Raw genomic sequence first — 72,089 nt, forward strand, 5'->3', positions numbered from 1 at the left:
TGACCAGAGCACTTTTCCATTTTCTGTCCGTTTGGGACCAAGGCTATTTTTACATTTCTGCAGTGTTTGTGTTTAGCTGTAATTTTTCTCTTACTCATTTACTGTACCCACACATATTATATACCGTTTTTCTCGCCATTAAATGGACTTTCTAAAGATACCATTATTTTCATCATGTCTTATAATTTACTATAAAAAATTTTATAAAATATGAGGGAAAAATGGAAAAAAACACACTTTTTCTAACTTTGACCCCCAAAATCTGTTACATATCTACTACCACCAAAAAACACCCATGCTAAAAAGTTTCTAAATTTTGTCCTGAGTTTAGAAATACCCAATGTTTACATCTTCTTTGCTTTTTTTGTAAGTTATAGGGCCATAAATACAAGTAGCACTTTGCTATTTCCAAACCATTATTTTTTCAAAACTAGCGCTAGTTACATTAGAACACTAATATCTTTAGGAATCTCTTAATATCCATTAACATGTAAATATTTTTTTTAGAAGACATCCCAAAGTATTGATCTAGGCCAATTTTGGTATATTTCATGCCACCATTTCACCGTCAAATGCGATCAAATACAAAAAATTGTTCACTTTTTCACAAATTTTTTCACAAACTTTTGGTTTCTCACTGAAATTATTTACAAACAGCTTGTGCAATTATGCCATAAATGGTTGTAAATTCTTCTCTGGGATCCCCTTTGTTCAGAAATAGCAGACATATATGACTTTGGCGTTGCTTTTTGGTAATTAGAATGCTGCTAAATGGCGCTGCGCATCACACGTGTATTATGGCTAGCAGTGAAGGGGTTAATTAGGTAGCTTGTAGGGAGCTTGCATGGTTAATTTTAGCTTTAGTGTAGTGTAGTAGACAACCCAAAGTATTGATCTAGGCCCATTTTGGTAATATTTCATGCCACCATTTCACCGTAAATGCGATTAAATAAAAAAAAAACGTTAAATTTTTCACAATTTTAGGTTTCTCACTGAAATCATTTACAAACAGCTTGTGCAATTATGGCACAAATGGTTGTAAATGCTTCTCTGGGATCCCCTTTGTTCAGAAATAGCAGACATATATGGCTTTGGCGTTGCTTTTGGTTAATTAGAAGGCCACTAAATGCTGATGCACATCACACGTGTATTATGGCTAGCAGTGAAGGGGTTAATTATGTAGCTTGTAGGGAGCTTGCAGGGTTAATTTTAGCTTTAGTGTAGAGCTCAGCCTCCCACCTGAAACATCAGACCCCCTGATCCCTCCCAAACAGCTCTCTTCCCTCCCCCACCCCACAATTGTCCCCGCCATCTTAAGTACTGGCAGAAACTCTGCCAGTACTAAAATAAAAGGTATATTTGGGGGGTTTTTTAGGTTTTTTTTAGCATATTTACATATGCTGCTTTGAAGTATCCCCCTTAGCCCCCAACCTCACTGATCCCACACCAAACAGCTCTCTAACCCTCCCCCTCTGCCTTAGCGGGCGCCATCTTGGGTACTGGCAGCTGTCTGCCAGTACCCAGTTTAGTAAAAAAAGGAATCTTTTTTTCTAAAAAAAAACCCTTTTCTGTAGTGTAGCTTCCCCCACCAACCTCCCACAAGTTGCAGATCACTTAGAAACTGTATTGAACATTTTTGTTTTCTTCTTTCTTAGAGCTATTTTCAGATTTCTTTTCTGTAGTGTAGCGGTTCCCTCCCGCTCCCGCCCCGTGCACGCGCCCGCCCGCCGCCCCCGTGCACGCGCGCGCTCACATGCGCGCCCCCGTCGCTCCCGCCCCCGATCCCGCCCCCCTGCACATTACACCGCGCATCGATGGCCGCCCACCCGCCTCCCAAGTTCGCTCCCACCCACCAACGATACCGGCCATCGATGTCCGGTGCAGAGAGGGCCACAGAGTGGCTCTCTCTGCATCGGATGGCCATTTAAGGTTATTGCAGGATGCCTCCATATCGAGGCATCACTGCAATAACCGGAAAGCAGCTGGAAGCGATCAGGATCGCTTCCAGCTGCTTTCCACACCGAGGACGTGCAGGGTACGTCCTCAGGCGTTAACTGCCTTTTTTTTGAGGACGTACCCTGCACGTCCTCGATCGTTAAGGGGTTAAAAATAACAAACTCTTGATTGAAGGTAAAACTACACTAAGTCATCACATATCTGTTTATACTTCCTATCTTGTCGAGAGTTGCAAAGAGAATGACTGGAGGTGGGGGTTAGGGGAGGAGCTATATAGACAGCTCTGCTGTGGGTGTCCTCTTTGCAACTTCCTGTTGGGAAGGAGAATATCCCACAAGTAATGGATGAACCCGTGGACTGGATACACCTTACAAGAGAAATCTTTCTTCAACTTTCAAGGTATAGGACGATCCTCTTTAAAGTAGATAATGGCTGCCTTCTCCTCATCGACTGGTCCGGGTTATAACTGTAGAATGAAGAAGAATAGAGGGGTGCCTCATGTGTAGGATCATTAAGTATATATATATATGAGTAAAATGTAATTTGTGCCAAATGGGTACTCACATATTAGTATAGCTAAGACAACATGAAGGGCACTTAATTTCTATCCTATAGGCTATAGGATTAAATGGGTGGCACCGGTAATAGACACTCCGTAGTCGTAATAGGTTTCCACATTGGCCTTCGCTATAGTAAACATACATTAGCTAAGTGAGCGACTATGAAAATCAAACACGGAAGTGCTTGTAAACACAGGGAAACATCCGTAACACAGAGAGCTTGCAAAAACCGTGTATATTCGACCCATACAAGCAAACTGATATATACTATTTTAGGGTGAAAAGAAAAAGACATTACAAAGGTAGGAAATATTAATGGCAGTAATAATATTGTTAAAGACTCACCCTACAGCAAAAAAAAAATCCCTTTTTTAATGTAAATCATACAAATCACTAATTAACAAATTTGAGGTCATTGTGGGACAATAACTTGGCTTTATAATGTAAACTGATGACTTATAAAAATGATTGTTGATAAAGCTGATAAAATGTAACATAAATGGTTTGAGATGTATCTCTAATCTTTAAACTAACTTCTGATGAAAGGAATTTTGGGTTATGCATTGTAATTGCTGTTTTACATATATTTGGATGGTGCAATACAATATAATTAACATAGCCTGGTCCTTTTTCCTATTCACTTGGGTAGACTTAAAGTGTGCAGGTGGATATAATTAATTATCTGACTAATTAAGTAGAGAACATGCCCCCATATGGTTTTGAACATTATATTGGGTAGGGGTTATATAAAGCAGGTAGATTGGTAGGGTGTATATTATGCCTGAAGAAACGGCCTTAGAGCTGAGAAACGCGTTGTTCGTATAGAGGGATATTTGAATACCCCCCTATTCCACTCTTTTTATTTTTTTTTTAAAATCATTTGCTTTTTAATAAATAACATTTTGATATCAAAAACTACTTGTAGTGGAAGTACCTTACCTACCTGCTCATGTCCATTGTTTTCTTGGAGTACATTTGCTAGTACTCCCCTGCACCTGGACTCTGATCCTTGGAGGTGAGCTGACACACCCATCTGAAATCTGCCAGCTTGTTCCTACCAGCACATTGGTGTGCTTGGCCAGCATGTGAGTACCCATTTGACATCTACTAAAGCTTCACAGTCTTACTTTGATTGATATGCACATGTAGTGCTTTCTTTATATGCTTCACATATCCACTGCAGCACATAGGATATTCTAGCTGAGGGTGAGCTGTTACACCCGATAATTCTACAGCCCGTACCTTCTAGCACATTGGTGTGCTATTTGAATATGTGAGTACCCATTTGGCACAAATGACATTTTACTCATATATATACTTAATGATCCTACACATGAGGCGCCCCTCTATTCTTCTTCATTCTAGATTTGACTCTCACTTCTGACTAGATCTGACCCTCACTCCGTACTAGGTCTGAACCTCACTCTTAACAAGATCTGACCCTCACTCCTCACTGGATATTGCCCTCACTCCCCACCAGATCTGACCCTTATTTAAAAACAAGATCTGACCCTCACTTCCACAAAATCAAATGCTCACCAGATCTGACCCTTACCCTTAACAGATCTGACACTGTCCCCCACGAGATTCAACCTTCACTCCTTACTAGTTCTGTCCATCACTCCCACCAGATCTCACCCACACGCACCACAGGATCTAACTCTCACTTCAAACTATATCCGACACTTCCCACAAGATCTCACCTTTACTCCTCACTGGATTTTGCCCTCACTAGATCTGACCCTCACTACAAAATCAAATGCTCACCAGATCTGACCCTCACCCTTAACAGACCTGACACTCACCCCCACTAGATTTGTCCCTCACTCCCCCAGATCTCACCCTCACTCACCATAAGATCTAACCCTCACTTCAAACTATATCCGATACTCCCTACAAGATCTCACCCTTACTCCTCACTAGATCTGACTCTCACTCCTCATTAGATCTGACTCTCACTCCTCACTAGATCTGACCCTCACTCCTCACTAGATCTGACCCTCACTCCTCACTAGATCTGACCCTCACTCCTCACTAGATCTGACCCTCACTCCTCATTAGATCTGACCCTTACTCCTCATTAGATCTGACCCTTACTCCTCATTAGATCTGACCCTCACTAGATCTGACCCTTACTCCTCACTAGATCTGAGCCTCAATCCCCCATCAGATCTGACCCTCACTCCGAACATATCACTAATATACTGCTACACATGCACATACACAACAAACATACATATTGACACAAACATTCACAGGCATGTTCACACAGAGGCACACAACTACATACATATAAACACACACACATACTCATGCAAATACAGGCAAGTGTCACAGACACATACATACATTTACTCACAGATGCTCACAAATATACATATACACATATGCACAAAGGAAAACATAAAGGTACAAAATACACACAAATAGATACACACACACAAACAAGCACAATAGACATACACACACAAAAACATACATACCCATACATTACACACAAATACATATACACTCATAAACACCTATATACAAACTGATACATACTCATACACATGCATGAACGCATATGCATATATACAACACACATAAACGTGCATATATACCTATGCACTTATAACTGATATATACATACACCATAAACCACACACAAATCCCAAACTCAGACAAAAAGAAATTCTGGACACAACATAAATAAAAAACTAATTATTTACTTTCCTAGAGCAGATGGCTGTGTTTACACCCCCCCCCCCTCCCTAATGACATTCAGATGCCAGAATGCCTGGAATTTTTACTGGTTTCACTGGTTTTACTGGAATGTACCCATTTACCAATGTATGTGACAATTGCCAGTTACAGCTTATTAACCCCTTCACTGCTCTTTAGGGTTCACAGGGGACTGAAAAAAATCTCCCAGTTTTCTTTTTTTTTTATTTACCCTGAAAAGTTAATAATTTTTTAGATCAATAATAAATAAATGTCAGAAATTAAACTGAACTGGAAAAAAATGGTGCTTAAATCTACTACGCAGAATTTTTTATTTTAATTTTATTTAATAGGTTATTGAAATCAATAATATTTCAAAATGTGTTGTTCTCCAGTAGCTTGAAGGGACAGTATATACCAATTTTCATATAACTACTATACAGACACCCCCCCCCTTACTCTGCATATGAAAATACTTTTACACAAACAGGAGCAAGCTGGAGTAGGTATACGTCGGTATTCTCCTAAAACTTTTGGACTTGGTTAGGAGTCTGAAAATCAGAGCAATGTTATTTAAAAATAAGCAAAACTATACATTAAAAAAACAAAAACTTTATGGGCAATAAATAGATCATCTACAAAACATTTATGCAAAGAAAAAATGAGTGTATGTAGATCGAATAGCGCTGCGGAATCTGTTGGCGATCTACAAATAACCGATAATAATAATAAAAAAAAATAATAATCTATGAAGAGGGCTTGAGACTGACTATCACAAGTTTGTGAAGAAGAAATATTAAAGGTGAAACCAGAGTGCCCTCTTGTGGAAGCATTTTAGAACTACAAGTATTATATATTTGAAACAGTCTGTTGCAATGTAATATAATTTATCAATATGTCCTTAATCTAGTCGCTAATTTTTTTTCTATATTACTCATTTCGTTTGCCCAATAAAATATCTATAAAATTCCCTACCATTTGTCTTCCGACTCCTCCCCAGCCCTACTTCCTACTTCTTGAAGTTGTGACGTCTTCAGCGATCCCATCCGCTCTTTATTTATCTCAAATGCACGTTCGCAAATAGGATTTAAAATGCGCATGCGCTAATCGCTGATACTAATAAACGTCCGTAAGAAGCCGATGATGTAGGGCAAGGATTCCTAACAATAAGTAATAAGCATGCGCAAAACGGGAGCGCGCTTGCTTATCAAGCTGAAGAAAATTTTAACACGCATGCGCAGAGGAATATAGGGGCGGAATACGTTGAATGCCGGCCGCCGGTCAGAATTTCAATAGCATAAAAAAGAAACGTGAACAGGAATGATTTTTTTTTTTTTATATATACAAGTTAAATTTGGGGACGAATCGAAAAGGCTTTATAAAGGTGATAACTTCATTGATACGAAAATATATATAAATTGATGAATGAAACTTACTGTACATTGATTTTTTAAACAGAATTCGATACTTGATCATTTGCCATCACTTTAATGGAAATCAGTGCAATACATATCATTCGCCATTTTAAAAGTATTTTACCTTTTATTTATTTTCTTAACTTCATTTGTGCAGTGTCCAATATTTCCTGTTATAACCCTACAAGGAGGCTTTAATAGATACAGATAGATAGATTAGAAAGATAGATAGATAGATAGATAGATAGATAGATACATAGACAGACAGTGAGATAAAGGCAGACAGAGAGATAGATGATAGATGATAGATTAGATAGATGGATAGATAAATTGATAGACAGATACAGGCAGGCAGACAGAAAGACAGACAGATATATATAGATAGAGATAGATAAATAAATAGATAGAGGAAGTCAGATATAGACAGGTAGATAGATAGATGCAGTCAGATATAGATAGATAGATAGAGGCAGTCAAATATAGATAGATAGATAGATAGATAGATAGAAAGATAAATAGATAGATAGCATCATAGACAGATGACAGACCTGCAGATAGACAGACATGTAGATAGATAGAAACATAGACAAACAAATGGATAGACATGCAGATAGATAGATAGATAGATAGATAGACATGTAGATAGATAATTTAATATTATTATTATACTTTATTTATGAAGGGCCAACATATTCCGCAGCGCTGTCCATGGATACAGTTCATTTAAATAAAACAATACAAGACTTGTAAGAGACAGGACAAAAATTTACAAACACATACAGTTGAGGGCCCTATTCCTGTGGGAACTTACAATCTAGAAGGGTAGGAGGTTGAGGGAAGTGTTAGGTAAGTGAAATTAATTTATTATTGAGTTGGGTGGTTGGCTTCTCTGAACAGAAAAGTCTTCAGAGAGCATTTAAAGGAAGAGAGATTAGGGCAAAGCCTGACAGTGCGAGGGAGAGTGTTCCAGAGGGTAGGTGCTGCACGACAGAAGTCCTGGCATGAGAGGAGGTGATAGTCGCAGATGCAAGGAGCAGTCATTGTTGGATCTTAGTGGGTGGGCTGGAGTATACTTGTTTATTAGAGAGGATAGGTAGAGGGGAGCGACGTTGGTGAGAGCTTTGTATGTAAGGGTGAGAATTTTGAATTTAATTCTGCTGTGTATGGGGAGCCAATGAAGGGACTCGCAGAGAGGTGCAGCAGATACAGAGCGACGGGAAAGGTGAATTAGCCTGGCAGAGGCATTAAGAATGGATTGAAGGGAGGAGAGGCAGGAAAGAAAAAGGCCAGTAAGTAGGTTATTGCAGTAGTCAAGTCGGGAAATAACAAGGGAGTGGATTATTTGCTTTGTGATGTCAGCGCTCAGAAAAGGGTGAATTTAGGAAATATTGCATAGATGGTTGCGGCAGGATGTAGAAAGTGATTGGATATGGGGGCGAAGGATAGATTTGAGTCAAGTGTGATTCCGAGGCAGCGGACTTGGGGCGATGGAGAAATGGTGATGCCGTCAACAAAGGGTAGGCTCATATGCTAATTTCTAAGCCGTTGAAGGCCGCCTCTTATCTTAGTGCATTTTGACAGACAGACAGCGCTAGTTCATAGTTATTTGGAGCAACAGAAGGAGTTATAGGGAGCAATAGGAGGAGTTATATGGAACAATAGGAGTTATAGGGAGCAATAGGAGGAGTTATATGGAACAATAGGAGGAGTTATAGGGAGCAATAGGAGGAGTTATAGGGAGGGTTATATGGAGCAATAGGAGGAGTTATAGGGAGAGTTATATGGAACAATAGGAGGAGTTATAGGGAGCAATAGGAGGAATTATAGGGAGCAATAGGAGGAGTTATATTGAGCAAAAGGAGGAGTTATAGGGAGGGTTATATGGAGCAATAGGAGGAGTTATAGGGAGGGTTATATGGAACAATAGGAGGAGTTATAGGGAGGGTTATATGGTGCAATAGGAGGGGTTATAGGGAGGGTTATATGGAGCAATAGGAGGAGTTATAGGGAGGGTTATATGGTGCAATAGGAGGGGTTATAGGGAGGGTTATATGGAGCAATAGGAGGAGTTATAGGGAGGGTTATATGGAACAATAGGAGGAGTTATAGGGAGGGTTATATTGAGCAATAGGAGGAGTTATAGGGAGGGTTATATGGAGCAATAAGAGGAGTTATAGGGAGGGTTATATGGAGCAATAGGAATAGTTAAATGGAGTGTTATATGGAGCAACAGGAGAAGTTATAGGGAGGGTTATTTGGAGCAATAGGAGTTATAGGGAGGGTTATATGGAGCAATAGGAGGAGTTATAGGGAGGGTTATATGGAGCAATAGGAGGAGTTATAGGGAGGGTTATATGGAACAGTAGGAGGTGTTATAGGGAGGGTTATATGGAGCAATAGGAGGACTTATAGGGTGGGTTATATGGAGCAATAGGAGGAGTTATAGGGAGGGTTATATGGCGCAATAGGAGGAGTTATTGGGAGGGTTATATGGAACAATAGGAGGAGTTATAGGGAGAGTTATATGGAACAATAGGAGGAGTTATAGGGAGGGTTATATGGAGCAATATGAGGAGTTATAGGGAGGGTTATATGGAGCAATAGGAGGAGTTATAAGGAAGGTTATATGGAGCAATAGGAGGAGTTATTGAGAGGGTTATATGGAGCAATAGGAGTAGTTATTGGGAGGGTTATATGGAACAATAGGAGGAGTTATAGGGAGAGGTTATATGGAACAATAGGAGGAGTTATAAGGAGGGTTATATGGAACAATAGGAGGAGTTATAAGGAGAGTTATATGGAACAATAGGAGGAGTTATATGGAGGGTTATATGGAGCAATATGAGGAGTTATAGGGAGGGTTATATGGAGCAATAGGAGGAGTTATAAGGAGAGTTATATGGAACAATAGGTGGAGTTATAGGGAGAGGTTATATGGAACAATAGGAGGAGTTATAAGGAGGGTTATATGGAACAATAGGAGGAGTTATAAGGAGAGTTATATGGAACAATAGGAGGAGTTATATGGAGGGTTATATGGAGCAATATGAGGAGTTATAGGGAGGGTTATATGGAGCAATAGGAGGAGTTATAAGGAGAGTTATATGGAACAATAGGAGGAGTTATATGGAGGGTTATATGGAGCAATAAGAGGAGTTATAGGGAGGGGTATATGGAACAATAGGAGGAATTATAGGAAGAGTTATATGGAACAATAGGAGGAGATAAAGGGAGGGTAATATGGAGCAATAGGAGATGTTATAGAGATGGTTATATAGAGCAATAGGAGTGTCACGCTGTGCTGCTCTAGTCGTTGCTAGGGGAGCGGCGTCTCCTTCCCTGCTCGTTGCCAGGGGCTGTGTCGGGTCCGGAGGTCTCTCTCATTCCGGTCCTGACGCCTGGGCGCTTATCCTGTGCCTATTTAATGCCTTCTTATCGAGCTATCACTGCACAATTATAGGTGTTACCTTGTGTGCTCCTCAGTGTTATAGATCGTTTATTCTCTGATTTCCTTTTTGTTGCTGAACTCTGCTTGCCTGACTACTCTGCCTGTTAACCTCTAAATTGCTGGACTGATATACTGTTGCCAAATCCTGCCTGCCTGACCATTCTAGTGGTGTGCCCTTGGACTGCTTTACTGTTGCCAAATCCTGCCTGCCTGACTATTCTAGAAGTGTACCCTTGGACTGCTTTGCTGTTGCCAAACCCTGCCTGCCTGACCATTCTAGTGGTTTGTCCTTGAACTGCTCTGTCGTTGCCGCTGTGGACTGTCCTGCCTGGGGGGAGTGCCGCCTTCCTCATCTTACTAAATTTCTCTGCTCTGGGATATTCCCTATCATTCCGACTCGATGCCGGGATAACAAGACTACTGGCCGAGTTCCATCTGATAGAGGAATATCCCACGAGCATTATAAGGAGGAGTTATAGGGAGGGTTATATGGAGCAATAGGAGGAGTTATAGGGAGGGTTATATAGATCAATAGCAGGAGTTATAGGAAGGGTTATATAGAGCAATATGAGGAGTTATAGGAAGGGTTATATAGAGCAATATGAGGAGTTATAGGGAGGGTTATATGGAGCAATAGGAGGAGTTATAGGGAGGGATATATAGAGCACTATGAGGAGTTATAAGGAGGGTTATTTGGAACAATAAGAGGAGTTATAGGGAGGGTTATATGGAGCAATAGGAGGAGTTATACGGAGGGTTATATGGAGCAATAGGAGTAGTTATAGAGAGGGTTATGAGGAGCAATAGGAGGAATTATAGGGAGGGTTATATGGAGCAATAGGAGTTATAGGGAGGGTTATATGGAGCAATAAGAGGAGTTATAGGGAGGGCTATATGGAGCAATAGGAGGAGTTATAGGGAGGGTTATATGGAGCAATAGGAGGAGTAATAGGGAGGGTTATATGGAGCAATAGGAGTTATATGGAGGGTTATATGGAGCAATAGGAGGAGTTATAGGGAGGGTCATATGGAGCAATAGGAGGAGTTACAGGGAGGGTTATATGGAGCAATGGGAGGGTTTATAGGGAGGGTTATATGGAGCAATAAGAGGAGTTATAGGGAGAATTATATGGAGCAATAGGATACAGATAGATACATAGACAGACAGTGAGATACAGGCAGACAGAGAGATAAATGATAGATGATAGATTAGATAGATGGATAGATAAATTGATAGACAGATACAGGCAGGCAGACAGAAAGACAGACCGATATATATAGATAGAGATAGATAAATAAATAGATAGAGGAAGTCAGATATAGACAGGTATATAGATAGATGCAGTCATATATAGATAGATAGATAGATAGATAGATAGATAGATAGAGGCAGTCAAATATAGATAGATAGAAAGATAAATAGATAGATAGATAGCATCATAGACAGATGACAGACCTGCAGATAGACAGACATGTAGATAGATAGAAACATAGACAGACAAATGGATAGACATGCAGATAGATAGATAGATAGATAGATAGATAGACATGTAGATAGATAATTTAATATTATTATTATACTTTATTTATGAAGGGCCAACATATTCCGCAGCGCTGTCCATGGATACAATTCATTTAAATAAAACAATACAAGACTTGTAAGAGACAGGACAAAAATTTACAAACACATACAGTTGAGGGCCCTATTCCCGTGGGAACTTACAATCTAGAAGGGTAGGAGGTTGAGGGAAGTGTTAGGTAAGTGAAATTAATTTATTATTGAGTTGGGTGGTTGGCTTCTCTGAACAGAAAAATCTTCAGAGAGCATTTAAAGGAAGAGAGATTAGGGCAAAGCCTGACAGTGCGAGGGAGAGTGTTCCAGAGGGTAGGTGCTGCACGACAGAAGTCCTGGCATGAGAGGAGGTGATAGTCGCAGATGCAAGGAGCAGTCATTGTTGGATCTTAGTGGGTGGGCTGGAGTATACTTGTTTATTAGAGAGGATAGGTAGAGGGGAGCGACGTTGGTGAGAGCTTTGTATGTAAGGGTGAGAATTTTGAATTTAATTCTGCTGTGAATGGGGAGCCAATGAAGGGACTCGCAGAGAGGTGCAGCAGATACAGAGTGACGGGAAAGGTGGATCAGCCTGGCAGAGGCATTAAGAATGAAGGTAGGAGAGGCAGGAAAGAAAAAGGCCAGTAAGTAGGCTATTGCAGTAATCAAGTCGGGAAATAACAAGGGAGTGGATTATTTGCTTTGTGATGTCAGCACTCAGAAAAGGGTGAATTTAGGAAATATTGCATAGATGGTTGCGGCAGGATGTAGAAAGTGATTGGATATGGGGGACGAAGGATAGATTTGAGTCAAGTGTGATTCCGAGGCAGCGGACTTGGGGCGATGGAGAAATGGTGATGCCGTCAACAAAGGGTAGGCTCATATGCTAATTTCTAAGCCGTTGAAGGCCGCCTCTTATCTTAGTGCATTTTGACAGACAGACAGCGCTAGTTCATAGTTATTTGGAGCAACAGAAGGAGTTATAGGGAGCAATAGGAGGAGTTATATGGAACAATAGGAGTTATAGGGAGCAATAGGAGGAGTTATATGGAACAATAGGAGGAGTTATAGGGAGCAATAGGAGGAGATATACGGAGGGTTATATGGAGCAATAGGAGTAGTTATAGGTAGGGTTATATGGAACAATAGGAGGAGTTATAGGGAGCAATAGGAGGAATTATAGGGAGCAATAGGAAGAGTTATATTGAGCAAAAGGAGGAGTTATAGGGAGAGTTATATGGAGCAATAGGAGGAGTTATAGGGAGGGTTATATGGAACAATAGGAGGAGTTATAGGGAGTGTTATATGGAGCAATAAGAGGAGTTATAGGGAGGGTTATATGGAGCAATAGGAATAGTTAAATGGAGTGTTATATGGAGCAACAGGAGAAGTTATAGGGAGGGTTATATGGAGCAATAGGAGGAGTTATAGGGAGAGTTATATGGAACAATAGGAGGAGTTATAGGGAGGGTTATATGGAGCAATAGGAGGACTTATAGGGAGGGTTATATGGAGCAATAGGAGGTGTTATAGGGAGGGTTATATGGAGCAATAGGAGGAGTTATTGGGAGGGTTATATGGAGCAATAGGAGGAATTATTGGGAGAGTTATATGGAAGAATAGGAGGAGTTATTGGGAGGGTTATATGGAACAATAGGAGGAGTTATAGGGAGAGTTATATGGAACAATAGGAGGAGTTATAAGGAGGGTTATATGGAACAATAGGAGGAATTATAGAGAGAGTTATATGGAACAATAGGAGGAGTTATAGGGAGGGTTATATGGAGTAATATGAGGAGTTATAGGGAGGGTTATATGGAGCAATAGGAGGAGTTATAGGGAAGGTTATATGGAGCAATAGGAGGAGTTATAGGGAGAGTTATATGGAGCAATAGGAGGAGTTATAGGGAGAGTTATATAGAGCAATATGAGTTATTGGGAGGGTTATATGGAGCAATAGGAGGAATTATTGGGAGTTATATGGAACAATAGGAGGAGTTATTAGGATGGTTATATAGAACAATAGGAGTAATAGGGAGGGCTATATGGAGCAATAGGAGGTTTTATAGGGAGGGTTATATGGAGCAATAGGAGGAGTAATAGGGAGGGTTATATGGAGCAATAGGAGGAGTTATATGGAGAGTTATATGGAGCAATAGGAGGAGTTATAGGGAGGGTCATATGGAGCAATAGGAGGAGTTATAGGGAGGGTTTCTATAGAGCAGTAGGAGAAGTAAAAGGGAGGGTTATATGGAGCAATAAGAGGAGTTATAGGGAGAGTTATATGGAGCAATAGGAGGAGTTATAGGGAGGGTTATATGGAGCAATAGGAATAGTTAAAGGGAGTGTTATATGGAGCAACAGGAGAAGTTATAGGGAGGGTTATATGGAGCAATAGGAGGAGTTATAGGGAGAGTTATATGGAGCAATAGGAGGAGTTATAGGGAGAGTTATATGGAACAATAGGAGGAGATAAAGGGAGGGTAATATGGAGCAATAGGAGATGTTATAGAGATGATTATATAGAGCAATAGTAGTGTCACGCTGTGCTGCTCTAGCCGTTGCTAGGGGCGCGTCGTCTCCTTCCCTGTTCGTTGCCAGGGGCTGTGTCGGGTCCAGAGGCGTGCAGTGCTGACGTCATCGCTGCACGCTCCTCTCTCTCATTCCGGTCCTGACGCCTGGGCGCTTATCCTGCGCCTATTTAAATGCCTTCTTATCGATCTATCACTGCCCAAGTATAGGTGTTACCTTGTGTGCTCCTCGGTGTGATAGATCGTTTATTCTCTGATTTCCTTTTTGTTGCTGAACTCTGCTTGCCTGACTACTCTGCCTGTTAACCTCTAAATTGCTGGACTGATATACTGTTGCCAAATCCTGCCTGCCTGACCATTCTAGTGGTGTGCCCTTGGACTGCTTTACTGTTGCCAAATCCTGCCTGCCTGACTATTCTAGTAGTGTACCCTTGGACTGCTTTGCTGTTGCCAAACCCTGCCTGCCTGACCATTCTAGTGGTTTGTCCTTGAACTGCTCTGTCGTTGCCGCTGTGGACTGTCCTGCCTGTGGGGAGTGCCGCCTTCCTCATCTTTCTAAATTTCTCTGCTCTGGGATATTCCCTATCATTCCGACTCGACGCCGGGATAACAAGACTACTGGCCGAGTTCCGTCTGATAGAGGAATATCCCACGAGCATTACAAGGAGGAGTTATAGGGAGGGTTATATGGAACAATAGGAGGAGTTATAGGGAGGGTTATATAGATCAATAGTAGGAGTTATAGGAAGGGTTATATGGAGCAATATGAGGAGTTATAGGGAGGGTTATTTGGAACAATAAGAGGAGTTATAGGGAGGGTTATATGGAGCAATAGGAGGAGTTATAGGGAGGGTTATATGGAGCAATAGGAGAAGTTATAGGGAGGGTTATATGGAGCAATAGGAGGAGTTATAGGGAGGGTTATATGGAGCAATAGGAGGAGTTATAGGGAGGGCTATATGGAGCAATAGGAGGAGTTATAGGGAGGGTTATATGGAGCAATAGGAGGAGTAATAGGGAGGGTTATATGGAGCAATAGGAGTTATATGGAGAGTTATATGGAGCAATAGGAGGAGTTATAGGGAGGGTTATATGGAGCAATAGGAGGAGTTATAGGGAGGGTTATATGGAGCAATAGGAGGAGTTATAGGGAGGGCTATATGGAGCAATATGAGGAGTTATAGGGAGGGTTATATGGAGCAATAGGAGGAGTTATAGGGAGGGTTATATGGAGCAATAGGAGGAGTTATAGGGAGGGTTATATGGAACAATAGGAGGAGTTATAGGGAGGGCTATATGGAGCAATAGGGGGAGTTATAGGGAGGGTTATATGGAGCAAAAGGAGGAGTTATAGGGAGGGTTATATGGAGCAATTTTAGTTATAGGGATGATTATACAGATTAGTACGATGAGTTGCATACAGGAAGGGGTAATATGGGGCAATATGGGGGGGTTAGTATTAGTATCGGGAAACAAATTTATACGTGTGAATTTTCATGAGCAGATTTGTGGTGAATATATCAATGTGTCTATCTGTTTAACATATATTACATGCAATGAACTGACTCACCACTGTATCAGGGCTCTGTCTATTCTGACAGCTGATGAGATAAAAGAACGGACAGCTTCCTTCTGTCTCAGATATCTCTCTGCAAAGGGGGAGACCAACATTACCAACAGGAACTCATATTTCAGTTGTGCCAGCAGGAGACTCTGTGAGAAAACTGAATATAACAGTCGATACACAGAGAGAGACAGAGCCCCCATACACTTCCATAGGAACCCCACTAACACACATACCATACTGCCTTATACACTTCTATATGATCCCCTCTTACACACCAGCTGCCTTATACACTTCTATAAGATCCCCTCTTACACACCAGCTGCCTTATACACTTCCATAGGATCCCCACTTACACACCAGCTGCCTCATACACTTCTATAGGATCCCCTCTTACACACCAGCTGCCCCATACACTTCCATAGGATCCCCACTTACACACCAGCTGCCTCATACACTTCTATAGGATCCCCTCTTACACACACCAACTGCCCCTATAAACTTCTATAGGATCCCCTCTTACACACATCAACTGCCCCTATACACTTCAATAGGATCCCCTATTACACACCAGCTGCCCTATACACTTCTATAGGACCCCCTCTTACACACATCAACTGCCCCTATACACTTCTATAGGATCCCCTCTTACACACACCATCTGCCCCTATACACTTCTATAGGATCCCCTCTTACACACACCAGCTGCCTCATACACTTCTATAGGATCCCCTCTTACACACCAGCTGCCTTATACACATCTATAGGATCCCCTCTTTCACACCATACTGCCTCATACACTTCTATACAATCCCCTCTTACACACCAGCTGCCCTATACACTTCTATAGGATCACCTCTTAAACACACCAGCTACCCCTATACACTTCTATAGGATCTCCTCTACACACACCAACTGCCCCTATACACTTCAATAGGATCCCCTCTTACACACCAGCTGCCCTATACACTTCTATAGGACCCCCTCTTACACACACCAACTGCCCCTATACACTTCAATAGGATCCCCTCTTACACACACCAGCTGACCCCATACACTTCTATAGGATTTCCTCTTACATACACCATCTGCCCCATAAACATGTATAGGATCCCCTTTTACACACCATCTGCCCCATATACTTCTATAGGATTCCTCTTACACACACCAGCTGCCTCATACACTTCTATAGGATCCCTCTTACACACACCATCTGACCCATACACTTCTATAGGATCCCCTCTTACACACACCAGCTGTCCCATACACTTCTATAGGATCCCCTCTTACACCAACTGCCCTATACACACAAGTTGCCCCATACACATCTATAGGATCCCCTCTTACACACACACCAACTGCCCCTATACACTTCAATAGGATCAAGTCTTACACGCCAGCTGCCCTATGCACTTCTATAGGATCCCCGCTTACACACACCAACTGCCCCTATACACTTCTATAGGATCCCCTCTTGCACACACCAACTGCCCCTATATACTTCTATAGGATCCCCTCTTACACACACCAACTGCCCCTATACACTTCAATAGGATTCCCTCTTACACACACCAACTGCCCCATACACTTCTATAGGATCTCCTCTTACATACACCATCTGCCCCATACACATCTATAGGATCCCTTCTTACACACCATATGCCCCATATACTTCTATAGGATCCCCTCTTACCAGGGTTGCAACCTCAGACATGTTTTCCTGTACACTTATCAGTTACACATGCTGCAGGGTGTGCAGGAAGGAGCATGAATTGTACCCCTGGATTGTACCCCTGGACAGCACACAAATAGTGATCCGGGAGAGCACTATACATGTTCCTCCCTGCACCATATGTAACTTATAAGTGTCCAGGAAAACTTTGCGGAGGTGGCAACCCTTCCTCTTACACACACCAACTGCCCCATACACTTCTATAGGATCCCCTCTTACACCAACTGCTCTATACACTTCTATAGGATCCCCTCTTACACACACCAGTTGCCCCATACACTTCTATAGGATCCCCTCTTACACACATTAGTTGCCCCATACACTTCTATAGGATTCCCTCTTACACACACCAGCTGCCCCATACACTTCTATAGGATCTCCTCATACACATACCAACTGCCTCATACACTTCTATAGGATCCCCTCTTATACACACCAGCTGTCCCATACATATCTATAGTATCCCCTTTTACATACACCACCTTCCCCATATACTTATATAGGATCCCCTCTTATACAGACCAACTGCCCCATACACTTCTGTAGGATCCCCTCTTACACACACCACCTTCCCCATAAACTTCTATATGATCCTCTCTTACACTCACCAGCTGCCCCATAAACCTCTATAGGATCCCCTCTTATACACACCAACTGCCCCATACACTTCTATAGGATCCCCTCTTGCACACACCAGCTTCCCCATACACTTCTATAGGAACCCCTCTTATACACACCAGCTGTTCTATACACTTCTATAGGATCCTCTTTTACACTCACCAGCTGCCCCATACACTTCTATAGGATCATCTCTTGCACACACCAACTGCCCCATACACTTCTATAGGATCCCCTCTTATACACACCAGCTGCCCTATACACTTCTATATGATCATCTCTTACACACACCAACTGCCCCATACACTTCTATAGGATCCCCTCTTATACACACCCACTGGCCATACACTTCTATATGATCCCCTCTTACACACCAGCTACCCCCATACACTTCTATAGGATCCCCTCTTACAGACACCAGCTGCCCCTATACACTTCTATGGGATACCCTCTTACAGACACCCATGCCCCCATACACTTCTATAGTATCCCCTGTTACACTCACCAGCTGGCCCATACACTTCTATAGGATCCCCTCTTACAGACATCAGCTGCCCCATACACTTCTATATGATCCCCTCTTACACACACCATCTGCCCTATACACATCTATAGGATACCCTCTTACACACCATATGCCCCATATACTTCTATAGGATCCCCTCTTACCAGGGTTGCAATCTCGGACATGTTTTCCTGTACACTTATGAGTTACACATGCTGCAGGGTATGCAGGAAGGAACATGAATTGTACCCCTGGATTGTACCCCTGGACAGCGCACGAATAGTGATCCGAGAGAGCACTATTCATGTTCCTCCCTGCACCATATGTAACTTATAAGTGTCCAGGAAAACTTTGCGGCGGTAGTAACCCTACCTCTTACACACACCAACTGCCCCATACACTTCTATAGGATTCCTCTTACACACACCAGCTGCCTCAAACACTTCTATAGGATCCCCTCTTACACCAACTGCTCTATACACTTCTATAGGATCCCCTCTTACACACACCAGTTGCCCCATACACTTCTATAGGATCCCCTCTTACACACACCAGTTGCCCCATACACTTCTATAAGATTCCCTCTTACACACACCAGCTGCCCCATACACTTCTATAGGATCTCCTCATACACACACCAACTGCCTCATACACTTCTATAGGATCCCCTCTTATACACACCAGCTGTCCCATACATATCTATAGGATCCCCTTTTACATACACCACCTTCCCCATATACTTCTATAGGATCCCCTCTTATACAGACCAACTGCCCCGTACAGTTCTGTAGGATCCCCTCTTACACACACCACCTTCCCCATAAACTTCTATAGGATCCTCTCTTACACTCACCAGCTGCCCCATACACTTCTATAGGATCCCCTCTTATACACACCAACTACCCAATACACTTCTATAGGATCCCCTTTGCACATACCAGCTTCCCCATACACTTCTATAGGATCCCCTCTTATACACACCAGCTGCCCTATACACTTCTATAGGATCATCTCATACACACACCAACTGCCCCATACATATCTATAGGATCCCCTGTTACATACACCACCTTCCCCATATACTTCTATAGGAACCCCTCTTATACACATCAACTGCCCCATACACTTCTATAGGATCCCCTCTTACACACACCAGCTTCCCCATACACTTCTATAGGATCCCCTCTTATACACACCAGCTGCTCTATACACTTCTATAGGATCCTCTTTTACACTCACCAGCTGCCCCATACACTTCTATAGGATCATCTCTTGCACACACCAACTGCCCCATACACTTCTATAGGATCCCCTCTTATACACACCAACTGCCCCATAACCTTCTATAGGATCCCCTCTTATACACACCAGCTGCCCTATACACTTCTATATGATCATCTCTTACACACACCAACTGCCCCATACACTTCTATAGGATCCCCTCTTATACACACCCACTGGCCATACACTTCTATAGGATCCCCTCTTACACACCAGATACCCCCATACACTTCTATAGGTTCCCCTCTTACAGACACCAGCTACCCCTATACACTTCTATGGGATCCCCTCTTACACACACCCATGCCCCCATACACTTCTATAAGATCCCCTCTTACACATACCAGCTGCCCCTATACACTTCTATGGGATCCCCTCTTACACACACCCATGCCCCCATACACTTCTATAGTATCCCCTGTTACACTTACCAGCTACCCCATACACTTCTATAGGATCCCCTCTTACAGACACCAGCTGCCCCATATACTTCTATATGATCCCCTCTTACACACACCAGCTACCCCCATACACTGCTATAGGATCCCCTGTTATACACACCAGCTGCCCCATACACATCTATAGGATCCCCTCCTACTAACACCAGCTGTCCCATACACTTCTATAGGATCCCCTCTTACACACACCAGCTTCCCCATACACTTCTATAGGATCCCCTCTTATACACACCAGCTGCTCTATACACTTCTATAGGGTCCTCTTTTACACTCACCAGCTGCCCCATACACTTCTATAGGATCATCTCTTGCACACACCAACTGCCCCATACACTTCTATAGGATCCCCTCTTATACACACCAACTGCCCCATACACTTCTATAGGATCCCCTCTTATACACACCAGCTGCCCTATACACTTCTATATGATCATCTCTTACACACACCAACTGCCCCATACACTTCTATAGGATCCCTTCTTATACACACCCACTGGCCATACACTTCTATAGGATCCCCTGTTATACACACCAGCTGCCCCATACACATCTATAGGATCCCCTCCTACTAACACCAGCTGTCCCATACACTTCTATAGGATCCCCACATACACTGCTATAGGATCCGCTCTTACACACACCAGCTGCCCCCATTCACTTCGATAGGGTCCCCTCTTACACACACCATCTGCCCCATATACTTCTATAGGATCCCCTCTTACACACACCAGCTGCCCCATATATGTCTAAATGATCCCCTCTTATACACACCAGCTGCCCCATACACTTCTATAGGATCCCCTCTTACAGACACCAGCTGCCCCTATACACTTCTATGGGATCCCCTCATACACACATCCATGCCCCCATACACTTCTATAAGATCCCCTCTTACACACACCAGCTGCCTCTATACACTTCTATGGGATCCCCTCTTACACACACCCATGCCCCCATACACTTCTATAGTATCCCCTGTTACACTCAACAGCTGCCCCATACACTTCTATAGGATCCCTTCTTACAGACATCAGCTGCCCCATACACTTCTATATGATCCCCTCTTACACACACCAACTGCCCCCATACACTTCTATAGGATCTCCTCTTACATACACCATCTGCCCCATGCACATCTATAGGATCCCCTCTTACACACCATATGCCCCATATACTTCTATAGGATCCCCTCTTACCAGGGTTGCAACCTTGGACATGTTTTCCTGTACACTTATGAGTTACACATGCTGCAGGGTATGCAGGAAGGAACATGAATTGTACCCCTGGATTGTATCTCTGGACAGCACACGAATAGTGATCCGGGAGAGCACTATTCATGTTCTTCCCTGCACCATATGTAACTTCTAAGTGTCCAGGAAAACTTTGCGGAGGTGGTAACCCTACCTCTTACACACACCAACTGCCCCATACACTTCTATAGGATTCCTCTTACACACACCAGCTGCCTCAAACACTTCTATAGGATCCCCTCTTACACCAACTGCTCTATACACTTCTATAGGATCCCCTCTTACACACACCAGTTGCCCCATACACTTCTATAGGATCCCCTCTTACACACACCAGTTGCCCCATACACTTCTATAGGATTCCCTCTTACACACACCAGCTGCCCCATACACTTCTATAGGATCTCCTCATACACATACCAACTGCCTCATACACTTCTAAAGGATCCCCTCTTATACACACCAGCTGTCCCATACATATCTATAGGATCCCCTTTTACATACACCACCTTCCCCATATACTTCTATAGGATCCCCTCTTATACAGACCAACTGCCCCATACAGTTCTGTAGGATCCCCTCTTACACACACCACCTTCCCCATAAACTTCTATAGGATCATCTCTTACACTCACCAGCTGCCCCATACACTTCTATAGGATCCCCTCTTATACACACCAACTGCCCCATACACTTCTATAGGATCCCCTCTTGCACACACCAGCTTCCCCATATAGGATCCCCTCTTATACACACCAGCTGCCCTATACACTTCTATAGGATCATCTCATACACACACCAACTGCCCCATACATATCTATAGGATCCCCTGTTACATACACCACCTTCCCCATATACTTCTACAGGAACCCCTCTTATACACACCAACTGCCCCATACACTTCTATAGGATCCCCTCTTACACACACCAGCTTCCCCATACACTTCTATAGGATCCCCTCTTATACACACCAGCTGCTCTATACACTTCTATATGATCATCTCTTACACACACCAACTGCCCCATACACTTCTATAGGATCCCCTCTTATACACACCCACTGCCCATACACTTCTATAGGATCCCCTCTTACACACCAGCTACCCCCATACACTTTTCTAGGATACCCTCTTACAGACACCAGCTGCCCCTATACACTTCTATGGGATCCCCTCTTACACACACCCATGCCCCCATACACTTCTATAAGATCCCCTCTTACACACACCAGCTGCCCCTATACACTTCTATGGGATCCCCTCTTACACACACCCATGCCCCCATACATTTCTATAGTGTCCCCTGTTACACTCACCAGCTGACCCATACACTTCTATATGATCCCCTCTTACAGACACCAGCTTCCCCATACACTTCTATATGATCCCCTCTTACACACACCAGCTACCCCCATACACTGCTATAGGATCCCCTGTTATACACACCAGCTGCCCCATACACATCTATAGGATCCCCTCCTACAAACACCAGCTGTCCCATACACTTCTATAGGATCCCCCCATACACTGCTATAGGATCCCCTCTTACACACACCAGCTGCCCCCATACACTTCGATAGGGTCCCCTCTTACACACACCATCTGCCCCATATACTTCTATAGGATCCCCTCTTACACACACCAGCTGCCCCATACACTTCTATAGGATATTCTCTTACACACACCAGGTGCCCCATATACATATATAGGATATTCTTTTACACACACCAGCTGCCCTATATACATCTAAAGGATCCCCTCTTACACACACACCAACTGCCCCTATACACTTTTATAGGATGCCCTCTTACACACACCAACTGCCCCTATTTACTTCTATAGGATCCCCTCTTACACACACCAACTGCCCCTATACACTTCAATAGGATCCCCTCTTACACACACCAACTGCCCCCATACACTTCTATAGGATCTCCTCTTACATACACCATCTGCCCCATACACATCTATAGGATCCCCTCTTACATACACCATCTGCCCCATATACTTCTATAGGATCCCCTCTTACTAGGGTTGCCATACTTCTATAGGATCTCCTCTTACACACACCAACTGCCCCTATACACTTCAATAGGATCCCCTCTTACACACCATCTGCCCCATATACTTCTATAGGATCCCCTCTTACTAGGGTTGCCATACTTCTATAGGATCCCCTCTTACACACACCAACTGCCCCTATACACTTTAATAGGATCCCCTCTTACACACACCAACTGCCCTCATACACTTCTATAGGATCTTCTCTTACATACACCATCTGCCCCATACACATCTATAGGATCCCCTCTTATACACACCAACTGCCCCTATACACTTATATAGGATCCCCTCTTACACACACCAACTGCCCCTATATACTTCTATAGGATCCCCTCTTACACACACCAACTGCCTTCTATAGGATCCTCTCTTACACACACCAACTGCCCCTATACACTTCAATAGGATCCCATCTTACACACACCAACTGCCCCCATACACTTCTATAGGATCTCCTCTTACATACACCATCTGCCCCATACACTTCTATAGGATCCCCTCTTATACACACCAGCTGCCCTATACACTTCTATAGGATCCTCTCTTACACTCACCAGCTGCCCCATACACTTCTATAGGATAATCTCTTACACACACCAACTGCCCCATACACTTCTATAGGATCCCCTCTTACACACACCAGCTGCCCCATACACTTCTATAGGACCCCCTCTTACACACACCAGCTACCCCCATACACTTCTATAGGATCCCCTTTAACAGACACCAGCTGCCTTATACACTTCTATAGGATCCCCTCTTACACACACCAGCTGACCCTATACACTTCTATAGGATCCCCTCTTACACACACCAGCTGCCACCATAAACTTCTATAGTATCCCGTTACACACACCAGCTGCCCCATACACTTCTATAGGATCCCCTCTTACACACACCAGCTGCCCCACACACTTCTATAGGAACCCCTCTCTTACAGACACCATCTGCCCCATACACGTCTATAGGATCCCCTCTTACACACACCAGCTGCCCAATACACTTCTATAGGATCCCATTTTACACACACCAGCTGTCCCCATACACTTCTATAGGATCCCCCCATACACTTCTATAGGATCCCATCTTACACACACCATCTGCCCCATACACTTCTATAGGATCTCCTCTTACACACACCATCTGCCCCATATATGTCTAGAGGATCCCCTCTTACAAACACCAGCTGCCTCATACACTTCTATACAATCCCCTCTTACACACACCAGCTGTCCCCATATACTTCTATAGGGTCCCCTCTTACACACACCATCTGCCCCATATACTTCTATAGAATCCCCTCTTACAAACACCAGCTGCCCAATACACTTCTATAGGATCCCCTCTTACACACACCAGCTGTCCTATACACGTCTATAAGATCCCCTCTTACAAACACCAGCTATCCCATACACTTCTATAGGATCCCCCATACACTTCTATAGGATCCAATCTTACACACACCAGCTGCCCCCATACACTTCTATAGGATCTCCTCTTACACACACCATCTGCCCCATATATGTCTAGAGGATCCCCTCTTACAAACACCAGCTGCCTCATACACTTCTATACGATCCCCTCTTACACACACCAGCTGTCCCCATATATTTCTATAGGGTCCCCTCTTACACACACCATCTGCCCCATATACTTCTATAGAATCCCCTCTTACAAACACCAGCTGCCCAATATACTTCTATAGGATCCCCTCTTACACACAAAAACTGTCCCATATACTTCTATAGGATCCCTTACACACACAAGCTGCCCCCATACACTTCTATAGGATCCCTTTTTAACCTGATTACAGACCATTCCTCTTGAAATAACAAATATGGAACAAGATTTATTAAAATAGGAAACAGGTATAATTTATTATTCACAAAATAATAACACAACATACTTTGAAAACATAAGTGCATATGACCTCTAACTGCTGAGGTCACAATATACAACCGCTAATGACAGTTTTCCACTAAAATATATATTTTTTATTAAGTAAAATAGGGATATTTTATTCATAGAAATGTGTTGTAAGGACCTGTATTTGTGCTATAAATAACATTATGTTAAAAATAAGCTTGTTAGTTTCTTTAAATTTATTTCATTTTAATAACGGATTTAATTTAATATTATTGTGGATTATTTTCTGGATTTTTGTGACTAATGTTTTAGGGACATAATTGTTTGACAAATATAAATTGCTAAGGTATATACATAACCATTAAACTTCTAAGTTTTAGGATTAAAGGGACAGTGTACAGTAAAATTGGGTTTCCATTACTGTGTTATACAAGTTATACTAGCTGCATAGTATACATTGTATCAGAAATTGCTTGTTTAGGTCTAGTTTTTTATATGTAATAGCTGTTTCTGCAAATTCAAAGCACAACCAAATCAAATAGGATGAGCTAGCAGGGAAAGCAGACCCTATTGCCTTATCTCTCTGTGTTTACTCCTTATCTTATGTTTCAATATATACTCAAAGATCAATTCTTAGAGAGAACAATGAAAAATAAATATTTTAGTACCTCTCTGCACAATCCTCCCCCCCCCCCACCCACCCACTGGGAGTGTGATCTTTAAACATTTTTTCTACAACTGGTATTTTCTGGCAAAAGCAGTTATTCAAAGTCACAAAATAAAGGTAAAAGATCTATTTGTAAACCATTTTATACACTACAGCAAGTAAAATGGATTATTGGGAAAATATTATCGGGACATGAAACCCAAAACTTATCTTTTATGATTCACGTAGAACATGCAATTTTGAACCATTTTCAAATTTACTTCTATTATCAATTTTGCTTCTTTCTTTTAGTATCCTTTTTTTAAGGAGCAGTTATGCACTAGTGGGAGCTAGCTGAACACATCATGTAAGCCAATGACAAAAGGCATATATGTGCGCCGCCAGCTACCAATCAGCACCAACTCCCAGTAGTGCTTTGCTTCTCCTGAGCATACCTATGTATTATTTTCAACAAAGGATATCAACAGAACGAAGCTAATTTGCTAAAAGTAGTAAATAGGAAAGTTGTTTAAAATCACATGCTCTATGTGAATCTTGACAGAAAGGTTTTGGGTTTAATATCGCTTTAAAGTATACTGTCCCTTTAATGCTTTAACAGAATATATTACTAAAACCTCAATAAATAATACATTGTATGTAATCAATTCATAGTATCGTTTATCATAAATATTTGTTTAAAATCTATAAATCTCATAAGTCACAGCAAAGATACATACTGGTTAGTCTTCATAGCATTAAATTTTTTAGCCAAATACACAGAAAAAGTGTCAAATAGCTGTTTCATGTCTTGTATGTTTTTGCTTCTAATAAAAGACAAATAGGGTATACATTCTTGTCTGTGTTCATGTGTAATTGTGTTACAACCTTTGCCTACAAACATGTGTGTGTATATATTGTATATTAGTGCCAGACCTTCAAATTCTGACCTCTGACCTCCTCTCCCTCTGAGACTGTATGCCCCTATTTGCATAATGTATCTTAGCCACACCCATATGCTACCCAGACACGCCCATCAAATGCCCAGACACGCCCACTAAACATTCAGACACGCCCACTCATCATCCTGCCCACTATCCAGCTGTGACCCCGCCCACAAAACAATGACAACAAAAACTCATGAGTCCCTAATACCTAGCCACAAAGGTTGGGAGGTATTTAGTACTATTGTGTATATGTGTATACATGTGTCTGTGTGCATCAGTGAGTGGGTTTGTGTGTGTGCAGTATATCTGTATGTGTCTGTGTGTATCATTGCATTTGTATGTTAGTTTATATATGTGTGTGTATCAGTGAGTTTGTGTGTTTATCAGAGTATATGTCACTGTATATGTGTAAATAGGTTTGTGTGCATGTTGCAGTGTAAGGGTGTATAGGTTTCATATGTGTTTTCATGTATCTTTAGGTGGGTGTGCATTCATATGTGTTTATCAGAATATCTTTGTGTGTGTGTGTGTGCATTCATGTGGCTGTATGTATCTGTGTGTAATTGGCCTAGATTCATAAAAGCTCTTAAAGTGACAGTAAAGTCAAATTAAACATTCATGATTTAGACAGAACATGCAATTTTAATCAACTTTCTAGTTTACTTCTATTATCAAATTTGCTTTGTTCTTTTTGTATTCTTTGTTGAAGAGTACACCTATGTAGGCTGATTGGAGCTGAGGAGCGTAGACGTGTCTTTAGCATTCTATGGAAACAGTGTTTGCAACTATGTATAATATTACTATAAACATTGCTGCAAATACTGCTGTCAGATGGCTAGATACGTGCACGCTCCTGAGCTCACCTAAGATTACTGTTTAACAAAGGATGCTAAGAGAACAAAGCAAAATTGATAATAGAACTAAATTGGTAACTTATTTAAAATGTCATTCTCTATCCAATCCATTTAAGTTTAATTTTGAATTTCCTGTTATTTATTGTGAAACATCATGTTTGAAATTAATTGAGCATTGATTCTTATCCAGTGTTTATAAGTACATTAACATCTGCAATGCCCAATACATGATATCTTGCACATTAAACAATAATTACTTAAAACATTACAAGCAGGGGTGTCGTATTGGGGGGCACTTGCCTCCCATATGCCCCCTTAACAGTTGTCATCCCTCATTTTCCCACCACCACCACTCTGCTTAGACCCGCCTCATCTCCACCCACTCCATGGCCAAAACACGCCCTAACCACACCCACAGTACAAATCAGCCCTGATCTCCTGTTGTGGCTGCACCCCAAAATCACCAGTGGACCTCCTTGAAGTGCCTCGCCCAGATGTCATTTCTAGAGATGCAACACTTAGAAAATACACTTGCGACTCAGTTTACGTAAATGTTTCTAATCAAGGTTTTGGCTTCATTAATTAATTTGTTATTTAAAATGAGAAGAGAATTGTTATGCGATATATTTGACTTAATAGATTATAATAGAGCTCCATTATATAAGCCAAGTCTAAATATTTTTAAAACATATTAAAGGGATACTGAACCCAAATGTTTACTTTCATGGTTCAGATAGAACATGCATTTTTAAGCAACTTTCTAATTTACTCCTATTATCAATTTTTCTTCATTCTCTTAGTATCTTTATTTGAAAAAGCAGGAATATAAGCATAGGAGCCGGCCCATTTTTGGTTTAGCACCCTGTGTAGCGCTTGCTGATTGGTGGCTACATTTAGCCACCAATCAGCAAGCGCTACCCCGGTGCTGAAGCAAAGATGGGCCGACTTGTAAACTTACATTCCTGCCTTTTCAAATAAAGATATCAAGAGAACGAAGAAAAAATGATAATAGGAGTAAATTAGAAAGTTGCTTAAAATGTCATGCTCTATCTGAATCATGAATGAAAAAAAATGGGTTCAGTATCCCTTTAATATGTTGTTTGCTGCAATTGTTTATCAATAGCAAAACTCCACTCACCATTTGCCTTATTTGGAGGAGTGAATCCGGGCTTTAGTCTGCACACAAGGCTATCTTTTGCCATAATGTTAGTATAAAGTACATTGCTTGCAGCTTTTATCAGTTAAAGCCAATTAAAGACAGTAATGTATCAGGGTCAGCAGGGTGCATTTAATGTAGGCATGTGAATACAGATAATTTGTGATGATCCAAACACGGAAGAAGGCAGCCACTCGTGGAACTTTCACAAGAAGTAATCCGACTACGAGCCTCTGCCTTATTCCGCATTAGGATTAATACAAATTATTTGATGCCCAATTTCAAATTCTGAAAATTAGAAATTTCTCATTTTTTAGCACAAAATGACATGAAAAGGGGACAAAATAATTAATGAAAATATATTGCAAAGACATTTCATTATGCATAACTAAAAATGTAATATAAAAAATCTCAAGGTGTTTACTGTCCCTTTTAAGGAACATTACCATTTTAATATTTTTGTTTAAGTGTTTCCCCCCCAATCTGTGTATTAATGTGTTTAAACTTTGTATCAGTTTGGTTACTGGGATTAAACTGTCTCTTTAATCCATAAAAGTAACACATTCTTATTTTATCAAAATAACTCATTGTAATTGGTTGTCAAATTTATAGCTTTGTAGACTGACATGGAACAGTGAATAATGGACTCAGTAACAAAAGATCATTCAGAGTTATCAAAAATAAATAAATTGACTAAGAATTTCACAAAGCATGACTATAAAAACATACATATTGACCACCGGAGATATCTTCTCTTCCTGTAACACTAATCTATGAAAAACCTGCTTTGACCTCCCTTGTGGGAGTGTCCTGCCAAACAGTTGAACAGTGGCAGTTCTGCTTGGAGCCCCATGTGTGCAAAACTACCCCAATATGTTAGTCTGCACCCCAATTTTCTCCCACCACCAGTTTTCCCTCTAAGGCCAGTTTTGTGAGCAGCCCAGCATTTAAACAGTTAATTAAAGCAATTGGCAAACACTACAGAATACAGACTGCAAGGTGTGGTTCCCTATCAACTATTTCACTGCTGGGACGCTAAAAAAACTGGCCATAGAGCGAACACTGTCCACCACTGTCCCTTCCTGCCTATCCATATACTCAAACTGCATAGCCACACCCCTGACATGAAACTCAACACACTCCAACTGACCTGACTCCTCCCATGAAACACCCCTGACTCAGTCCCTAGATTCCTGGGCTCTGTCCATAACTGGAGCTTTGTAGGGTAGGTTTTTGCCATCAAACATTTAATTTCCAAAACTTTCCCTGCACTTCAAAGCCCTTAATCTCTTACTATTTCCCTCATTTGTCCATCCCACCTAATCTCTCTTATCCGCAAAAAACAGGGAGGACGGATTTTTTTACTTCAAATCAAAACTTAATACCGGTCATGAATTAAATGCAGAAAACATAAATGATAACAGATTGGGCCTTCAGAATATTAGTAAACTTGCAATATAGTTTCAAACATTTCCATTTAGATTGGACGATAAAAATACCACAGAAGATCAAGAACACATCTATGGAGATGAAGTTGAAAACTTTCTGTTAAAGTCTTCTGTTCGTTATCTATTATTCTGTATGGTTCCTTGCTATTACAACACATCATTCATAAAATACAAAGGGCTAGATTACAAATGGAGTGCAAATTGGCTGGTTATTGCTACCTCGAGCTCGCAGTAGCAATTAGCACTCATAAAATTAACCAGAGATCAGATCTCTGGATTAATTTGATAAATGTCCCCCAATTACCCCCAAAATTAGCAATAGTGTGCCTTTATTAAAATAAAAAAAAATGTAGCATCTTTGATTTTTGTTTAACCCCTTAATGACCGCCACGTACCCTGTACGTCGTCGGTCGTTAAGAGTTTGCCTGGTTGCTGTTGCGTAGGGAGCGGAAAGATGGCTCTATTAGACCCTCCCACAGGCTTGCTAAAATAGCGCATTCTCGCGGCTGGCGGTGAGACCGTGCTATTAAAAATCCCCCCCCCCCATAGAAAGACCAGCAACTTAAGGGTCTTTAAGGGGTTAAATAACTGCACTAAGCTAAAGTTGGCAGGTGTGGTGTGTTTGGAAAAAACGGCACTGAAAAGTGCCTTTACATTGCGGTCTATGGGGTCTGTGTGTTCCCTTTAAATATATATGTATATATTCATATATATTTATATTTGCTGCCCATCGCTGTATGACTTACCCCCTTTGCTGCTCTAGTTCTCATACCGTGTTTGACGGAATGAGAACGAGGCTCCCATTGGAGCCTATGGGAGCGTGCGCTAGTGAGTGCAATGCTTCCGTGCAATACGAACGTGAGGTCGCGTTCGCATTGCCCCTCATTTGTAATACCAGCACACATTTGCGTGTGCTGCTGGTTTTACTACGTTGAGACCAAATATCGCTTTCGTGGAAACTATATTTTGCGCTCAACTTGTCATCTAGCCCAAAATAAATGTATAAAAAGGGACATTAACCTTTCCTAATTCAGACAAAGCATATATCTAAAACATATTCTTACCCTGGGTATCACTTATAGGCATAGGAGTGTGCACACGGGCACGCTCCTCATTCTACCTTAGTATTCTCTTACAGAAAGTTTCCACAAAGGATACCAAGAGAAAGAAGTAAATTTCATAGTAAGAGTAAATTGGAAACCCTCCCTCTGAATCCTGAAAACTTAATATTGGCTTGCATGGTCCTTTAAGTGAATAATGAGATCAAGTTCACTGAGAAATGGGACATATTAAACATATAAGTCAAAATGAAGTTAAAATACTTCAGGTAGAGCTTGTCATTTTTTTTTTTTTTACAATTTACTTTTATTATCTAATTTGCTTTGTTCTCTTGATATCCTTTGTTGAAAAACATACCTATGTAGACTCAGGAGCAACAATGCAGTACTGGGAGCTAGCTGCTGGTTGTGGCAGCACATATTTGCCTCATGTCATTGACTCACCAGATTTGTTCAGCTAGCTCCCGATAGTGCATTGCTTATTTTTTAACAAAGGATACCAGGAGAAAGAAACAAATTCGATAACGGAAGTCAATTGTAAAGTGGTTTAAAGCTGTATGATCTATTAGAAAGAACAACAACATTTTAGGTTTAATTTCCCTTAAAAGACAAAATTAATATGATATATACTTGATATATCACTGTCAGTTCTCAATATATAAATTATTAAAGCACATTAGTAAATTATGGTCCTCAAACCCATAATAACATTATTTTTCAGCAGCCGTACATTAGTTGGATCTAGTAATACTCAAATTAGCTTAATACATTTTGGTTTGTATAATTATTAGTTAATATTATTTTTTTTTTCTGTCTCTGGACTAGAGGCCCAGCGTTTCCTTAAAAAAAAATAGACCTAAATAAAACATACCCAACTCTTCAATAGGAGTCATGAATTATGGGTATGGTCAAGTCAAGAATGTTAATCTGATTTTAGATTCCTTGGTTGACACAGTCATGCACCAGGCGTAACTGTAGCTTGAGCAGAATTTTAATATAAAGTTATAACATTAAATAATCCTCAAAAGTGTATTATTGAGATGTCCATACTTAAAAAAATGTAGTTATTTTTACTTTTACAGGTTTTAAAGCCTACAAAAAAGAGTCCACATGTGTAGCGTGACCATTATTTCTCCAATACAAGATGTTTATCTATCAAAACATTAGTGGAAAGAAATAGGAAACATATTTAGCCTCTAAAAATCTAAAGGAATCTAAGCTCTTTCAAAAAAAGAGGTTCTCCTGTTTCCCAAACATATTTGTTGTCCTACATTCACATCTACAAACACATCTTCTGATAAAAAAAAATCTCCAACTACTTTAGTGGACACCATTATTTTATGGTGTAAAACTGTTTCCATTTTTGTGTTGGTCAATTTCCTTCAAAACAATTGTCAACATTAATAAATAGTGTTGGTAAAGTCTATATACAAAAATAATGTTAAGACCCTCACATCCTTTAGAGTTTGTAGTCATCCATTATCCTAAGAACATCATCCAGAATAGAAGGTCCAAGGTCCAGTTCCAACCCAAAAATGGACTCTGATTTTGGAATTTCCTTCTCTTGGTAATACTGATTGCCTCTGTTGTTTGGTGTTGTACCTGGACTGGGTGGACCATTATCAGAGATAGAATCATCTGACGAGCTTACAGAGGCAGCTAAAAACCTACTACGTTCGTCATTAGAGACAGATGAAAAAGACATTCCCTCTTCACGATGGAAACATCCCTCTCCATAACTGATTGACATAGAGCGTTGGCTTGGTGCCTCTTCCAGGTGGAGCCGGGGAGGTTTGGGAGGAGCTTTCTCCTTACTCTGGGTACCACTAAACATGGGAAGAGACACAGCACTCTTCAGAATAGGACGATAGCTCATGGAATTTGAATGAGAGTTGAATTCTTCATCCAGGCTGGCGTCGGCACTTTGGATTGTGAACTTCCTGCCAAGGCTTGGAATAAGGTCATATTTTCCTTGCAAGAAAGACAGCTCACCAAACATGTCCCCTTCTCCGTCCAGCCCTATATGAGCACTATGCCTAAAATCCCCTAGAGGAGGGCTAATCATTTCTCTTGAAAGCACATCTCGAAGCTTAGGTTTTTTCCCCCGCTTGGGAGTCGAGGTCTTCAAGTAGATAGGAGTTTTTGCTGGCATCTCTTGAACTGTTGTCTAATTTTATGATAAAAGGCAGAAAGATGGTATCAACACAATTATTTTTTGGCTGGGCTCAGTGTAAGAAAATCTGTAAAGATTATGGTTCCTCTGTTTTTGTATCCAATTCTTGAGGGAGACCAGATGCTTGTGTATTGAATCTAGAAGATAAAAGAGTCCATACTGAGTAACAAAAAACTCTTGACAATTTAAACTACATTCTTAGTCAATTATTAAAAATATATATATTTTACTTGAAATCAGTTTTTGAAAGAGCAGTACAAATATATCTTATTCAAATGCCTATTACTTTTGAAACAACTGAAAGCTAAGTTTAAATATAATACTAATTTGTTTATTATAAGCCTCAAATTTATATTAATAGATATCCGGGGATTATAAAGAGCTAAAGGAACAGTTTCCTTCCTTAAAAACACACAGGAAGGATTATCCTCCCAACGATAAAAACTATAATACAGAATAGGGAGAGTTTCCTGTAGGATTAACTGTGTGTCAAACATTTCATAGGACACTTTAAATGACTTTCCCTCTTACAATCATACTGCTTAGAACTGCACAGTGTGGAGAAGATCGTACATTTTATTGTTAAGTGAAAGGTTGGTCAGACCATTTATTGTAGAGTGGGGGGAAGATCATACTCTGTATTGTACAGTGTAAGGAAGCTGTATTATATAGTATTGAGGAAATCTGTGATGTAATGACCCTATATTGTACAGAGTTACAGAGATCAGACCCTGTATTGTACAGTGTGAGGGAGATCAGACCCTGTATTGTACAGTGTGATGGAGATCAGACCCTGTATTGTACCGCATGGGGGGACAACAGACCCTGTATTGTACAGTGTGATGATGGCCAAACCATGTATTTTAAAGCAAGGGAAAGAACAAACCCTGTACTGTACAGGCTGAGGGAGATCAGACACTGTATTGTACAGCATAGGAGAGATCAGACCCTGTATTGTACAGTGTTGGGAGATCAGACCCTGTATTGTACAGTATGGGGAGATCAGACCCTGTATTGTACAGCATATGAGATATCAGACCCTGTATTGCACAGTGTTGGGAGATCAGACCCTGTATTGTACAGTGTGAGGGATATCAGACCCTGTATTGTTCAGTGTGAGGGAGATCAGACCCTGTATTATACAGTGTGAGGGAGGTCAGACCCTGTATTGTACAGCGTGGGAAAATTATACCCTGTATTGTACAGCATGGAGAAGATAAGACTCTGTATTGTACAGTATGGGGATATCAGACTCTGTATTGTACAGTGTGGGGAGATCAGACCCTGTATTGTACAGCTTGGGAAAATCATACCCTGTATTGTACAGCATGAAGAAGATCAGACTCTGTATTGTACAGTGTGGGGGAGATCAGACTCTGTATTGTGCAGTATGGGGAGATCAGACTCTATATTTTACAGTGTGGGGAGATCAGACCCTGTATTTCTATAGTGTTGGAGAAATTAGGTCCTGTATTGTATAATGTGGGGAGATCAGACCTTGTATTATACAGCATGAGATAGATCAGACTCTGTATTACACAGTGTGAGTATATGGAGTGCTGTGCAGCAGGAAGAGAGGTCATATATCTAAGTATGTCACACCAGCTCACGTTCACTTCTGAGGAGCTACAGATATATTTTAAGCATATAATCCCTGGTTTAGCGTGTCAGCAAAATGCCTGTGCACAGTATGTTAGGTTGTGCGCATTAGTGTAGCTTTTATTAAATCAATATGTGTGTCAGTGTGACTGTGTTTGTTACAGTACATATTTGTATCAATTTTATATCTATATATCTTTACATATTAAAACTTTGCTTGCTGCTGTGAAACTAGCTTTAAGGGTTAAAGTAAAGCTTGGACATTTACAATAAAGGGTTAAGAGGCAACAGTAGAGATTGACACAATGAAGTTGGTAGCCCTGTAAAATGTATGGGATCCTCTCTGCAAGAAATGGTTTATTCTCAGAGACAGATGGCTGTAAGGGTGATGTCATAAGTCATATACAGCAGCTCCCCCCCTGTTAATGAAATATAATACATGTCCCATGAGGCCCTGCAGGAAGCATTACATTTCCTATTTCTTTTTAAGAAAATGCAGAATTCATATAAGGAGCTAAAGGGACTAACATAATTATTATATCAAGTCTGATTGACCTGTAAATCATATTTCAGTTTCCTGACTATAAATCTGCACAACTCATCATAATGATTAATTAATGCTATATACAGAAATACAATTTGTATTTTAAGATATTTTTTTTTACTCATTAACCCATTAAACAAGTCACTGTCATTAGGCCACTTTACGCCTACATGTGACCGACTCTTTAACCCATTAAACATGTCACTGTCATTAGGTCACTTTGATCCTACATGGGACTAACCCTTTAACACATTAAACATGTCACTGTCATTAGGTCACTTTGATCCTACATGGGACTAACCCTTTAACACATTAAACATGTCACTGTCATTAGGTCACTTTGTTCTTACATGGGACTGTCCCTTTAGCCCATTAAACATGTCACTGTCATTAGGTCACTTTACTCCTACATGGGACTGAACCTTTAACCCATTAAACATGTCACTGTCATTAGGCCACTTTACGCCTACATGTGACCGACTCTTTAACCCATTAAACATGTCACTGTCATTAGGTAACTTTGTTCTTACATGGGACTGTCCCTTTAGCCCATTAAACATGTCACTGTCATTAGGTCACTTTACTCCTACATGGGACTGAACCTTTAACCCATTAAACATGTCACTGTCATTAGGCCACTTTACGCCTACATGTGACCGACTCTTTAACCCATTAAACATGTCACTGTCATTAGGTCACTTTGATCCTACATGGGACTAACCCTTTAACACATTAAACATGTCACTGTCATTAGGTCACTTTGATCCTACATGGGACTAACCCTTTAACCCATTAAACATGTCACTGTCATTAGGTCACTTTGATCCTACATGTGACTGACCCTTTAACACATTAAACATGTTACTGTCATTAGGTCACTTTGTTCCTATATGTTACTGACCCTGTAACCCATTAAACATGTCACTGTCATTAGGTCACTTTACTCCTACATGGGACTGAACCTTTAACCCATTAAACATGTCACTGTCATTAGGTCACTTTGTTTCTACATGAGACTGACCATTTAACCCATTAAACATGTCACTGTCGTTAGGTCACTTTGTTCCTACATGAGACTGACCTTTAACCCATTAAACATGTCACTGTCATTAGGTCACTTTGTTTCTACATGGGACTGACCCTTTAACCCAATAAACATGTCACTGTCATTAGGTCAGTTTATTCCTACATGGGACTGACCCTTTAACCCTTTAACCCATTAAACATGTTACTGTCATTAGGTCGCTTTACTCCTACATGAGACTGACCCTTTAACCCATTAAACATATCACTGTTATTAGGTCAGTGTATTCCTACATGGGACTGACCCTTTAACCCATTAAACATGTCACTGTCATTAGGTCAGTTTATTCCTACATGAGACTGACCCTTTAACCCATTAAACATGTCACTGTCATTAGGTCGCTTTACTCCTACATGAGACTGACCCTTTAACCCATTAAACATGTCACTGTCATTAGGTCAGTTTATTCCTACATGGGACTGACCCTTTAACCCATTAAACATGTTACTGTCATTAGGCCACTTTACGCCTACATGTGACCGACTCTTTAACCCATTAAACATGTCACTGTCATTAGGTCACTTTGATCCTACATGGGACTAACCCTTTAACACATTAAACATGTCACTGTCATTAGGTCACTTTGATCCTACATGGGACTAACCCTTTAACACATTAAACATGTTACTGTCATTAGGTCACTTTGTTCCTATATGTTACTGACCCTTTAACCCATTAAACATGTCACTGTCATTAGGTCACTTTGTTCCTATATGTTACTGACCCTTTAACCCATTAAACATGTCACTGTCATTAGGTCACTTTACTCCTACATGGGACTGAACCTTTAACCCATTAAACATGTCACTGTCATTAGGTCACTTTGTTTCTACATGAGACTGACCATTTAACCCATTAAACATGTCACTGTCGTTAGGTCACTTTGTTCCTACATGAGACTGACCTTTAACCCATTAAACATGTCACTGTCATTAGGTCACTTTGTTTCTACATGGGACTGACCCTTTAACCCATTAAACATGTCACTGTTATTAGGTCAGTTTATTCCTACATGGGACTGACCCTTTAACCCATTAAACATGTTACTGTCATTAGGTCACTTTACTCCTACATGAGACTGACCCTTTAACCCATTAAACATGTCACTGTCATTAGGTCACTTTACTCCTACATGAGACTGACCCTTTAACCCATTAAACATGTTACTGTCATTAGGTCACTTTGCTCCTACATGAGACTGACCCTTTAACCCATTAAACATGTCACTGTCATTAGGTCACTTTACTCCTACATGGGACTGACCCTTTAACCCATTAAGCATGTCACTGTCATTAGGTCACTTTACTCCTACATGTGACTGACCCTTTAACTCATTAAATATGTCACTGTCATTGAGTCACTTTGCTCCTACATAGGACTGACCTTTTAACCCATTAAACATGTCACTGTCATTAGGTCACTTTGTTCCTACATAGGACTGACCCTTTAACCCTTTAAACATGTCACTGTCATTAGGTCACTTTATTCCTAAATGGGACTGACCATTAAACATGATATCACTGTCATTAGGTCACCATTATACATACATGTATATATTATTATTAATATTTATTAGTATAGCATTGCCAAATGCCATAGCTATATAAGCATTGAGTTTGTAAAGTTTGGCTACTTTTTAGGGGCTGACTGTAATTATTATCTTCCATTTCTTTTCTTTTTTCCTATTATATATATATATATATATATTGAGCCAAGACGAAGTAAAATATGGGGGGCGCTCAGTGAGAAGAAAAGTGTATGTTAACAGAAACTGGGTGGTATGAACTCAGCCGAAAATATTATCAATAGTCGCAATATGAACAAATGAAAGTGGGAACAATGTGTCAAGTGGTATAGAAAATGTTCCCACAATTGGTAATAACCAAATGATTGAAGGTCAGAGGGGTCTAATTGTAGTCGCTATAAATTGTTACAATATACAATATTAGACTACGATTCAAATATAGAGCACACAATAATAAACCATAAACAATAAACACTCATAGATAATAAATTGTGCAAAAGACCCCAAGTGACAAAAATACAAATCAAATGCGCTAAGTACAAGTGTTAAACACACAAATAGTGATAAAATGACAGTCCTTAGATGATACTAAGTAGAAGTGGTGAGAGTCCCGAAGCTGTGTGGCACACTTTCCCCTCAGGGGATTCTACTTACTCTCCTTGACCTCAATCAATATGAGGTAAGTGTCGCACAGGGTAAGTAGAATAAGCTCCTTCGTGGTATCAGGTGTCCACCGGCTTGGAAATGTCTCCCGGCACCTCCGCTCACATATATAAATGAGAAGAGAGAGAACAGTAATAGTGCAACCCTGTTGAATAAAAAGTACTGTGCACAATCAAATTTTAAGAATCTTACTCACACAGTACAACCGTTATCTGGCATTGGCTGTGAGGTGAAACAAGAGGACTTCTTGTTTCACCTCACAGCCAATGCCAGATAACGGTAGTTTGGACTGGGGATACTTTGAAAAGAACTCGCTTTTAACACAGTTTGTAATAGTGATTGCTATTTATTGATGCTAATAAAATACCTCATACACATCTGAGGTTGTACTGTGTGAGTAAGATTCTTAAAATTTGATTGTGCACAGTACTTTTTATTCAACAGGGTTGCACTATTACTGTTCTCTCTCTTCTCATTTATATATGTGAGCGGAGGTGCCGGGAGACATTTCCAAGCCGGTGGACACCTGATACCACGAAGGAGCTTATTCTACTTACCCTGTGCGACACTTACCTCATATTGATTGAGGTCAAGGAGAGTAAGTAGAATCCCCTGAGGGGAAAGTGTGCCACACAGCTTCGGGACTCTCACCACTTCTACTTAGTATCATCTAAGGACTGTCATTTTATCACTATTTGTGTGTTTAACACTTGTACTTAGCGCATTTGATTTGTATTTTTGTCACTTGGGGTCTTTTGCACAATTTATTATCTATGAGTGTTTATTGTTTATGGTTTATTATTGTGTGCTCTATATTTGAATCGTAGTCTAATATTGTATATTGTAACAATTTATAGCGACTACAATTAGACCCCTCTGACCTTCAATCATTTGGTTATTACCAATTGTGGGAACATTTTCTATACCACTTGACACATTGTTCCCACTTTCATTTGTTCATATTGCGACTATTGATAATATTTTCGGCTGAGTTCATACCACCCAGTTTCTGTTAACATACACTTTTCTTCTCACTGAGCGCCCCCCATATTTTACTTCGTCTTGGCTCAATTTTTTTTCTCTATATTAGGATTGTGGGGTTTGGGGATCCCACGATCCTAATAGGTAATTTGGGGCTGCATAGTGTTTTATTAGTATTCCGTAATAGGAATTTTCTGAGATTTACACCTAATTTGCGCTGATATCACAAACCCATTCTTTGCTCTATATATATATATATATATATATATATATATATATATATATATATACAGTATCTCACAAAAGTGAGTACACCCCTCACATTTTTGTAAATATTTTATTATATCTTTTCATGTGCACTAAACACTAAAGAAATGACACTTTGCTACAATGTAAAGTAGTGAGTGTACAGTCTGTATAGCAGTGTAAATTTGCTGTCCCCTCAAAAATACTCAACACACAGCCATTAATGTCTAAACCGTTGGCAACAAAAGTGAGTACAGCCCTAAGTGGAAATTTCCAAATTGGGCCCAATTACCCATTTTCCCTCCCCTGTGTCATGTGACTCGTTGGTTTTACAAGGTCTCAGGTGTGAATGGGGAGCAGGTGTGTTAAATTTGGTGTAATCGCTCTCACACTCTCTCATACTGGTCACTGGAAGTTCAACATGGCACCTCATGGCAAACAACTCTCTGAGGATCTGAGAAAAAGAATTGTTGCTCTACATAAAGATGGCCTAGGCTATAAGAAGATTTCCAAGACCCTAAAACTGAGCTGCAGCACGGTGAGCAAGACCATACATCGGTTTCACAGGACAGGTTCCACTCAGAACAGGCCTCGCCATGGTCGACCAAAGAAGTTGAGTGCACGTGCTCAGCGTCATATCCAGAGGTTGTCTTTGGGAAATAGACGTATGAGTGCTGCCAGCATTGCTGCAGAGGTTGAAAGGGTGGGGGGTCAGCCTGTCAGTGCTCAGACCATATGCTGCACACTGCATCAAATTCGTCTGCATGGCTGTCATCCCAGAAGGAAGCATCTTCTAAAGATGATGCACAAGAAAGCCCACAAACAATTTGCTTAAGACAAGCAGACTAAGGACATGGATTACTGGAACCATGTCCTGTGGTCCGATGAGACCAAGATAAACTTATTTGGTTCAGATGGTGTCAAGCGTGTGTGGCAGCAACCATGTGAGGAGTACAAAGACAAGTGTGTCTTGCCTACAGTCAAGCATGGTGGTGGGAGTGTCATGGTTTGGGCCTGCATGGGTGCTGCCAGCACTGGGGAACCATGAATGCCAACATGTACTGTGACATACTGAAGCAGAGCATGATCCTCTTCCTTCGGAGACTGGGCCGCAGGGCAGTATTCCAACATGATACCGACCCCAAACATACCTCCAAGACGACCACTGCCTTGCTAAAGAAGCTGAGGATAAAGTTGATGGACTGGCCAAGCATGTCTCCAGACCTAAACCCTATTGAGCATCTGTGGGGCATCCTCAAATGGAAGGTGGGGGAGCGCAAAGCCTCTAACATCCACCAGCTCCATGATGTCATCATGGAGAAGTGGAAAAGGACTCCAGTGGCAACCTGTGAAGCTCTAGTGAACCGAGAAAGTTAAAATGGGCCCAAACTGATAAAAGGGGTAATGTAATACCAAACAGGAAAAGTGGTAATTCAGCTGCAATCAGTTACACGCCTCCGTGACTCTCAATTAGATTAAACACAAGCTCAACAGGCAAAATACATAACAACAAAAGAGTAGAGTAGATAAGCTGAAGGTGCCACTTCAGACCGGGGATGATTTAAATGAGTACCTCTTACCCTGATCCAAGTCAGTCGCCAATATCCGTCCACACTCTGGAACCGATCAGAGGCACAAGCAAACAGCCCTCAGTAAAGCTTCACTACCATCCGCAGCTAGAGCGTGTTACATCACAAGGAAGATAGGCGTGTCAAGAAACCCCATGCAGATCCACGGTGAGTCCTCGGTGTAAGATAGGTAAAACAGGAAATGTTTGAAAAAAGGAGATCCACCAGGGAAACGATGTTGGTATAAAATAAATCTTCACTTTTATTGAAGAAATCCAGTAAAAACGATCATAAAAACAATCAGGGGGACAATTACAAGGAGAAGAGTGTAAGCAACCGGCTTACGCGTTTCGTCCACACCTGGCCGTAATCATAGCCTGTGTGTGGCCGAAACGCGTAAGCCGGTTGCTTACACTCTTCTCCTTGTGATTGTCCCCTGATTGTTTTTATGATCGTTTTTACTGGATTTCTTCAATAAAAGTGAAGTTTTATTTTATACCAACATAGTTTCCTCTGTGGATCTCCTTTTTTCAAACAAGCTCTAGTGAACTCCATGCCCAAGAGGGTTAAGTCAGTGCTGGAAAATCATGGTGGCCATACAAAATATTGACACTTTGGGCCCAATTTGGACATTTCCACTTAGGGGTGTACTCACTTTTGTTGCCAACGGTTTATACATTATTGGCTGTGTGTTGAGTTATTTTGAGGGGACAGCAAATTTACACTGTTATACAGGCTGTACACTCACTAATTTACATTGTAGCAAAGTGTCATTTCTTCAGTGTTGTCACATGAAAAGATATAATAAAATATTTACAAAAATATGAGGGGTGTACTCACTTTTGTGAGATACTGTATATATATATATATATATATATATATATATATATCATTTTATATATCGCCAACTGGTTGTGCAGTGCTGAACAATAGAAACATGCAGTCTTTGTCTGCTATGCTGTGACAGCGAGATTGCAACAGACAGACACATACTACACACTGATCACTTGTGTGGTGGACAAACATATTTATTGCTAACCCTAACTGGACACAATTAAAGGGACAATGTAGCATTCATCAATACATTTGTGGCTAGGTATAAGGGAATCAGGAGGGTGAGAGAGCATTGCCATATTGTGGGTGAGGACATATTGGTAGGGGCAAGGTCATGGGTTTAATGATGGGACAGGTTGATCGGTGGGCATGTCTGGATGGTGTGTGTGCGTGTCTGGAAGTTTTTGGACATTCTGGATGGTTTATGGCTGACATCCTCAAACTTGGCCCTCCAGAGGTTTTGGAACTACATTTCCCATGATGCTCAGTCAGCATATCAGCTGGCTGAGAATCATGGGAAATGTAGTTCCAAAACCTCTGGAGAGCCAAGTTTGAGGATGTCTGTGTTTATGGGCAGGGCTAAGGACAATTCTAAAAATAGGGACATATAGATGTCTGAGAGGGGACAATGCTCAGAATTAGGGACAGTCCCACTCAAATAGGGACAGTTGGGATGTCAAGCAAGCAGCTAATAAGAGTTAATTGTATTTAAAACAGCTACAGGAGCACCCTTTCATATACTCTGGGTTCTCTCTCTCTCTCTTCTACCCCTATTAGGAGGCTGATTTCCGCTGCTGCTTCTTGTTTACAAAGTTAAAGCTACAGTGTATTTGTAAAATAAATTCTATACTCCAGAAGTAGCTAGTAAGGGTTTGGATAAAATAAAAACTAAACATGAGCTTCCAAGAAGTTACCCAATGTGCAGAGTTTTGTAAGCCAGAACTAATAAACCAGATTTAATGCTTTTAAAAGTTTTATTTTGTATATAGATGTAATTCAGTACTAAATTGCTGATATATACTATACATATATAAAAACAAATTATTTTAACAGATTGTGTCTGTTTTATGGCAGAAGGGAGATGGGGAAGACTAAGGGGAAAGTGGGTCTGATCTGGTGTCACATTCCAGATTTATCTGTTTACGGTTCCCTTGGCTGATAATGGAGAGCTAACAGGAACAGGGCGCAGGGGGCCGGCTGTGAGAAGCTAGTGACCTCTCCCCTCTGCCTTGAACTTGTTTGGGGTGGGCCACAGAGAGAGGATGCAGCAGATGGGTACTGGAGGCGGAACTTTAACTGTTTGTATGGTTAGGGTATGCAGAAACAGTGTAGATTACAATAAGTACCAACTATTATAGTAACACTGAGAGATATCATAACATGCATATAAAAAACAGTACACAAACATAACACATATAGAAAGAACATGCAGATACATAACAGCACACAAACATAACACACAGAGATAGAACATGCAGATACATAACAGCACACAAACATAACACACAGAGATATAACATGCAGATACATAACAGCACACAAACATAACACATATAGATATAACATGCAAATACATAACAGCACACAAACATAACACACATAGATATAACAAAATAACAGCACACAAACATAACACATACAGATATAACATGCAGATAAAAAACAGCACACAAACATAACACACACAGATATAACATGCAGATATATAACAGCATACAAACATAATACAAACAGATATAACATGCAGATACATAACAGCACACAAACATAACACACAGATATAACATGCAGATACATAACAGCACACAAACATAACACACAGATATTACATGCAGATACATAACAGCACACAAACATAACACACATATATAACATGCAGATAAAAAACAGCACACAAACATAACACACACAGATATAACATGCAGATACATAAGAGCACATACACATAACACACATAGATATAACAAGAGGATACATAACATCACACAAACATAACACACAGAGATATAACAAGAGGATACATAACAGCACACAAACATTATACATACAGATATATATCATGCAGATACATAACAGCACACAAACATGATACACAGATATAACATGCAGATACATAACAGCACACAAACATAACACACATAGAACATGCAGATACATAACAGCACACAAACATAACACACATAGATATAACAAGAGGATAAATAACAGCACACAAACATAACACATACAGATATAACATGCAGATACATAACAGCACACAAACATAAAACACACACAGATATAACATGCAGATACATAAAAGAACACAAACATAACATACATATACTGTACATAACAGAACACAAACATAACACACATAGATAGAACATGCAGATACATAACAGCACACAAACATAACACACATAGATAGAACATGCAGATACATAACATAACACACATAGATAGAACATGCAGATACATAACAGCACACAAATATAACACACATGGATAGAACATGCAGATACATAACAGCACACAAACATAACACACATAGATATAACATGCAGGTACATAACAGCACACAAACATAACACACATGGATATAACATGCAGATGCATAACAGCACACACACATAACACACAGATAACATGCAGATACATAACAACACACACACACATAACACACATAGATATAACAGGCAGATACATAACAGCACACACAGATAACATGCAGATACATAACAACACACACACACAAAACACACATAGATATAACATGCAGATACATAACAGCACACAAACACAAAACACACAGATATATAACAAGAGGATACATAACAGCACACAAACATAACACACATAGATAAAACATGCAGATACATAACAGCACACAAACATAACACACATGGATAGAACATGCAGATACATAACAGCACACAAACATGACACACAGAGATATAACATGCAGATACATAACAACACACACACATAACACACACAGATATAACATTCAGATACATAACAGCACACAAACATAACACACAGATATAACATGCAGATACATAGCCCACACACATAACACACACAGATATAACATGCAGATAAAAAACAGCACACAAGCATAACACACACAGATATAACATGCAGATACATAAGAGCACATACACATAACACACATAGATATAACAAGAGGATACATAACATCACACAAACATAACACACAGAGATATAACAAGAGGATACATAACAGCACACAAACATTATACATACAGATATATATCATGCAGATACATAACAGCACACAAACATGATACACAGATATAACATGCAGATACATAACAGCACACAAACATAACACACATAGAACATGCAGATACATAACAGCACACAAACATAACACACATATATAACATGCAGATACATAACAGCACACAAACATAACACACATAGATATAACAAGAGGATAAATAACAGCACACAAACATAACACATACAGATATAACATGCAGATACATAACAGCACACAAACATAAAACACACACAGATATAACATGCAGATACATAAAAGAACACAAACATAACATACATATACTGTACATAACAGAACACAAACATAACACACATAGATAGAACATGCAGATACATAACAGCACACAAACATAACACACATAGATAGAACATGCAGATACATAACATAACACACATAGATAGAACATGCAGATACATAACAGCACACAAATATAACACACATGGATAGAACATGCAGATACATAACAGCACACAAACATAACACACATAGATATAACATGCAGGTACATAACAGCACACAAACATAACACACATGGATATAACATGCAGATGCATAACAGCACACACACATAACACACAGATAACATGCAGATACATAACAACACACACACACATAACACACATAGATATAACAGGCAGATACATAACAGCACACACAGATAACATGCAGATACATAACAACACACACACACAACACACATAGATATAACATGCAGATACATAACAGCACACAAACACAAAACACACAGATATATAACAAGAGGATACATAACAGCACACAAACATAACACACATAGATAAAACATGCAGATACATAACAGCACACAAACATAACACACATGGATAGAACATGCAGATACATAACAGCACACAAACATGACACACAGAGATATAACATGCAGATACATAACAACACACACACATAACACACACAGATATAACATTCAGATACATAACAGCACACAAACATAACACACAGATATAACATGCAGATACATAGCACACACACATAACACACACAGATATAACATGCAGATAAAAAACAGCACACAAACATAACACACACAGATATAACATGCAGATACATAAGAGCACATACACATAACACACATAGATATAACAAGAGGATACATAACATCACACAAACATAACACACAGAGATATAACAAGAGGATACATAACAGCACACAAACATTATACATACAGATATATATCATGCAGATACATAACAGCACACAAACATGATACACAGATATAACATGCAGATACATAACAGCACACAAACATAACACACATAGAACATGCAGATACATAACAGCACACAAACATAACACACATATATAACATGCAGATACATAACAGCACACAAACATAACACACATAGATATAACAAGAGGATAAATAACAGCACACAAACATAACACATACAGATATAACATGCAGATACATAACAGCACACAAACATAAAACACACACAGATATAACATGCAGATACATAAAAGAACACAAACATAACATACATATACTGTACATAACAGAACACAAACATAACACACATAGATAGAACATGCAGATACATAACATAACACACATAGATAGAACATGCAGATACATAACAGCACACAAATATAACACACATGGATAGAACATGCAGATACATAACAGCACACAAACATAACACACATAGATATAACATGCAGATACATAACAGCACACAAACATAACACACATGGATATAACATGCAGATGCATAACAGCACACACACATAACACACAGATAACATGCAGATACATAACAACACACACACACATAACACACATAGATATAACAGGCAGATACATAACAGCACACACAGATAACATGCAGATACATAACAACACACACACACAACACACATAGATATAACATGCAGATACATAACAGCACACAAACACAAAACACACAGATATATAACAAGAGGATACATAACAGCACACAAACATAACACACATAGATAAAACATGCAGATACATAACAGCACACAAACATAACACACATGGATAGAACATGCAGATACATAACAGCACACAAACATGACACACAGAGATATAACATGCAGATACATAACAACACACACACATAACACACACAGATATAACATTCAGATACATAACAGCACACAAACATAACACACAGATATAACATGCAGATACATAGCACACACACATAACACACACAGATATAACATGCAGATACATAACAGCACACAAACATAATACAAACAGATATAACATGCAGATACATAACAGCACACAAGCATAACACACAGATATAACATGCAGATACATAAAAGCACACAAACATAACACACAGATATTACATGCAGATACATAACAGCACACAAACATAACACATAGATATAACATGCAGATAAAAAACAGCACACAAACATAACATACACAGATATAACATGCAGATACATAACAGCACATACACATAACACACATAGATATAAGAAGAGGATACATAACATCACACAAACATAACGCACAGAGATATAACAAGAGGATATATAACAGCACACAAACATTATACATACAGATATATATCATGCAGATACATAACAGCACACAAACATCACACACAGATATAACATGCAGATACATAACAGCACGCAAACATGACACACAGATGTAACATGCAGATACATAACAGCACACAAACATAACACACATAGAACATGCAGATACATAACAGCACACAAACATAACACACATAGATATAACATGCAGATACATAACAGCACACAAACATAACACACAGATATAACATGCAGATACATAACAGCACACAAACATAACACACATAGATATAACAAGAGGATACATAACATCACACAAACATAACGCACAGAGATATAACAAGAGGATACATAACAGCACACAAACATTATACATACAGATATATATCATGCAGATACATAACAGCACACAAACATCACACACAGATATAACATGCAGATACATAACAGCACACAAACATAACACACATAGAACATGCAGATACATAACAGCACACAAACATAACACACATAGATATAACATGCAGATACATAACAGCACACAAACATAACACATACAGATATAACATGCAGATACATAACAGCACACAAACATAAAACACACACAGATATAACATGCAGATACATAAAAGAACACAAACATAACATACATATACTGTACATAACAGAACACAAACATAACAAACATAGATAGAACATGCAGATACATAACAGCACACAAACATAACACACATAGATAGAACATGCAGATACATAACATAACACAAACATAACACACATAGATAGAACATGCAGATACATAACAGCACACAAACATAACACACATGGATATAATATGCAGATGCATAACAGCACACACACATAACACACAGATAACATGCAGATACATAACAACACACACACACACACACACACACACACATAACACACATAGATATAACAGGCAGATACATAACAGCACACACAGATAACATGCAGATACATAACAACACACACACACATAACACACATAGATATAACATGCAGATACATAACAGCACACAAACACAAAACACACAGAGATATAACAAGAGGATACATAACAGCACACAAACATAACACACATGGATAGAACATGCAGATACATAACAGCACACAAACATGACACACAGAGATATAACATGCAGATACATAACAACACACACACATAACACACACAGATATAACATTCAGATACATAACAGCACACAAACATAACACACAGATATAACATGCAGATACATAGCACACACACATAACACACACAGATATAACATGCAGATACATAACAGCACACACACATAACACACAGATATAACATGCAGATACATAACAGCACACACACATAACACACAGATATAACATGCAGATACATAACAGCACACAAACATAACACACAGATATAACATGCAGATACATAAAAGCACACACACATAACACACAGATATAACATGCAGATACATAACAGCAGACAAATATAACACACATAGATATAACATGCAGATACATAACACACACATAACACACATATATATAACATACAGATACATAACAGTGCATAAACATAACACACATAGATATAACATGCAGATACATAACAGCACATACACACAGATATATAACATGCAGATACATAACACCAGACAAACACAAAACACACAGAGATATAACATGCAGATACATAACAACACACACACATAACACACAGAGATATAACATGCAGATACATAACAACACACACACACACTTAGATATAACATGCAGATACATAACAGCAGACAAACATAACACACACAGATATAACATGCAGATACATAACAACACACACACAACACACACACAACACACATAGATATAACATGCAGATACATAACAGCAGACAAACACAAAACACACAGAGATATAACAAGAGGATACATAACAGCACACAAACATAACACACATAGATAGAACATGCAGATAGATAACAGCACACAAACAGAACACACAGAGATATACAGCTTACAAATGGTGTGCTATTGAGAGCACGGGACACAATAAGCAATATTGCTAGACAGTGCAAACATCAGCGCGCAACTTGATAGTACAACTCCATGGTAAATACTATTTATCGGAGAAGGTTTAGCGCAGCTGACATCTCTCTAGTGCAACCTATACTTTCAATTGATTTTGCAACCATAGTGCTCATATTACAAGTATAAATATGTGTATGTACACATGTGTATATATATATATGTCTATATATGTGTGCACATGAGTATTCACGTGTCTATATCGGTAAATATATACACATTTGAGCCTTCCCAGTCAAATACCTTGAAACAGGCAATATCATTTTTATATATATTTTAATGTGTTTTTAATAGAAATAAAAATGCTGTTACACATTACAGAATTTTCTTTTTGCATTTTTATGTCACTTTAAAGTCATTTGTTTTCTTTAATAGATTAATATATTTATTATAGATTTATTTTTTTATTTTTTCAAATAGATGTTCCTGTAATGAGAAAGATATTGTTTTGTTTTTATGTTCATGAAGTGTGTCACTAATAAGGCAGTGGGAGTGCAGCAATCAGTCCTTAATTGTACACAAACATGTACTTGTACTGTTAAAGGGACATGAAGCACAAACATTTTCTTTTATGATTCAGATACAGAATACAATTTTAAACAACTTTCCAATTTACTTAAATTATCTAATTTGCTTAATTCTCTTTGTATCCTTTGTTGAAGAATCAGCAATGTACTACTGGAAGCTATCTGAATGCATTGGGTGAGCCAATAATATGAGGCATATATGGGCAGCCACCAATCAGCAGCTGCTGAGCCTACCTAGGTATGCTTTTCAACAAAGGATACCATAAGCACAAAACAAATTAGATAATAGAAGTAAATTGGAAAGTTATTTAATATCACATACTCTATAATCTGAACTACTAAAGAACAAATTTGGGTTTCATGTCCCTTTAACTTGAAAATAAATAGCTTTAAAAAAAAAAAATTGGATGAAAAATAAGTAAATTTAAAGCTGTTTATTTTAGTTTTGAAACTAGCAGGAAGTGTACAGCTGGTTAATTGGACAGAAGCTTTTCAGGTGATAAAAAAAAGACTTATGCAGTGCTATTGGTGGAAATTGGCAAGCCCATAAAACATAAAAACAAAAAAAAGTCCTTTTCATCATAGAAATATCTGCTAAAAAAATAAAACTGTAATATGTTTTAAATCAACAAAGAAAAATGACATAATACTACACTAAAAGACTTTATAATTTTCATAATTGCACTTTTGTATATACCTATACGTTTGACCCCCTGCAAATGGGTTAAATGTTAGTTAAAGTTATCTCCGGAGCAGCAGTGCATTCTTTTTTGGGGCTGAACATGACCACTGAGCCAATCAGAGGTGGCAGATGTACCTAGCCACGTTCCACTCAGGACTGGCGGTTCTTTAATAACACACATATACATATATATATATACGTATATATATATGTATGTATATATTTATTTATTTATGTGCAGTATATATATGTATGTATATATATTTATGTGCAGTATATATATGTATGTATATATATTGATGTGCAGTATATATATGTATGTATATATATATTTATTTATGTGCAGTATATATATGTATGTATATATATATATTTATTTATGTGCAGTATATATATGTATGTATATATATATATATATATATATATATATATTTATTTATGTGCAGTATATATATGTATGTATATATATTTATGTGCAGTATATATATGTATGTATATATATTTATGTGCAGTATATATATATATGTATGTATATATATTTATTTATGTGCAGTATATATATGTATGTATATATATTTATTTATGTGCAGTATATATATATGTATGTATATATATATATTTATTTATGTGCAGTACATATATGTATGTATATATATTTATTTATTTATGTGCAGTATATATATGTATGTTATATATTTATTTATGTGCAGTATATATATGTATGTATATATATTTATTTATTTATGTGCAGTATATTTATGTATGTATATATATTTATTTATGTGCAGTATATATATGTATGTTATATATTTATTTATGTGCAGTATATATATGTATGTATATATATTTATTTATGTGCAGTATATATATGTATGTATATATATTTATTTATGTGCAGTATATATATGTATGTATATATATATATTTATGTGCAGTATATATATGTATGTATATATATATATTTATTTATTTATGTGCAGTATATATATGTATGTATATATATTTATTTATGTGCAGTATATATATGTATGTATATATATTTATTTATGTGCAGTATATATATGTATGTATATATATTTATTTATGTGCAGTATATATATGTATGTATATATATTTATGTGCAGTATATATATATATATATATATATATATATATATATGTATGTATATTTATTTATTTATGTGCAGTATATATATGTATGTATATATATATATATATTTATGTGCGGTATATATATGTATGTATATATATATATTTATGTGCAGTATATATATGTATGTATATATATTTATTTATGTGCAGTATATATATGTATGTATATATATTTATGTGCAGTATATATATATATATATATATATATATATATATGTATGTATATTTATGTGCAGTATATATATGTATGTATATATATATATATATATATATATATATATATTTATGTGCAGTATATATATGTATGTATATATACAGGGAGTGCAGAATTATTAGGCAAATGAGTATTTTGACCACATCATCCTCTTTATGCATGTTGTCTTACTCCAAGCTGTATAGGCTCGAAAGCCTTCTACCAATTAAGCATATTAGGTGATGTGCATCTCTGTAATGAGAAGGGGTGTGGTCTAATGACATCAACACCCTATATCAGGTGTGCATAATTATTAGGCAACTTCCTTTCCTTTGGCAAAATGGGTCAAAAGAAGGACTTGACAGGCTCAGAAAAGTCAAAAATAGTGAGATATCTTGCAGAGGGATGCAGCACTCTTAAAATTGCAAAGCTTCTGAAGCGTGATCATCGAACAATCAAGCGTTTCATTCAAAATAGTCAACAGGGTCGCAAGAAGCGTGTGGAAAAACCAAGGCGCAAAATAACTGCACATGAACTGAGAAAAGTCAAGCGTGCAGCTGCCAAGATGCCACTTGCCACCAGTTTGGCCATATTTCAGAGCTGCAACATCACTGGAGTGCCCAAAAGCACAAGGTGTGCAATACTTAGAGACATGGCCAAGGTAAGAAAGGCTGAAAGATGACCACCACTGAACAAGACACACAAGCTGAAACGTCAAGACTGGGCCAAGAAATATCTCAAGACTGATTTTTCTAAGGTTTTATGGACTGATGAAATGAGAGTGAGTCTTGATGGGCCAGATGGATGGGCCCGTGGCTGGATTGGTAAAGGGCAGAGAGCTCCAGTCCGACTCAGACGCCAGCAAGGTGGAGGTGGAGTACTGGTTTGGGCTGGTATCATCAAAGATGAGCTTGTGGGGCCTTTTCGGGTTGAGGATGGAGTCAAGTTCAACTCCCAGTCCTACTGCCAGTTTCTGGAAGACACCTTCTTCAAGCAGTGGTACAGGAAGAAGTCTGCATCCTTCAAGAAAAACATGATTTTCATGCAGGACAATGCTCCATCACACGCGTCCAAGTACTCCACAGTGTGGCTGGCAAGAAAGGGTATAAAAGAAGAAAATCTAATGACATGGCCTCCTTGTTCACCTGATCTGAACCCCATTGAGAACCTGTGGTCCATTATCAAATGTGAGATTTACAAGGAGGGAAAACAGTACACCTCTCTGAACAGTGTCTGGGAGGCTGTGGTTGCTGCTGCACGCAATGTTGATAGTGAACAGATCAAAACACTGACAGAATCCATGGATGGCAGGCTTTTGAGTGTCCTTGCAAAGAAAGGTGGATATATTGGTCACTGATTTGTTTTCGTTTTGTTTTTGAATGTCAGAAATGTATATTTGTGAATGTTGAGATGTTATATTGGTTTCACTGGTAAAAATAAATAATTGAAATGGGTATATATTTGTTTTTTGTTAAGTTGCCTAATAATTATGCACAGTAATAGTCACCTGCACACACAGATATCCCCCTAAAATAGCTATAACTAAAAACAAACTAAAAACTACTTCCAAAACTATTCAGCTTTCATATTAATGAGTTTTTTGGGTTCATTGAGAACATGGTTGTTGTTCAGTAATAAAATTAATCCTCAAAAATACAACTTGCCTAATAATTCTGCACTCCCTGTATATATTTATTTATGTGCAGTATATATATGTATGTATATATATTTATTTATGTGCAGTATATATATGTATGTATATATATTTATGAGCAGTATATATATGTATGTATATATATATATATTTATGTGCAGTATATATATGTATGTATATTTATTTATGTGCAGTATATATATATGTATGTATATATATTTATTTATGTGCAGTATATATATGTATGTATATATATATATTTATTCATGTGCAGTATATATGTATGTATATATATTTATGTGCAGTATATATATATATATATATATATATATATATATATGTATGTATATTTATTTATGTGCAGTATATATATATATATATGTATGTATATATATTTATGTGCAGTATATATATATATATATATATATATATATATATATATATAAGTATGTATATATATTTATGTGCAGTATATATATATATATATATATATATATATATATGTATGTATATTTATTTATGTGCGGTATATATATGTATGTATATATATTTATTTATGTGCAGTATATATATGTATTTATATCTATCTATATATATCTTTATATATATATGTGTGTGAGTTGTGTGTATATATATATATATATATATATATATATATATATATATATATATATATATATATATATATATATATATATATATAGGCAGCTGCATCATAAAATATAGTATTATAATATCAGACCGGGCAGTGAGCAGAGTTTACAATTAATTTTGCAATCTAACTCTAAAATATGAACTAGCGGCCATCCTGGATCTTGGACTCACTCACCAATAAACCAGTTCAAAGCCGGACAGAAGAAGAATTGGAAAATTGAGCAGGTGGAAGAGACGCTCCCCTGATTGTGGCACATTCTTGGCTAAGAAACGTGGACAGGAGGAGACAGAAATATGTAATGTAACCTTCTTCCAGCAAGGAGTGGCTGGCATGAGTGATTGGTTTGTCTGAGATACATACAGACTAGGGGCCCATGTCAAACAGAATATCTGTAGGACACAAAGAATTATAACTGATCCAGCTCACAAAGAGGGCAAAGTAGCGGCTGGCAAAGTATTGCAGCTGCATTGTTGCCATGGTTACAATGCCATGACAGACATAATGCTGGAAAGTTGCCTATGCATCAATGAGCGGTGATATCTCAGCTAGCAAAACTTTAAAGGGACATGAAACCCTACAGTTTTCTTTCATTTTAAACAACTTTCTAATTTACTTCTATTATTAAATTTCCTTCGTTCCCTTGGTGTCTTTTGTTGAAAATCAGGGATGTAAGCACGTGTATCGAACACTATATGAGAGCAGCTTTGCAAGAATGTTATCCATTTGCAAGAGCACTAGATGGCAGCACTATTTCCTTCCTAGGTATCTCTTCAACAAAGAATACCATGAGAATAATGCTCTGTCTGAATCACAAACTATTTTTGGGGGGTTTCGTATCTCTTTCACTTTTGCAAATGCTCAGTGGTGCCTCAGAAAGTGTGCTCATAAAAAGAATGTGCACGTTATTAAGATGCATTTTTTTTTTATTGCATGCTGTATCTGAATCATAAACTTTAATAAAAGTATTTTAGAACTTTATCAACTTTTGTGTCCCTTTAAGGGACCAGTGGCTCATGCCAGTCTCTGCCTTTCTTTATTTGCAATAAAACAGATGTCACTTCACGCGTTTCGTCCTCTACCATGCAAGAGGGATGCTAAATGCTACATCTAGGTACGGAGACCATATTTACAGAATGATATAAATAAACTGTGCAAAGAACATGACAGGGAACACTGCTGCCACCTAATGTTCTTGCAAATGTAATAACACGGTTATAAAAGTGCTGCAATATTTTTCTCCAGTCACGTGCATGCTCCTACACCTTCCTACCTGCTTTTTAACAAGAGAACAAAGCACATTTGCTAAGAGAATATATATAGGTATAGGGACTATTACATGTCTACAGGGATAGGGACTATTACATGTCTACAGGGATAGGGACTATTACATGTCTACAGGGATAGGGACTATTATATGTCTACAGGGATAGGGACTATTGCATGTCTATAGGGATAGGGACTATTGCATGTCTACAGGGATAGGGACTATTACATGTCTACAGGGATAGGGACTATTACATGTCTACAGGGATAGGGACTATTACATGTCTACAGGGATAGGGACTATTGCATGTCTATAGGGATAGGGACTATTGCATGTCTACAGGGATAGGGACTATTACATGTCTACAGGGATAGGGACTATTACATGTCTACAGGGATAGGGACTATTACATGTCTACAGGGATAGGGACTATTACATGTCTACAGGGATAGGGACTATTACATGTCTACAGGGATAGGGACTATTACATGTCTATAGGGATAGGGACTATTACATGTCTACAGGGATAGGGACTATTACATGTCTACAGGGATAGGGACTATTACATGTCTACAGGGATAGGGACTATTACATGTCTACAGGGATAGGGACTATTATATGTCTACAGGGATAGGGACTATTACATGTCTACAGGGATAGGGACTATTACATTTCTATAGGGACTGGAACCATAATCAGTCTGTTATTATAGGGATAGGTACTATTACATGTCTATAGGTATAGGGACTATTACATGTCTATAGCTATAGGGACTATTATATGTCTATAGGTATAGGGACTATTATATGTCTATAGGTATAGGGACTATTACATGTCTATAGGTATAGGGACTATTACATGTCTATAGGTATAGGGACTTTTATATGTCTATAGGTATAGGGACTATTATATGTCTATAGATATAGGGACTATTACATGTCTATAGGTATAGGGACTATTATATGTCTATAGGTGTATGGACTATTACATGTCTATAGGTATAGGGACTATTACATGTCTATAGGTATAGGGACTATTGCATGTCTACAGGGATAGGGACTATTACATGTCTACAGGGATAGGGACTATTACATGTCTACAGGGATAGGGACTATTACATGTCTATAGGGATAGGGACTATTACATGTCTACAGGGATAGGGACTATTACATGTCTACAGGGATAGGGACTAATGCATGTGTATAGGGATAGGGACTATTACATGTCTATAGGGATAGGGACTATTACATGTATACAGGGATAGAGACTATTACATGTCTACAGGGATAGAGACTATTACATGTCTATAGGGATAGGAACTATTACATGTCTATAGGGATAGGGACTATTACATGTCTACAGGGATAGGGACTAATACATGTGTATAGGGATAGGGACTATTACATGTATACAGGGATAGAGACTATTACATGTCTACAGGGATAGAGACTATTACATGTCTATAGGGATAGGAACTATTACATGTCTATAGGGATAGGGACTATTACATGTATACAGGGATAGAGACTATTACATGTCTACAGGGATAGAGACTATTACATGTCTACAGGGATAGGGACTATTACATGTCTATAGGGATAGGGACTATTACATGTCTATAGGGACTGGAACCATAATCAGTCTGTTAATAAGGGAGCTGGACTACCACAAGTCCTTTTTACAGATATAGGTAGAGCTGGACATATTCACTAGTCCATTAGCCCAGGATTAGTAAGAAATTGCAGTGATCTAGCAAGAAATTAGGGGTTTTCTATATTTAACATTGAGTGAACTAGTAACTTGTTCTTTCCTAGTAACATGTTACAATATATAGATATATATTATTATAATATCACAACTGACTTTCAGAGATTAGGGACTTTTAGTTCCTATCACAGACAGAGAGAACGGCAGCTTTATTTCCGATTTACACTTTAGCTCTTCTTGCTTCTAAAGACCCCAAGACTGAAGAATACTCTCTCCCTTCACCAAACTAAACTATTAAATTATTTAAACCATCATTTATCTCTAACAATAATTAAAAACCATTAACCTACAGTTTGTAACCAGCTGACAAAATAGCAATGGGTTAAAAAGATGACATCAAATATAAATAAATAATAACAGTAAAAGAAATATAACTTTATAGGCTATATTTCATATTCATACTGATCCCAATCAAACCAAATTAGAATGGAGAGGAGCAAGATAATCCTTTACTGTGATTAAACAAAACAAAATGTCCCCTTGGTTTAAAGGTAATTCTGTGCTTACAATTAGGACAATTAAAGGGTTTGGGTTGGTAGAGGACTTACCTGGTACCCTCCTTAGGATCTGCAAACACAGCCAGGTCTCAGTTTAGCATCTAATAGACCGTGCAAGCTCAGGAGTATTTAGACAGCAGTGAGAAGTGCACAGATTGAGTCATACAGAGGGAGAGGGGAAGGTTGTGCACTGTACAAAGGAGGAGTCAAATGAAGAAACAGCTTCACCTTTTTTTGCCCTGACTCAGGAATCCCTGAGGATCTGACATCACTGGCTCTTTTTTAACCCATCTGTTACTGGATGGATAATGCTGTGCTAGGTCAGCAGCGTCCAAACTCAGCCCTCGAGGGCCACAAACATAGGTCAGGTTTGATTATCGGTGTACTTGAGGAATAAACTGAAAATACACAATGAGATAGGCTTGTTTGTGCTCATGCATGTGTCATAACAGGACAGGCTCTGTCAGTGATTGTTGTATAGTTGGTGTAAGGACGTGCTAAGATGGTGCTGGGTGCCTGTCTAAGGTAGGGTGACCCTTTAATTGCACACTAATGTAGGGTGACTCACTGTCTGCATATAATTAGGACAGGATCAGCCAATCTTGGGTGTCTACTATAGGTTGACCCTCTGACTGCAAATTATCAGGACAGGCTCAGGCAGTGCTGAATTTCTACTGTAGGCTCACTTTCTACATTTTCATTATCAGAACAGGCTCAGACAGTGCTGGTTGTCTAATGTGATGTGGCCCCTGACTTCACATTATCAGGGCAGGCTCAGACAGTGCTGAGTGTCTAATGCAGTGTGACTTTCTAAATTTACATTATCAGGACAGGCTCAGACAGTGCTGAGTGTCTAATGTAGGGTGACAATCTGACTGTACATTATCAGGACAGGCTCAGACAGTGCTGAGTGTCTAATGTAGGGTGACAATCTGACTGCACATTATCAGGGCAGGCTCAGACAGTGCTGAGTGTCTAATGTAGGGTGACAATCTGACTGCACATTATCAGGACAGGCTCAGACAGTGCTGAGTGTCTAATGTAGGGTGACAATCTGACTGCACATTATCAGGGCAGGCTCAGACAGTGCTGAGTGTCTAATGTAGGGTGACAATCTGACTGCACATTATCAGGACAGGCTCAGACAGTGCTGAGTGTCTAATGTAGGGTGACAATCTGACTGCACATTATCAGGACAGGCTCAGACAGTGCTGAGTGTCTAATGTAGGGTGACAATCTGACTGCACATTATCAGGACAGGCTCAGACAGTGCTGAGTGTCTAATGTAGGGTGACAATCTGACTGCACATTATCAGGACAGGCTCAGACAGTGCTGAGTGTCTAATTTAGGGTGACAATCTGACTGCACATTATCAGGGCAGGCTCAGACAGTGCTGAGTGTCTAATTTAGGGTGACAATCTGACTGCACATTATCAGGGCAGGCTCAGACAGTGCTGAGTGTCTAATGTAGGGTGACAATCTGACTGCACATTATCAGGACAGGCTCAGACAGTGCTGAGTGTCTAATGTAGGGTGACAATCTGACTGCACATTATCAGGACAGGCTCAGACAGTGCTGAGTGTCTAATGTAGGGTGACAATCTGACTGCACATTATCAGGACAGGCTCAGACAGTGCTGAGTGTCTAATGTAGGGTGACAATCTGACTGCACATTATCAGGACAGGCTCAGACAGTGCTGAGTGTCTAATTTAGGGTGACAATCTGACTGCACATTATCAGGGCAGGCTCAGACAGTGCTGAGTGTCTAATTTAGGGTGACAATCTGACTGCACATTATCAGGGCAGGCTCAGACAGTGCTGAGTGTCTAATAGTGCTGAGTGTCTAATTTAGGGTGACAATCTGACTTCACATTATCAGGGCAGGCTCAGACAGTGCTGAGTGTCTAATGTAGGGTGACAATCTGACTGCACATTATCAGGACAGGCTCAGACAGTGCTGAGTGTCTAATGTAGGGTGACAATCTGACTGCACATTATCAGGGCAGGCTCAGACAGTGCTGAGTGTCTAATTTAGGGTGACAATCTGACTGCACATTATCAGGACAGGCTCAGACAGTGCTGAGTGTCTAATGTAGGGTGACAATCTGACTGCACAGTATCAGGGCAGGCTCAGACAGTGCTGAGTGTCTAATTTAGGGTGACAATCTGACTGCACATTATCAGGGCAGGCTCAGACAGTGCTGAGTGTCTAATTTAGGGTGACAATCTGACTGCACATTATCAGGGCAGGCTCAGACAGTGCTGAGTGTCTAATAGTGCTGAGTGTCTAATTTAGGGTGACAATCTGACTTCACATTATCAGGGCAGGCTCAGACAGTGCTGAGTGTCTAATGTAGGGTGACAATCTGACTGCACATTATCAGGGCAGGCTCAGACAGTGCTGAGTGTCTAATGTAGGGTGACAATCTGACTGCACATTATCAGGACAGGCTCAGACAGTGCTGAGTGTCTAATGTAGGGTGACAATCTGACTGCACATTATCAGGACAGGCTCAGACAGTGCTGAGTGTCTAATGTAGGGTGACAATCTGACTGCACATTATCAGGACAGGCTCAGACAGTGCTGAGTGTCTAATTTAGGGTGACAATCTGACTGCACATTATCAGGGCAGGCTCAGACAGTGCTGAGTGTCTAATAGTGCTGAGTGTCTAATTTAGGGTGACAATCTGACTTCACATTATCAGGGCAGGCTCAGACAGTGCTGAGTGTCTAATGTAGGGTGACAATCTGACTGCACATTATCAGGACAGGCTCAGACAGTGCTGAGTGTCTAATTTAGGGTGACAATCTGACTGCACAGTATCAGGGCAGGCTCAGACAGTGCTGAGTGTCTAATTTAGGGTGACAATCTGACTGCACATTATCAGGGCAGGCTCAGACAGTGCTGAGTGTCTAATTTAGGGTGACAATCTGACTGCACATTATCAGGGCAGGCTCAGACAGTGCTGAGTGTCTAATAGTGCTGAGTGTCTAATTTAGGGTGACAATCTGACTTCACATTATCAGGGCAGGCTCAGACAGTGCTGAGTGTCTAATGTAGGGTGACAATCTGACTGCACATTATCAGGACAGGCTCAGACAGTGCTGAGTGTCTAATGTAGGGTGACAATCTGACTGCACATTATCAGGGCAGGCTCAGACAGTGCTGAGTGTCTAATGTAGGGTGACAATCTGACTGCACATTATCAGGGCAGGCTCAGACAGTGCTGAGTGTCTAATGTAGGGTGACAATCTGACTGCACATTATCAGGGCAGGCTCAGACAGTGCTGAGTGTCTAATTTAGGGTGACAATCTGACTGCACATTATCAGGACAGGCTCAGACAGTGCTGAGTGTCTAATGTAGGGTGACAATCTGACTGCACAGTATCAGGGCAGGCTCAGACAGTGCTGAGTGTCTAATTTAGGGTGACAATCTGACTGCACATTATCAGGGCAGGCTCAGACAGTGCTGAGTGTCTAATTTAGGGTGACAATCTGACTGCACATTATCAGGGCAGGCTCAGACAGTGCTGAGTGTCTAATAGTGCTGAGTGTCTAATTTAGGGTGACAATCTGACTTCACATTATCAGGGCAGGCTCAGACAGTGCTGAGTGTCTAATGTAGGGTGACAATCTGACTGCACATTATCAGGGCAGGCTCAGACAGTGCTGAGTGTCTAATGTAGGGTGACAATCTGACTGCACATTATCAGGACAGGCTCAGACAGTGCTGAGTGTCTAATGTAGGGTGACAATCTGACTGCACATTATCAGGACAGGCTCAGACAGTGCTGAGTGTCTAATGTAGGGTGACAATCTGACTGCACATTATCAGGACAGGCTCAGACAGTGCTGAGTGTCTAATGTAGGGTGACAATCTGACTGCACATTATCAGGACAGGCTCAGACAGTGCTGAGTGTCTAATTTAGGGTGACAATCTGACTGCACAGTATCAGGGCAGGCTCAGACAGTGCTGAGTGTCTAATTTAGGGTGACAATCTGACTGCACATTATCAGGGCAGGCTCAGACAGTGCTGAGTGTCTAATTTAGGGTGACAATCTGACTGCACATTATCAGGGCAGGCTCAGACAGTGCTGAGTGTCTAATAGTGCTGAGTGTCTAATTTAGGGTGACAATCTGACTTCACATTATCAGGGCAGGCTCAGACAGTGCTGAGTGTCTAATGTAGGGTGACAATCTGACTGCACATTATCAGGACAGGCTCAGACAGTGCTGAGTGTCTAATGTAGGGTGACAATCTGACTGCACATTATCAGGGCAGGCTCAGACAGTGCTGAGTGTCTAATGTAGGGTGACAATCTGACTGCACATTATCAGGGCAGGCTCAGACAGTGCTGAGTGTCTAATTTAGGGTGACAATCTGACTGCACAGTATCAGGGCAGGCTCAGACAGTGCTGAGTGTCTAATGTAGGGTGACAATCTGACTGCACATTATCAGGGCAGGCTCAGACAGTGCTGAGTGTCTAATTTAGGGTGACAATCTGACTGCACATTATCAGGACAGGCTCAGACAGTGCTGAGTGTCTAATGTAGGGTGACAATCTGACTGCACAGTATCAGGACAGGCTCAGACAGTGCTGAGTGTCTAATGTAGGGTGACAATCTGACTGCACAGTATCAGGACAGGCTCAGACAGTGCTGAGTGTCTAATGTAGGGTGACAATCTGACTGCACAGTATCAGGGCAGGCTCAGACAGTGCTGAGTGTCTAATTTAGGGTGACAATCTGACTGCACAGTATCAGGGCAGGCTCAGACAGTGCTGAGTGTCTAATGTACGGTGACAATCTGACTGCACATTATCAGGACAGGCTAAGACTGTGCTGGGTATATATCTAATATAGAGCGATAACCTCACTACACATTATCAGGGCAGGTTTGCGCAGTCCTATCCCATACACACTGTCTCATTTTATTGTGACTAGGTCACTCTTGTTGCAGTGTTTGATGTTTTTCCTATCCGCCCATCCTACCTACGCTGAACCCTGCTTCCTTCCCACTGATGACATTCAAAGCAATTAGCGTAACACAGAAACACAGAAACACAGAGAGGAACTAGTAAGAGATATCTGGGCGCCAGTGTACTTTATGCCCACGGGTCCTTGCTAGTGAAGAGCACGTCCAGTTGTGCCCATAAATACGGCAGCTTGGGTTAAACCTCAGATCGTTGATGCTGGCAGAGCTGGTGAGCTTGTTCTGTAATTCCCGCGCACCTCGTCTTGGTATCCAACAGCCATCTCAATTAACATGAGACTGGAGTTGATACGTGACACAACCTTCCTGCAGAAGTGGTAGAGAACCAAATGCAATAATATGAATGTAACCTTCCCTGGAATAAATAAAGCTGTCCTGTGAATTCATTAAAGGGATCAGTAAACACTTTGAGATTATAATCTAAAATACTTAAAGGGACATGAAACCCAAACATTTTCTTTCATGATTTAGATAGAGAATACAATTTTAAACAACTTTCCAATTTACTTCTATTATCAAATTTGTTTCATTTTCTTGGTATCCTTTGTGGAAGAAGCAGAACTGCACTACTGGGAGCCAATAACATGAAGCATATATGTGCAGCCACCAATCAACAGCTCATGAGCCTAGGTACACTTTTCACCAAAGGATACCAAAAGAACAAAACAAATTAGATGATAGAAATATTTCAGAAAGTTGTTTTAAAGAAAATCACATACTCTATCTGAATTATGAAAGAAAAAATGTGAATTTCATGTCCCTTTAATTCTGCATGGTAAAACAAGTAATATACTTTACTGTTATTTACTTATTATTTTATTATTTAATACTTTATTATTATGGCATGCTCTATATACACCCTAAAATTTTAATTTGGCTTTAATGCCTATTTAAATATTGAGTTTAACTTTACATTTCAAAAAGAAGACCCACCTGTTAGTTATTAAAGGGACACTGAACCCAATTTTTTTTCTTTTGTGATTCAGATAGAGTGTGCAATTTTAAGTAACTTTCTAATTTACTCCTATTATCAAATTTTCTTCGTTCTTTTGCTATCTGTATTTGAAAAAGAAGGCATCTAAGCTTTTTTTTGTGGTTCAGAACTCTGGACAGCACTTTTTTATTGGTGGATCAATTTATCCACCAATCAGCAAGAACAACCCAGGTTGTTCACCAAAAATGGGCCAGCGTTTAAACTTATATTCTTGCATTTTAAACAAAGATACCAAGCGAATGAAGAAAATGTGATAATAGGAGTAAATTAGAAAGTTGCTTAATATTTCATGCTCTATCTGAATCAAGAAAGAAAAAAATTGGGTTCAGTATCCCTTTAAATCTAAAGCTCTATGTTTCTACTCACTGTAATGTTTTTTTTGTTTTACTTAAATGGATCTAAACCTTTCAAAATGTATCTTATGTCGAATGTTACTTTAAAGGGATATGATACAGTGCTCCTTTAACCCCTTGAGTGCTAACGACGGCTCTGAGCCGTCGCAGAGTTTCTCACTCAGGTGCTAACGACGGCTCAGAGCCGTCGCTAGCACTCTCCCACCTTGAGGGAGATCTGGGGGCTCCCACCCGCTCCTACCCCGGCGATCGTGCCTGTAGAGTGACAGGCATCGCCGGGGCTTTCCGTTTTGCGCGGTGACGTCATGCGTAATGACGTGATGACGTCACCGCACAACTTTATTTAAAAATGACAAAGGACAATATAGGGAAAGGGGGCATGCTGCTTAGAAGCCTGTATCTCAGGCATCTAAGCAGCTACAGACCCCCAAGACCCACCGTTGGAAAGGTAATCGCCTAACCTTTCCAACGGTATAAGTATTGGAGATCTGAAAAGAAAAGAAAAAAAAGTAAAAAAAAAATATTTTAAAAAATTTAACATTTAAAAAACCCTCAAATGTGCTTAGCACCCAGGTGGGAAAGTGCTTAGCACTCAAAGGGTTAATGAATAATAAAAAATAAAAAAGGGACACTAAACCCAAATTTTTTCTTTAATGATTCAGATAGAGTGTGCAATTTTAAGTAACTTTCTAATTTACTCCCATTATCAATTTTTCTTCGTTCTCTTGCTATCTTTATTTGAAAAAGAAGGGATCTAAGTTAAGGAGCCAGACAATTTTTAGTTAAGAACCCTAGACAGCACTTGTTTATTGGTGCTGTCCAATCAGCAAGGACAACCCAGGTTGTGAACCAAAAATGGGCCGGCTTCTAAAGTTACATTCTTGCTTTTCAAATAAAGATAGCAAGATAATGAAGAAAAAATGATAATAGGAGTAAATTAGAAAGTTGCTTAAAATGCCATGCTCTATCTGAATCATGAAAGAAAAAAATTGGGTTCAGTGTCCCTTTAAATCAGTCAACATAAAAAGAAACATTGTGCTAAAAACATTGTAGCCACTGCCTGCAGCTAGATAAGAGAGCTGATATTACATAACTTTAATTCTACTGTCACATGATTTTGCAGCAAAAGTCCTCTACTGAGCATGGGCAATAAACGGACTGCAGCTAGAGCATATGTCTCTTAGCAACACTTCAAAGGAAGAGCTGCTCATTTGCCTTCCTGTAAAGACCACAGCCCCATTATGCGCCTTTGAGAGGAAGTAATGGACATTGCACAAATTAAGTTAAAAAATAAATAAAAGGTAAAATGATTAATAACACATATTGTAATGATCTCTATTAAATATTACCCTCTGCTTAGTGTGTTTTTATTATAATAATGAAACAGACTATTTTATATCCCTTTAAAGGAAAAATAAACCACTTTCCAAAGAACTGAAATTTGTTAGATGGAAGAGAATGTCCTCATAAAACCATAATTCATAATGAAGTTTCTCCAGATTTGTTTTTGACGGGAAAATCTAAGCAGGAATGAGGGCAATTTATGATTTCCCAATTCCCAGAATTTTTAAAAGGATTTTTTAGTGGGAAATCCCATAAAAACAGATGTCCTGCTGCCATAAACCCCCTAACACCTCCCATCCTACCCCTGCCGGCTCTCCTCTGAGTTGCTAATCATTTCCAGCTTCACAACAAAAAGCTGATTCCAGAAATATGAGTCAGTTAATCTTCCGTTGTTACTGCAGCCCACTTACTGATACATGTATTTTTATTATCAGGTATTTGTAGAGGTCCAACAGATTATGCAGCGCTCATAAACAGACAGACACTCATGCACACACAGACAGACACACTCACACACTGACAGACATGTGTACACTTATACACACATACAAAGACAGACATACGTGCACTACAGTGGAGAGAAAGAAAGAAATATTTGTGATAAGGATATTATTTTGGGGTATGCTATTAGACTGCAATGGCTTTGAGTTTGAGAAACCTTTAATAGATATGAATGATAGATAGGCAGATAGATAGATGATAGATAAATATAGATAGATGGATGACAGATAGAGAATAGATAGCCAGACAGATATATAGATAGAGAGATGCAGATATAGATAGATAGATAGATATAGATAGATAGAAAGATGGTAGGATTATAGATGCAAATAAATATAGATGGTGATAGATAGATAAATAAATACAGATAGACAGAGAATAGATAGATAAATAGACAGACATATATATAGATAGAAAGATAGATAAATAAATAGATGCAAAGATAGATAGATGCAGATATAGATAAATGGATGGTAGGTTTATAGATGCAAATAAATATAGATGGGTGATAGATAGATAGATAGATAGATAGATAGATAGATAGATAGATAGATAGATAAATAAATAAATAGAGAATAAATGCAAATATAGATAGACAGATAGATAGATAGATAGATAGATAGATAGATAGATAGATAGATGATAGATACAGATAGATGGATAGCTAGATAGATGCAGATATTGATAGACAGATGATAGATAGCTGATAGATAGATAGATACAGATAGATGGATGACAGACAGATAGAGAACAGATAAATAGACAGACAGACAGACAGACAAATAAATGCAAAGATATATACATTGATAGATATATGATAGATACAGATAGATACTGTAATAGATACATAGACAGTCAGTCAGATATATAGATATATGCAGATATAGATAGATAGATAGATAGATAGATAGATAGATAGATAGATAGATAGATAGATAGATAGATGCAGATATAGATAGATAGATAGATAGATAGATAGATAGATAGATAGATAGATAGATACAGATAGATGGATGACAAATAGATAGAGAATAGATACATAGACATACAGATATATAGATAGATGCAGATATAGATAGACTGATAGACAGACAGATAATAGATAGATAGATGATAGATACATTCTCTCTTTTGCCTTCATAGAAATCAGATTTATCCTACTATGTAGGGACTAATCGGATACAGATAGATGGATGACAAATAGATAGAGAATAGATACATAGACATACAGATATATAGATAGATGCAGATATAGATAGACTGATAGACAGACAGATAATAGATAGATAGATGATAGATACATTCTCTCTTTTGCCTTCATAGAAATCAGATTTATCCTACTATGTAGGGACTAATCGGATAACCTGACAGGTATTAACTTCACAGCCAGGCAATTACACTAATGAAGCTGTGTCTTATAAATTCAGCACGCAGTGCGTGTTTCTTTCTACCCTTGTAATAATTTGATTCCCATAATCCCTTCTATACTATAAATATACTGTATTCGGTAACTGATTTTGTGTGCTGGATTTACAGGAAGTCTCTGCCATGTATCCACTACCTCCAATAAAGTCTTTAAAATGTGCATCTCATACAGGACATAAGTTGTTTATTTTGCTGGTCTTTTACGAGTTCTTCCAGTTTAACAGTAAATATATATATATATATAAAGAAATATTTCAGAGGAGTGAGACTGAGCAGAAAAAAACGAGCACATTCTTTATTCAGTTTTGAGTTTCATAGCCCTAGGATTCTGAATTTAAGGGGTTAATGATATAATCAGAGTCAGATAATCCCCTTGTGTCAGTGGTGGAAAAGCCAGAATTAAACTCACTTTCCATGGGTGGAACATTCTGTGCTGCATAAATCCTGCAGAATAAAATGTACAGCAGAGAATTGAAAGTATCATTAGATGTATTTTTTTATTTTTTTTTGCGGCATGTTACCACTTATCACTACTACAGAACTTTTAACATGAAACAACAACAAAAATAATACCTAAAATTTGTAGAATTAAAGGGCCATGATACCCACATTTTTTATTTCATGATTTAGAAAGATAATGCATTTTTAAACATCTTTCTAATTTACTTCTATTATCTAATTTGTTTTATTCTCTTGATATTCTTTGCTGAAAAGCATATCTAGATATGCTCAGTAGCTGCTGATTGGTTGCTGCACATAGAAGCCTCATGTGATTGGCTCACCCATGTGCATTGCTTTTTCTTCAAATAAGGATATCTAAAAAATTAAGCAAAATAAATAATAGAAGTAAATTGTAATGTTGTTTAAATTTGTATTTTCTATCTGAATCATGAAAGAAAGATTTTGGGTTTAGTAGCCCTTTAAAGGGACATGAAACACATTTTTTTCTTTCATGATTCAGAAAGAGCGTACAATTTTAAACAACTCCATTACTTCTATTATCTAATTTACTTAATTCTCTTGATATCCTTTGTTGGAAAGCATATCTAAATAGGCTCAGTAGCTGCTGATTGGTGGCTGCACATAGATGCCTTGTGTGATTGGCTCACCCATGTGCAATGCTATTTCTTCAACAAAGGATACCTAAAAAAAACATAATTTATGTAAGAACTTACCTGATAAATTCATTTCTTTCATATTAGCAAGAGTCCATGAGCTAGTGACGTATGGGATATACATTCCTACCAGGAGGGGCAAAGTTTCCCAAACCTCAAAATGCCTATAAATACACCCCTCACCACACCCACAAATCAGTTTAACGTATAGCCAAGAAGTGGGGTGATAAGAAAAAAGTGCGAAAGCATAAAAAATAAGGAATTGGAATAATTGTGCTTTATACAAAAAAATCAAAACCACCACAAAAAAGGGTGGGCCTCATGGACTCTTGCTAATATGAAAGAAATGAATTTATCAGGTAAGTTCTTACATAAATTATGTTTACTTTCATGTAATTAGCAAGAGTCCATGAGCTAGTGACGTATGGGATAATGACTACCCAAGATGTGGATCTTCCACGCAAGAGTCACTAGAGAGGGAGGGATAAAATAAAGACAGCCAATTCCGCTGAAAATAATCCACACCCAAAATAAAGTTTAAATCTTATAATGAAAAAAACTGAAATTATAAGCAGAAGAATCAAACTGAAACAGCTGCCTGAAGTACTTTTCTACCAAAAACTGCTTCAGAAGAAGAAAACACATCAAAATGGTAGAATTTAGTAAAAGTATGCAAAGAAGACCAAGTTGCTGCTTTGCAAATCTGATCAACCGAAGCTTCATTCCTAAACGCCCAGGAAGTAGAAACTGACCTAGTAGAATGAGCTGTAATCCTTTGAGGCGGAGTTTTACCCGACTCGACATAAGCATGATGAATTAAAGATTTCAACCAAGATGCCAAAGAAATGACAGAGGCCTTCTGACCTTTCCTAGAACCGGAAAAGATAACAAATAGACTAGAAGTCTTTCGGAAATTCTTAGTAGCTTCAACATAATATTTCAAAGCTCTAACTACATCCAAAGAATGCAATGATCTCTCCTTAGAATTCTTAGGATTAGGACATAATGAAGGAACCACAAATTCTCTACTAATGTTGTTATAATTCACAACCTTAGGTAAAAATTTAAAAGAAGTTCGCAACACCGCCTTATCCTGATGAAAAATCAGAAAAGGAGACTCACAAGAAAGAGCATATAATTCAGAAACTCTTCTAGCAGAAGAGATGGCCAAAAGAAACAAAACTTTCCAAGAAAGTAATTTAATGTCTAATGAATGCATAGGTTCAAACGGAGGAGCTTGAAGAGCCCCCAGAACCAAATTCAAACTCCAAGGAGGAGAAATTGACTTAATGACAGGTTTTATATCAGGAAGATTAGCAATCTTTCTATGAAAAAGAACAGAAAGAGCAGAGATTTGTCCTTTCAAGGAACTTGCAGACAAACCTTTATCCAAACCATCCTGAAGAAACTGTAAAATTCTCGGAATTCTAACAGAATGCCAGGAAAAGTGATGAGAAAGACACCAAGAAATGTAAGTCTTCCAGACTCTATAATATATCTTCCTAGATACAGATTTACGAGCCTGTAACATAGTATTAATCACAGAGTCAGAGAAACCTCTTTGACTAAGAATCAAGCGTTCAATCTCCATACCTTTAAATTTAAGGATTTGAGATCCTGATGGAAAAAAGGACCTTGCAACAGAAGGTCTGGTCTTAACGGAAGAGTCCACGGTTGGCAAGAGGCCATCCGGACAAGATCAGCATACCAAAACCTGTGAGGCCATGCTGGAGCCACCAGCAGAACAAACGAGCATTCCTTCAGAATCTTGGAGATTAATCTTGGAAGAAGAACTAGAGGCGGAAAGATATAGGCAGGATGATACTTCCAAGGAAGTGACAATGCATCCACAGCTTCCGCTTGAGGATCCCTGGATCTGGACAGATACCTGGGAAGTTTCTTGTTTAGATGGGAAGCCATCAGATCTATTTCTGGAAGTCCCCACATTTGAACAATCTGAAGAAAAACCTCTGGGTGAAGAGACCATTCGCCCGGATGTAACGTTTGGCGACTGAGATAATCCGCTTCCCAATTGTCTATACCTGGGATATGAACCGCAGAAACTAGACAGGAGCTGGATTCCGCCCATACCAGTATTCGAGATACTTCTTTCATAGCCAGAGGACTGTGAGTCCCTCCTTGATGATTGATGTATGCCACAGTTGTGACATTGTCTGTCTGAAAACAAATGAACGATTCT

General features: G+C 39.1%; 1 protein-coding gene across 2 annotated transcripts; it reads right to left on the bottom strand.

The window, feature by feature from the left end:
- Positions 1 to 32,581: 32,581 nt before the first annotated feature.
- LOC128666976 (cdc42 effector protein 2) lies at positions 32,582 to 59,529 on the bottom strand. Of its 2 annotated transcripts, none has more exons than XM_053721819.1 (2): positions 59,207 to 59,529; positions 32,582 to 33,918 (listed from the first exon to the last, which is right to left on the bottom strand). In XM_053721819.1, exon 2 carries the CDS (start codon positions 33,758 to 33,760, stop codon positions 33,068 to 33,070), a length of 693 nt encoding a protein of 230 aa, XP_053577794.1. In that variant the 5' UTR covers positions 33,761 to 33,918; positions 59,207 to 59,529; the 3' UTR covers positions 32,582 to 33,067. The 2 variants fall into 2 exon arrangements, with proteins under 2 accessions (XP_053577794.1, XP_053577795.1); XM_053721820.1 differs by lacking the exon at positions 59,207 to 59,529 and adding an exon at positions 42,004 to 42,271.
- Positions 59,530 to 72,089: the final 12,560 nt, after the last annotated feature.

Source organism: Bombina bombina, chromosome 7 (genome assembly GCF_027579735.1).
Source record: "Bombina bombina isolate aBomBom1 chromosome 7, aBomBom1.pri, whole genome shotgun sequence".
In the NCBI taxonomy this organism is placed as follows: Eukaryota; Metazoa; Chordata; class Amphibia; order Anura; family Bombinatoridae; genus Bombina; species Bombina bombina.

Bases quoted from the DNA above. Each gene is read 5' to 3' on its own strand.
- LOC128666976 (XM_053721819.1), bottom strand. From the start codon at position 33,760: ATGCCAGCAAAAACTCCTATCTACTTGAAGACCTCGACTCCCAAGCGG.